Raw genomic sequence first — 62,362 nt, 5'->3', positions numbered from 1 at the left:
TATTGTCTTTTTCTCATTTACATGTGTAATGCCAAAAAAATATTTTTATACATTCTAAAAACAAATATTTTATATTTTGAGATATAACCCACGAGATAAACAGCAATTTTTAAATTTTAATTTAAATCTTTTTAAACAAATTGATCAGAAGGTGGCTAATAATTAAAGCAATACGATAATTATGTGATAAATACGTTTTCTATTAGACAAAAGTGTTTCAAGCGTATGAAGTTTACCAACAAAATGGGGTGTGTAAAATGAGCTGTCCATCGTAAGAAACGCCGGAATCCAGGCTGTAAGTTTTACCCGCCCTCTGCACCTTACTACCTTCACGTGCGATATTCCCTGTACACCTTCTATCACGGTATTCGCCACCGACGTAAGCCGCTCCCTCTCGCAAGCCGCGTCACCCCTCGCCCGCGCCGCCATTCTCACATAGAAATGCCGCCGCGATATCCCAACCGGGACGAGTTCAGTGGTTTCCAAAAGTCGACGAGTCGACGATTCGACGGTGGCCGAATCGCGCCAGTTTCTGCAATACTTGGCGAAAGCAGCCGTGAGAGAGAAAGAGAGAAAAAGAGAGAAAGCAAGAGACAGAGCGAGAAAGAGAGAGGAGGGAGGGGGAAGTAGGAAAGGCGTGAATCGAATGTTTTTGACAGAGATTTGAAATTGTGCATACTCTCTATGGATTGAGAGAGGCAATTACCTAAAGTGCCTTTTCTTATCTTGCATTAGTGACCTAATGCAATAACTATTGATAATTCTCTCTGTTCATAATTTTTTTACGAGGAAACATAAAGCGAAGAATGAAATATGCAAGTCATTTTTTAACGAAATGTGCTGCTTTTATAAGTCTTAATGATAACTCATAATCACATTCAGTACGACAAAAAGAGAATCGTCTTGAAATTGAATTCTTGATTAATGATACATTTGCTCATTATATACATTTTATTGCTCGATAAATCACACAAACATGAAACAAATATAAAATAAAAATATATATGTTAGTGACATATATATACATATAAACAAAAAAAAAACGATTTAGGTAATATAGAAAATAACAAGTCTTCAGATAAAAATTTCATGTAATTATTTACGGAAATGGATGGATAGAATTATTTTATCTGATATGTATGTCGTGCTTTGCCATCGAATAAATGGAATTTATAACTGAATAACTAAATGAAAACTTGATATATTTGCCAAGGTCTACTGCTTAAAAAATTATAATCGTCATCATATACATTGAATTGTTAAATGGAAACAAAAAATAAGAAGAAACCTATCCCAAAACAATTTAGAAAATATTCTAATGAAAAATAATACCATTGCAAGGATGAGAAAACTAATAAAAAAAATTAGAAGTGATAGAAATACATTGGAGATTCGAGATTTAATGGTTGTACTTTTGTATTAAAAAGAAAGTCTTAGGACTAAATGCAGACTGAATAGGAAACAAGTAATGTGTACGAAGCAGAAATTCGAAAAAGTGCTGCCTTGTAGAGATACAAAAAAAAAGAAAAATAATTTCGGTGAGGAGGACGGAGGAAGAGTAAAAACGAGATAAAAAGAATGCACTCAAATGAGAGATAGAGAGAGACAAAATAGGGAGAAAGAAAGAGAGAGAGAGATGAAGGAAGAGAAAGACAAATGGAGAAACCTAGAGAAGGACAGAAAATACCGTGTGAGACGTTGAAACGTTGCAGGGTATAAGGCAACGTGGAGAGCACGACTGCACTGGCGAGAGGCGAACGTACGGAACGTCGGGCGGACGGAGCACGCCGGGTATAGCGACGAGCGAGAGGAAGCGAGAGGTGTCCGAAGTCCAAGTGAGGGAAGAGAGCACGAGGTATAGCCGAAAGCGAGGATCGGAGCGAGAGGAAGAGCCGCCGGAGAAAGAGATCCATTCATCTTGGCGCGCCTAGCACGGGCGCGATTGGTCCGCCTCGGGTAAGGCCGCGCCACGATTGGCCGACTCTGTTTACCAGCTGGGTACTCCGGCGCGGCGCGCTCCAGACTCATAGAACGGAGAGGGGGGAAACAGAACGGAGAGACAAGCGGCGCCATTATTGTAAGGGGTTACATTTAGCTGGCCGTGGGTTGTAGTACGCGGCGTTCGGGATAGGGGGCTATAGTACCTTCATGCATGGCCCATAAAGGATTCGTCGACTATCCGAGAAGTACGCAAGAAACGGCTTCTAACACCTGACAGGGGCCACGCTCTTCTCTTCTCTCTCCTCGTGCCGTCGCCGGGTTCACCGTCGCCCAATTTCCCGAGCCGGGGACCACGATTGGGTGGGCCCGGCGTGAAGAAGGACCCGCCGCTTTATCGCCCGATTTTTACTCCGATATACGGATGGATTCGTAATCGGGAAAGGCGCGATATTACTCCGAGCGCAGGAATTGTACCGTCGCGAACGCGAGGATTCCGCGATTCCGCGATCCCGCGTGGTACCCGTGCGAATCTCGTGATCGAGAAGGAGGGACATGTCATTTGCCATCGCGGATGGTCGGTGATTCGTGGTCAGTCGTCCCTGGTGACCGCATCCCGCCGCGTTCGGTATTGTTATTGTGATAATGTGCTGAGTTGCGTAAGTGGCAGTAAAAGTGGACAAGTTGATTGCCGATAGGGGAAGCGATAGTGGACCCGGAAAGCGATAAAGCGATAAAGCGACAAAGCGGAACGGAAAAGGATTTCCAGGCGCGTGCGGCGAAAGAAAAGTGCGCGCGTTCACCGGCGTTTATCAGGGTTTACCAGCGTTTATCCGAGGGACCCCCGAGTGTTGTCCGTGATCCGTGATCCGTGCGAAGACGGATTACGCGCGCGACGATGAGGCAGCAGCCGGTGGACGTGTCGCCACGGTGTCGGTGTTGAGACACTAGTCCCGGTCGTCCGGCCCGGGCGTGTCTTCGGCATCGGGTCCACATCGGCACCGACAGGCGATATGAGTACGAAATTCATAATTGATAGTATGCTACCAGCTAAGTACCAACAATTTCATCCGCAACAGTTGTTCTCAAGCGCGACTCCAGGTACCATTCAGGCGTGCACGACGAGTCCGGCCACCGCGAGCCTAGAATCGAGTTTATCCGCGGCTGCCGTAGCGGCCGCGGCAGTCAATTACGCGCATCAGCACAATTCGCCGAGCCCGACGGGTTCGAGTCCCCAGCACTCGGGAAGTTCCGCATCCACGTCACCGGCGGCACGCACGACATCCAGCATGTATCCGTACGTGTCCGCCGCCGCGGCGCATCATCATCATCAACAGCAGCAGGCGGTCGCGGCCGCCGCGTTCGGCGCCACGTCCAGCATGGTGCCCGGCTTCGGGTCCACGGCGGCGTCCAGCGCTGCCCTGGCCGCCGCCGCCGCCGTGGACGCCGCCGCCGGCGACAAGTCCTGCCGTTACACAGCTAGTCTGACCGGCAATGTCACCCCTGCGTCGGCCGATCCCATGGTTAACTATACCCTAGGCCACCATCATCAGAACGGCGCTACGCCCGGTAGCCTCGTCTCGTCCGCGTCCGCATCCTCGGCCGTGTCGGCCGCCTCGGCGTCCATGGCAGCGGCGGCACAATTCTACCATCAAGCGGCTGCCGCATCGGCCGTTGTCGACCCTTTGACGTCCTGCCAACAACCCACCACCGGTCAACCCGGGATCTCGGACATACCTCGGTATCCGTGGATGTCGATTACCGGTGAGTCTTTCCTGGATGTCGTTCAATTTGCATTTTTTACGGTTTTTTTTACATTTCTTTTTTTACCTTTCTATCATTGCTGACTATTGTTGAACGACGATACGCGTGAGCGACGTGATGCATCATGGCGATGGCGATCATCACGGTTTTATTGTCGTAATTGCTTGTCTGTTATGGGTGATGGCTTTTAGTAAAAAAAATCATGCTTTACACAAAACATATTTTAGATACGTTTTATCAAACCAAATAGTTCTTCATAGTTATATTATTAAATAGACAATTGCTGTAACTACTTATAAATCTAAATATAATTGTTAATATTTAATTTATATCTTGTTGACAAATGTTCATCTAGATTAATTATTTAAATGTGAAAATGGCGCACGAATCTATTTCTGAATTTTGATTTTTATATTTTTTATATTGCATGATTGAAAGAAAAAATACTTGAAGAATGGTCGCATGAAACTTTCAGCATGATGCCGACAAAAAATATTAGATTTGTCTATCGCAATTTTAACCGAGTAATATAAAGAATGTAAATAACAAGACATATAAATAAAAAAACAATTAAAATTATTATAATTTTATTTTTATATTATCATTATTAGTTATTATTATACTTGTTGGAGGTATAGTAATATTTTTTTTTAATGCATAATTTATCCAATTTTATTTATAAAATTATATTCCAAAATATGAGCAAGATAGAAAATTACAGTTATGTAATCATCGATTTATTATTTTCATTTATATTTTAAATTTATTTAAAAGAGATTAAACTTATTATACATTTCTCTTTTTCAAATTACAAATTATTTTATATTAAATACGAATTGACAATGAAGGAAATGATAGAAACGACTGTTTTCTAGATTTCTATAATTTAGAGCGAACTGTATAATTATTGAAAGGCATGAATATATAAATATTGCACGCTTTCTCTGAAAAGAGCTAAATACATTAATATTGTACACCGTATTATATTTCTTTTGCTTACATACGTTTTTGGTAAAGATTAATGAGGTTAGAGAACTATGTACCAGCCATTTTATGATTTTACACGTATTAGAAACACATACATACGTGTACAAAATGTTTCTGAAATTAGGGTAGCTTTAAGAGCATATTATATGATTGTAAGGATGAAGCAAGGTCATATGAATATAGAAGTGGCTCTCCTTACGTTTAATATTAATATATATTTGAGAAGGGTAAAGGAATTCTCTTATCTCTCTTAATATATCCACTATTTTAGAAATTACACAATACCATACCAACTTTGCTATGTGTTGCATTTGCAAATGTAGCAGCGCTGACGAAAATAATTTGCATTGTAATTTGAAATGTAACAAGCAATCTTCGAGGAATACACGGACGTAACAGCAACTTAAAGAATGCACTACACACGTTGGATTAGAGTTTCTGTTAAAAGCGCTGTTGTTGCCACGCGAAACTTGAAGTTATTCCGATGTCGTGCATAATACATCGTACGTGTGCCTTGTCGAAGAGAGTCTTTGTCTGCTGAGAGACGCGTTAGCTAGGACAAAGCGCCGACGGTATTTATTGTGTATATTTGCGGCGAACAACGTAGCGGCTGCGGGCCGACCTGTTGTTGCGTTCTTAACGTTGACTCGCTGATGCGAAAACTGCGCATTTTTGCGCTAACGCGAAACGGCACGTTTCGTTGCTTTTTTTCGCGTTTGATATTGTTGTGACATTGTACTAACGGCGCACAAAATAACTCCGGAGAAGTTTGCGTGAAAAGGAGCCCCGTTGACTTCGTTGGAAGTGCGGTATAGAAGCCGACTAACTTGTCGATTCACAGTTCCCCTTGCGCACGAATAGCGTTTCTACGGTCACGGTTAGATTTATCCTCCTATAGGCATTTCGTTGAGACTTTAAACGTAAACTCCAATTGCAACAATCGCCGTATTTGTCACATTCAGACCGCGGTGCTGTCGTCACATGCAGCGTCGACTTAGCTAAATTCACGCGACGAATGAATTAAATGTACTGCCTTTCGCGCCAGTTTTAAGTTATTTACCATGTATTTACAATAAAATTTCTCGGAGAATTGGTTGCACGATCTTTCTCTCTTTCTTTTTCTTTCACTGTCTCTCTTTCTCTTTCTCTCGCGTTATGCCAATGTGTTTGCGTTAGCATGTAGTAATATAATACAAGGCATACACTCGCACGGAGCGGGGGATTGCGGAATATATTGCGATTAAGTTGTAATCTTTGAATATGCAAATTATTTTCCGAAGCCCGTTTCACTATCAACACGTTATAATAATACTTGACGTTAATGCATTAACTTTCCGTTTTACCAACTCGTGAGGTCCTGCATTATACCCGCCGCGAATGCGCGAATCATGATCGCGCCCGTGTAATTTCTAATGCTTGTGGCGATGATGCTGATTAGTGACATGAATCACAATTCCATATACCTTCTGCTGACTTTATTATTATTACGCGTTTCTGTGAAGAGTAAATGATTCAAATTGGCCATTGGTCAACGGTCCTCGCAATATCAACTCCTGTTTACGTGAATGTTATCTAGAAAGCTAAATCGCTTTCATAAATTATACAGCGACTATCTCTTTGGTATAATTGATTTTCTCGATCATGACTTCCAGAATAATTTAATTTCACGTTTCTGTTATTTCAATGTGTTGTTTTATTCAATCTTGTAATGCTAGTTAAATTATCAATTGATATTTAATGTTGTCACTTCATATTTAAACTTCTCATAATATTTGTAACATTATCTTTTACTTTGTAACGTTTTCGCACGTCTAAACGAACGGTAAAACAATTTGGTATTATTATTATTTGATATTCACGCTCTGCCGCGGTGAATTTTATTTATTCTTACGTTTACATTTGATATATTTCTAGCCTCTCTGAAGGGTTTACAGTTTTTTGAACACTTTTACTGTCGTATATCTATTCATGCGTCAATAAGTTTCTTATCTATTTTATGGGTAAGAATAGTTTTATGTCTCTTGTGTGTGAAGAGAGGTGAATGATTCAGGCGACAATATAACGTGACGATTTTAATTCTTTTAGCGAGGCTGCAATTGAATCAGCACGTCAACATTTTATGTCCATGTTTTTCCTTTTCAACAATTAATATTATTCCAAATATCGATGAATTTATTGAATTTTAATTTAATTGTGAATAACGAGACAGTTTATGTGACAATGTAAATCTACATTTACATGTTTATTAATTTCTATATTGTAAAGTAGTAATATACAGTAAGAAGAAGTTCTTTCATAGATTATTTATTATTATATTAATACATATTAGTACATAGCGCATACGTTAATCGTGCAAATTTAACTGATTTGAATACGCGTCTCAATACTTATCTTAACATTTTGATTTTTAATCTGGAAGGTCAATGGCAACTTCCAAGATTCTTACAAATTATTATGTGTCGGACCAACTTTATTTATTATCTAATCTTTGACATTGCAGAGCGTTCGTTTAATGTTTTCCTTTAACTTGTAAGATTGTAAGTGTTACGTAGTTTCTTTCTTCGGACTTTCTGTTACTTTAATGTTTTGCGTTATATATGCAATTTTTAGTATTAATACATGCATTTGAATCATAATATCTTGCAAATTTATTACAATATAAGAAACGTGCTCTATGTCATATTAGAAGCTTATCTCAAATGCATGCGTAGTTTTATAGCTTTAAACTGCGCATAAAGCTGATTCATATTATCTCACTTGACATCATAAGAAAGAAGGCAAAAGATAATTGCCGAAGCGTTTGATAATTTTATACGAATGTTTTAATAAAATTTTTCATTTTCCAGATTGGATGAGTCCATTTGACAGAGTGGTGTGCGGTGAGTACGAATTATTGTTGTTAATTGGAATGCTTTTATACTATTATTATTGCCATTATTTGCGTTATATATGTATAACATATATGTAAGATATATTCCATATTTCTGTAAATACTTAAAAAACAGATTTCACATGCACTCGAAACATTTTATTTTGAAAGGAAAATCTAACTTAGATTTAATTGTGATAAACGACTATCAATATGATTAACTGTAAATTAAGTGATTATATTTATATCAATTATGAAGAAAAGATAACTGTTTGAGGAGAAAAAAGATGATCTATTTTACATTATACATAAAATATTTTAACATACGGGTGGTAATCGATAAGTAATTTTAATATGAGATCCACAGGCGTCGATCTCAAGGTTTGAAAAAGGCTGGCAGGGAAACGACCCTTCCTAAAGTTACGCTCCATATGCTAGTCACATTTCTCTCTTCAGTTTAATGTATCTATAGAGAAGGTACTTGTAGTTGAATGGAACATTATGGCTGTTTTCTTTTTTCTGAAAGCAATGATTTGTCCTTTCCCTTTTCGACGTTGACTTTATCCAGATACATCACGTATTGTATTTGCAAAACTAAAAGTACAAATAGCGTTTCCAAAAAGTTTCCTTTCTGTATGATTGTGCAATTATGATGCTGTCGATTAGTCGTAAGTTTAATGAATAGTTTGTCATCGGTCTACACGGAGATAAAAAATGATGTAATCCCAAGCGTGCCGAGGTGTCAAGGTCATCGTCGAGATCATTTACGTGAATCGCGCTACCGGGCGGCACACGCTAAGTCCTTACCCTATTCATTTATGTTAGTTGCGCATGCAAGAAGGACAGGTATATGGGCAACTACACCTGTCGTCACCGTGATAATGTTAGCCGCGAATAATCTCCATGACTATCTTTTATACGGCCACTTACGAGCCCACAATAGCGCAGTAAATACCGATTAGATAAAATTAAAACTTCGGCCGACGGCTTTTATCGCGATGGTTTGTTTACATCAGACGGATCATAATTTCAAAATAGGCATTGGCGATCACTGTACGAAGTTTCCCTACTGTGCAGACGGAATGCTTAGTCCGGTAGGAAATTACATTCCGATATACTCAAACGGAATATATCTATTTCTGTACATATATATGCAATCGGTCGATGAATCAGAATACACGTTCGCCGTTATACGTTTATACGTCCAGCTGTTTCTTGCTAATCGCGCGCATTGGCAATGTGCATGTATTTCAAGTTACGCTATTACAAGCAAGTTGAAACTTGCTTGTAATATTTTATTAATATCAGTTAACAAATTCAATATATTTTATTTTGTACCAATAATTATATAAGCAATAAAATAAAAAAAAAAAAATAATATAATTTTGAAGCGATTAAATAATAATACATGCAAGATAATAGAAAGGAGTAGAATTAATTAAACTATTAAAAATTAAAATCATATATCAGTAAATATATATTATAAATTAGGTGTTTTAAACCAAAATAGAAGATCGTGAATAACGCGCCATTCTTTTATGAAAAGTAATCTGAATACCTAGATTCATTCCGTTAAAAAATTTACTTGGTTTCCTAACTTTAATTAATTTTAGTTAAATTTATTGTCGTAGCATTGGTATATCGATGAATGCCTTCTCGTTTCTCACGCGAGAGGAAAGAAATTTACGGACAGTATATAGACACTTTGTAACACTGTTATATTTATCGCATGTGTTTTAAATTCAATTCATGTGCTCGTGAACCCTCTTTTTTCACTTTCAGCTAAACTCTTCGTTGTTTTCACATTGATTCAGTATATGATTAATACATGAATTTGCTACGCTCTGAGATTTAGAATCAGCTTTTTTTAAAACTTGTGTGTCCTTCGAGATCATCTCCGCGTATCTCATTAAAATTTCTAACATTTAGAGATACAGAGTATCCTGTAAATTGTGATAAAAAAGAGAATGGCCAAACAAAATCACATATTATCTTATTTATTATTCAATATTATCTTTTTCGCAAAGCACATAAAAAATTTATTCTTTTTTCTTTCCTTATTTTTTTATAATCATTACTTGCCAATTATGTTATAATGTATCAAATATTATAAATAGTAGATTTAATTGCAATTTGTTTTTTTCATATGATGCGCATGACCGCAATGCGTATTTTCGAACATTATACTAACTAAAGAACATTAGATTCGATTGTGACAGGCTCTTTTTTTTATTCATATCGATAATGTCGCGGATACGATAGAATAGCTCTACATTTTCACTTATAACTAATGCAAACATTTTTTCGCGAACCACGATTATTTTGCGTTTGAGAACGAAATCCTAAGAACGCGAAAATTTTCGAGAATTTCGATCACGTTCAGCAGAAATTAAAATTATATGCCGACTAACGCGACACTGAATGTATTACCGTGGACGATGTACGAATTTCTAATCTGTCTCTGGTACGCGAATACGCGAGCATATTCTGACATTGGGGGTTCAGAGGCCTGCAAATGTCTAGCTGGATTACGGTGTGTACATGGGGACTAGCAGGAGATAATGTATAATTTATAATCAGGCCGATCCGCCGACAACGGCGCACCACTCTACGGGCAGAGTCCACTGCCCCAAAAGCCGCCAACCCCTCATTAGCATTCGATGATGGCTGCCGCGTCCTGCAGCGTCGGTATTATCCCATTTCATCGCCCCCGCCTCCCCTACCTGGACCTCTCTTCGTATTCCCCCCTCCTCCCCCCCGGCCTTCGATCCTGTCGGCTATCCCCGTCTCTCACACGTAAACGTTTCCTCCCTCGCCTGAGTCGCATCAGCATCCAGCAGGTATCTGACATTGGCTAGAAAAAGAATAGCCCCCATCGAAATTTTATCCGGAAAATTTCATCTGGAATTCTGCTTTATGCCACGACCCGGCGCGCGTTTTCCACTTTTCTATTTTACTCATCGCCTTCTCTCGATACGCCATTAATATACGTTTCTTTTTGAGAAACTCTAAACTCCACGCGGAACGTTGCTGCGGGAAAGTAAAGTCTAGATGCAAGGAAACATGTAACATTTTATTTGTATTTTAAGGCGTGCGAAATCGCGGGGATTGGGTACAAAGCGGATCGTAAAAACTAGACATTGGGGGGACGCAGTCAGTCGAAAAATCTGAGAGCGCGGGGGGGAGACAACGATCGAAATTTTTACACTCGTCGGTGCGGCGTAATCGCTTTTGACATCTCCCGAGGGAAACCACATTTCCAAAGACAGGTCAGAATCGTGTTGTCACAGAGATTATTGAAACTGCAGTTTTATGGGCCTTAAAAGCAGTTTAATTGCCGTTATATAAGTGTTTATACGCTGCCAGGTTTGGCCTCCGCCTGCGCCACCCCAAACGTTTATTTTATGGTCATACGGCGGCGGCGGCAACGGCGGCGCGTACCCCGTTATGTCGCGTGCCGAAGCCATCACACCAGTCAAATCCTCAGGCAGGCCGGTCGATTCCGAATATCGGCGCACATTTACGCGATGACCACCCTGAAGCGATATCTTACAATGTAAGGTATTCGGAATCGGCTGATCGAGGATCTGACTGACACTTAACTTCAGGAAGGGAAGCCCTTTACACCTTCGTTTACACTTTCGCATTTTCTTTCGAAGGGATAACTTTAATATTATTTGACGTTCATTGGAAGATTAATACGTAGTCCACATCATTACAACATAAAAATATTACAAAAAATACATTATGTGAAAATATTTCTTAACAGCACCTTAAATACAGAAGAACTAGAGTAGAATATTACAATCTCTCACTGCATTGAAATATTCCTGATAATCATGTATTTATGTTTAAATATATTTTAATTTTCTTCAGTTATTCGCGATGCCTATCGCGCGCCAAAAATTTAAATTCTTTTAAGAATTTAAATTTTAAATATTTACCTTAATAAATATTCTACCGCAAGTCTCCACTATGATACTGGATACAAAATTTAACATATTCTTTTTTTTTACTGTTACGAATCGAAGAATTATGTGACGCTTCCTTTTCTATTCCCTTTTCATAACATTAACTCTTCCTCTCAAAATCCACTTTTTTCACGCTTAGACTTTCACCCTTTGTCGCGCGTTACGCATTCTTCCTCGCTATCGTAAAAAAAACAGTAAAGTTTACCTGAACCACAGGAAGAGAAAAGCGCAGCTAGCGCAAGAATCAAAGATTTTTTCTCAACGCGTATAAATCACGATGTTGTTTCGTGCTGAGTCAAGTGAAAGTAAAGGCTTTGACGATCGTATGTTACACGAAAATCAACCACGTCACGTTTACAGTAAAGGACGTTACGCGCATTCATACCCCTTTCCCGTTAACGTATTTCTTTCTTGTACTTTTATGCTGGAATTGATTTAAATTGGGGTTACGTACAGTAACTGGAAAAAATTTTAAATAATCGACTTCAAGTTTTAAATAGGCGCACATTATCATATTTTCTAATTAAATTTTTTTTCTCTGTTAATTTTAAGTAATTGTTCTCGTATGATCTTAAAATTGTGTTACGCATAAATTGACGCTTAATATTAATATAAATACTATTATGAAATAAATAAGGTCTCCCGTAATACAATATAAAGGAGAGAAGCTTAATATTAATATAAACAATAATTGATGCGCAATTCATTTTATATATTATTTTAGATATGGATTATTCACATTATAATTTCTGCAATAAAGATTACTGATGTCACAGACGCGTATCGTCGTTTAGTTTTATTTGTTACAACAGACAGTCTTTATTTGTACCGCGAAAACTTTATTACATGCACATGCTTGACATTTACAATGTCTAAAGTTTTAGGATTAAGTTTTATTTCTCATGACCAAACAGCAAGAAACGGTTGCTCTGTTTGAAGATAAACGTTTTATCCTTCATCTGAAAGTTAAATTCCAATAAAATGTACATGTGGGTTATAAAAGATGTTGTATTTGCCTTTGTTTCCTCCGGCAGCGTGCAGTCACTTGTATTTTCAGCAAGGATAGGAACTTTTCGTATTTGACTTTATATAGTTCAACTTGAGCAAACGGGTTATTTACAGATTCTTTGACAGATTTGCAGATTTGAAGTCTTTTAGCAAAGACATCGAGCGATCAAGGTTTATAAATTATGAACGATTGCAAATAAAAAGTCTTTTGTAATAAATAAGTTTTGAAAGTATAAACAGATAGATTTGGTTTTAAATAGACTTATAATGTGAATATAAATATAGTTAATGTATTAACATCGAAAATATAAAACTTGCACTAAACGATGAGTCTTTTTGTCGCTAAGAAAAAGATCTTAAATTAGATAAAGAAAACATAGATATAGGACGGTTAAATTTAGGACATCCGGTATATCGCACCGTAGTGGGCGTTCACGATTGCCACTTATAACTGCAAAGGTCTGAAAAATCGAGATTTGCGCGGCCATGGCCGTGCGGGGATATTGTCCGATGTGTATGCGTCACGTTGCCACGATAATAATTATTTGAAAGAAGACAAATTTATGACAACTACACCGCAAGAGTATTATCTCTCTGTTTCTCACGAGTTACGACTGGCATGCCCGTCTGCATTAATTGTATACGAAACTTTACAGGTGAATATAAATGAGCGTTGAAAATTGCACTTTTTTTACATGAAGCTTTCGTGTACCATTTTTAACTCTACATGAATAAGGTTCATGATTGGATAATTAGAAATATAGTTTTGAATGTCAATTCCTTGCGTTTACCGATGTGTAATAAATACCTCAAATTAACGTTATTCAATAGGCAACATTTTTCTGCACAATAGAAAAACCATTTTTCATATTTAGTATGTTTAACTTGTGGTTAAAATGAAATAAAATATATAATTTTTATATCTTATTGAAGGCTTTTAAAATATGCAATTATCAAAGTGATATCTGCAATATGTTTTCATCTTGTAATAATTTAAGTTTGTTAAAGTAATTTTATAGATTGCTTTGTTTACAGCAAAGCTATTAATAACTGTAAATGTATTCGTATTGGTGAATGCACTTTAGAGCGTGATGCTAAAGTCATATTTCTTGATAAGCGAATTAATTTGTTCAATCATAAATTAAGTAGTAAGCAGGACACTACAATTTCGAAGCTTTCTATCTTAAGAATAAAAAATATGTTTATTTATGATTGTTGAAATTTTATAAAAAGGTAGGTAAACAAAAAAATATATGAAAATTATACATGTAGAAAAATGCAAGAGATTATGACATTAACAAATAACCTAAAATAATTTTTATTTTATGTTATATTTAATTTACATAATTTGGAAAAACGTATCTAGTATGTAAAGGTCGAACTTTAGAGAATCGCAATTTTTCTCATTGATCAAAGAACGAACTATCGCTTTAATGGAGTGTTATGGCGTCAAATGAAACTCTAAACAACGATATCATTATCAGCTCGAATGCCGTTGTAATCTCATTAAATTATTTTAAACAAACAGTGCTCGATACATGCTTATCGCTCGGTAGCGTCGATCTTTCAAATAAATCCAGAAGCGATCACGTGAATTCGACTCAAAATTTTCGCGAATTTTCATACTTCGAAGAATTCGACGGCATATTTATAACGTGCTGCAATATTCAATGCGAAGATTAAGACGGCGTTGTTCCGATGCCATTACTCGCGTCACTACGCTCGAAGTATTCCATTATACGGGGAGCGGGGAAGCGGAGGATAAAGGAGCCGACGAGTCTTAAGGTGTTTCATATTTTCGCGGGAAAGCTCATACGAGCCCGACGCTGCTGGGAGAAACGTCGTCCGCGTAGTTACGGAAATGTACGGCGCTGACATACGGAACGATCTTGTCCGGACGAGAAAACGTGCTCGACGGGCACGGCGTAAGCCGTACAGCTACATACCGACGAGCTCTCCGCCGAGCGGAGCGTGCTCCTCAGCTTCTTTGCGCCGCGCTGCGAGGCATAACACGGCGGCGGAGGACGACCCCCGGCAGGCGCTATCGTAACAAAATGTGGCCGTTTGCATAACACGACGACGAGCAATTCGGGCAGGTTTGACGGTGCGCGATATAGACCTTTAGCCACGGATGTATCCAGGGGAAGGACCGGCGAGTTCGTATGGAGACACCCAGGGATGGGGGAAAAGAGGGACCAACGGTGGGGGGACAGGGGTGAAACGTAGGGGTTCGACAGTAGGGTAACGTCGCTTCCCGAGGGACTTTTGTGTAATCTATGCCACGAGATGGCCAATGGCGAATGGTATACGCCTATCCTCTAATGTCACAGCAGGCGCGACGTTGTAATTGCTAGAAATCGCGACATCCGCAAATTTGCATTTCAGCATGCGGCTAAACCTCCGTGTACCCCGTGTAGTCGGACACTTGTTTGTCGAACGTATTATTTATACAACGTATAATGGGATATACCTTCGAGGGGGATTATACGTTTCACCCGACGGGATAGAGTTACTGTTACGAGGCGCTAGAGTTCAATCGTTTGTAAGACGATATGTTGCCTTAAGCGATTTGTATACATATAATCTATGCTTTGAGCTATTCGCGCTTGTAAATGCGGGAATAGCATTTATCTTCTAATTTATCATAATAAAATATTTCTTATCATCATAGTTACCCGTAATTTTCCCACAAGAAAATGGATATATCTCTTCTAGTCAGCCAAGCTCGACATAAATCAATTGCATTGACGGATGAACGAACGTATGCATTTGTTGTATCTTATCTTCCTTTTAGAGTGCAAGGCTTCGTTTCCTGTGTAATTAAGCTTTTACTGAAGATGGCGATCGTTATGGTTTTGATAGCATGGCAATAGTTAATAGATCGTATTAACTTTTAAAGACTCCGACGGCAGCAGTTTCCGGAGGCTCCACGATAGGTGGAATAGGTGGAATAGTATCATAGAACGATTTGGTTTAGATATCACCCAGAGTATGCTGTTTCACCTCTGATATAGCTTATCACGTCTGTTATTTCTCGATAAAAAGTAAGGGCTCCATTTCCAGCTTCTTTCGTGTCGGCGCGTACCTACCATACCTCCTCATTTTTGCTCACTCCTATCCCATCCTAAACTATACCTACGTATGCGTTACGTATCTGTTTGTTACCGATATATTGACATATGTATATATAGATATATGTGTGTGTTGCCGGATCTATATTACATTCATTAGTGGTATATATATTCGAAAACGCATACACATTTTCTTCTGCATCTGCATCCGCACGTGGTACGCGCATCTCGGTATGATTCTCAAATATGCCAACGCGCATCCTACCTCCGTTCGACGTTCGTGTATACACATTCACACATTCGCGCACTGCTTTTTCACCGTATATAGAAGTTACTTCCGTACCTTGTGCCCCGAGTCGGTGGCTGGCTAAAAGAGAAGAAGAGAAAAGAAGGAGAGATAGGGAGAGAGAACCGGAGGGTGCGCTTGGCTATAACAGGAGCTAGAATCGTTACCAGTGCTAGGAATCGAGTGCGCATGTGCCCGGTATCCCCTTTGTTCGCGTGATATGTCCGAACTAAAGCGGAGGGCCCAAGAGGCAGCGACGAAGCGCGTAAGAATATGAGAGAGTGCGTGGCGCCGAGCGGAAGGAGGAATGCTCGATGCTCTCAAAACGAGTTCTTTTATCTTACAGCTGTTATTATGCATATATTTGTCTGGCGATGCTTTCCTAGGCTATAAGTTACTCGTAGACAAAATTAAGCATTCCGTGATTTTGAGCAAACTAAACAAGCTTTTATCTCTTATAAGAGTCTTAAAGAAATTTAAATGAGCTGAATATTATCAATCGTGATCGTGTGGATATTTTCGATTTATCCATCACAATGAATCACAATGATTGAAACGTGTATGGTAAACAAAATTAGAGAGTATAAAAGAAGAAAAAGTACGCAATTTACGGCGCGGTAATTTTCTCAAGGTCCAATAACGAGAACGCAAAGAATAATTTACTTCAAGACTATTTATTAGACGCGATGCGAAATTCATGTTCTGCGAAAACCATTGATACACTAACGCCCTGAGACAAACATACACATATATACTTGTTGTCATTCGCCACCTGAGTATATTTTATAAATATAAACGTGAAGACGAATACTTTTTCACGACATAAAATCAGAGCGCATTATTTCTATATACATTATGTGTCTTGGATGCCTCGGTTATACATGACATTTGCCTTAGTCTCAATAGAAGTATTATAAGTCATCAGACTCAATAAAGTCAAGGATCTGTTGCTGTTAGTTAAATTTATCCTAATAAAAGAGAAGGTCAGCGAGAAGTATATATTTACTGATTGAGTTGTCATCGGTTAAAGTCATCAGTAACAAGTCCGGCGTGATAATAGATCTATCAAATTCGAATACGTCAAGTAGGACTTTGATATATAATGTCTTTCATTAATTTAATTTATCGATTAATTTACCGATTTTGCATTTAAAAAATCACAATTTAATGGAAATTTAATAATGTGTTATTAATCGCTACATTATTATGAAGATTCCTGTGAAGTTATTAAAAGGAAAAATGTATAGATTGTAGGAAGCAAATACGTTCGATCGCGACTTTGAAAGTTAAACACTTCAAAGCTATAAAATTCAAAATAATCGGACGGTTCCCTCACATTTTATCAAATATCCAGGTCGAGTGACGTCAGTAGGGATGGTTGGAAAAGGGTGAAAGAGGGTGCGTAACACCGGCTAATATCGTAAAGCCGCAACGTGCTCTGATTAAACATTATGTGGATCCTAACATTTCTCACTACGGCGACACACGTATATAAGGATATCGTCTCTGGGCGATATCTTTACCTTTAAGATATAAACTTTTCGATTTATTGATTTAGTTCAATGATTAATAATACATATGTTTAATTTTATTAATGTTTGGTATTAACATATATTTCGAATTAAATTTCAAAATGTCTTATACCATTAAAAAATAAACGTTACAGAATGTAACATTCGTAAACTTTTAAATTGGCTTTTTGCTCGAGTTTTAATTTTCAATGTATTTTGATGAAATAATATTAAATGCAATTGTACAAACTTACGGTTTAATCTGCAAAATCTACTTAATTTTTTTTTTCATCCAGTTCAAATTGCGTACGGTCAGCTCCACGTCTCTACTTTGCGTTTCAAATCTCCTAATGAGTAATAACCCTCGACATCACTGTCTTTCCAAACTTATTCCGTGTCTCGTTTTGTATCTTTCGGAAGCCATAGTGGCCCAACGTCGGATGTTCTAAATTGCACCAGGCACGACTTTTATTAGCGGAAAGAGACAACCGTGGCATTTGCATGTAATGGCATAGGGGGTGGATTGTAGTGAAGTGTGGTAGCACAGGGAGTGTCGGAAAATATGAGAATGGTCGGAAAGGGCGCTGCAGGGCGTGAGAGAGAGAATGAGAGAGGGAACGAGAGAAATGGTGGGGACGTAAGGCCGTAATTAGAGTCTTAGGGGGTTCTATGGGGGGTAGCTGTTCGCGCTGTTGTCGGTGGCAGGAGTGGGGACCGTTAGTCAGAATATAGAGGGTAGCAAGCCTCCGTTATGAGCTTTAAGAGGGGAAGGAATGTTTGCCAACAGCATTCTAATACTTTATTCTTTATTACAAAATTAAAATTTAATCTTGTTTTGTATCGGTCTTCACCTTCCGGATGAGATTGCGCGTATTTCGAGTTTGGTTGATTTTGCTAATACAGGTTTATTTTTAAGTCTGCTAACACTGCCAACTGTTCTTAGAAATTATTTGGCAAGGTAAAAGCACGTAGCGTAATTAGCATGCGAGTCATGCTTATTTGAATAATGAAGAAAAATTCGGGAAAAATTATTACGTGATCGATTGTAATAAATTCTTGAAATGCGGATTGTATAATTTTATTTTAATAAATTCAGTAGCAATTTTAGGTATATACGCTTGTGCTTCAGATGCGTGGCACTATCCGAGAAATTATAGTTACCGGTATTCCTTCAGCGCATGGATGAGTTAACGATTTTATAGAAGTTGTTGTGACATTTACACCTTGCTCACGAGCACTCAATTATATTTATGTGCTATCTACATGCTCATATTACACACGTGACAGTATATGTCATACGAAATTCAGCAGTCTTAGTAATCTCATAACAGGAACAGCGATTAATAAAGAATTTCAACATTATCAATATAAATAAAAAAATAATCTTGATACGTTTCTCTACATTCTTGTAAGGAAAAAATAGTCACACGAATATTCTATATAATTTATGTACACGTAACATGATCTTAAATACTCCATAAATTGAGATAATAATTAAAAAGAGACGGATATCGAAAGCAATGCATTAATTTTAGTCAATTAAACAGATGCCAGTCTCCAATATTTTTTCAAGAGTTGTCCTAATTATAATTTATATCTATCTTCAAATTTTCGCGCAAAGTTTGGATTTTGCGTAGCTCTCCAGTTTTCAAGATGCCGTCTATCACCGCATAACGCGACTGTTCCGACTTCGGAATCTCTCTTATAAATTTTCCTCTCGACTTTACAATTTCGTGGGAGATTAGAGTTCTTATTGCCGTGGCGGCACAGTTGGCCGCCATGTAGGTACAACTCTGCCCATTGAAAGGCGCCGCCGCACCACGCATCTGAGCGCTCGCACTCGATCTTAGGGCAGGCGAGTCCCTAGGTATCCTCCGCGTATGAACACGAGCGCGCTGAGGTGTGTGCGTGTGGTAGATACATGCCGGATAATGGGAGACACCCTTATGGATGGCGTTTGGGTCCCACCGGGAACAATGGAGCGAACTTCCCCCTCTCATCATCCATCCTTGTCGGAATCCTTTATTACCGCCCGATGTATATATATGTATACGAACGCTATACTCCATATATATACTATATGTATATCTCTGCCCCCCGTCCTACACCAAAATCGCTCCCTTCAGCGTACCTGTGTACTTCACACACATTCTCCTACTAGCTGTCCAACCAATCAGGATTTAAGTCTATTGCCGGCCGTGACGGACGCTACGCGTGCGCGGGCACCTGTGTGTCTAACTTGCAGCCACGGTGGTGTTAGTATCATCTTTGTGGCTCATGTCGTTTTACGTATACGTACAAATGTCCATGTGCTTTTTTCATATGAATCTAACTGGTTGATAAACTTGGATTGTTTGACAACAAAATTTGTTTTTTTTTTTTTAGTCAAAATGTGTATACTAGTTGTTGGTACTGATTGTTGGTTGTAAATGTATACCCTTTATTAAACGCTTAACGATTAATTATAGAAGAAAATTTGTTATGAAGTTATGTTTGCTCAAATAGCAATTTATTTAACTCCTATTACTTGCACTTATAATGGCGCAATATTAATCAATTTCTAATTTAATTGATCAAATTTAGATATATATACAAAATAATTGAAAATGATAAAATTTCTTATTCAAGAGTTAATAAGTCATTTTAGAAACTGTTAGTTGATGTTACTAAATATATACATGTATATTGAGAAAGTTTGGCATGTGTAACTTCGTTGCAAAGTATTCTGGGGGACTCGTATTCCGCTCCATGTGATAACTGGGGAAGCGATAAATCGTTTTCGCGGTGGTTAATGCCAGTGTCAGGTCGGTCGTGCCGCAGCCACCGAACGGAGCACGAGGATACTCCAGTTTCTAAATCGGCGAAAACTCTTCGGATTGTCTCGTTACATCAGCTCTTATATCTTCTTTGTACCAGTAACATGATTGCTGATTTACATATCAGTATATAAGTAGCGTACGTAAAGAATCTTTTTTTCTAAATTAGAAAAGCAATTTGTAATCTGCGATCGTGACAAATATAATGCAATCTATGTGACACACAATGCAGAATATACAACAAAAATTATATAATAAATAAATTTTTACGAAAGGCAGAAGCCTTTTAGGAAGTGGAAAGTTTATTTAACAGCTTGCATATATTTACTTTATAACTAATAATTTAGTTATTTAATTATAACTCGTAATTCAGTGACCACTGGTAATTAGGCGACTCGCTTTAATTAATTATGTAATAGATTTATTATTGCGTAGAGGTACTGCTAAATTCAATGTTTTTTATTTAAATATTTGAAATTATCATAGATTTTAATTTTATATACTAGATAGGGAAGTCATCTTAATCTACTATAATTAACCATGTTACATAGGAAAATTATTAATAGGAAAACTGTCGCAAAACCAGTATTCGATAAGGCTGCGTAAAGATTTTAGAACTGGGAAGTGGCAGTCACTTCAAGTAGACTGGACAGTCATTCATTCCGACTGGGACAAAATAGCTGGTGGAGACTGCTGCGTCGTAATAGCGGCAATAGGGCCAGGTCGTCGTAAATCTAAAGAGGCGATTAAATGTCAACCGCGCGCCTCGTGCGCGCCTTCATGCGATTTTGGTTCTTCTCGCCGAGCAGCGACATGCGGTTGAAAACAATAACCCCTTTTCGATGTTTGCTTCAGTCACTCGGTTTCCATTCACGTAAAAAGAGAGATTGTTAGAATGATTTTTATAATACACAGAAGGAAAAGAACTTTTTCCTTGTGTGTGAAAAAATTGTACATTAAATTAAATTATAAATATTTCTTTTAACACATGAAGATACCTTTTAATTCAATATTATAAATCCTAACTTATAAACATCATAACACAAAATAAATAATTTATATACGCTAGAAAACATATTATAATTGAGCATATTTTAATTGAAATTGAACGCACGCTACCATAATCTTAACAAATTAATGTTCTAGAATAAAGTTTCTCTTATTAGTTACTCTTTTTCTTCTTTTATTAGTTACTAGTTTCTTCAATCGAATATAACGTTTTTTTTTTATAAAATAATAAGATATTAATAAAGATACGAAAATATTAATAAATATGCGAAATGATCTAGTCATCCCGATTCATAAATCGGAATAAAAACAACAGAATCTTTCTCGTAACAAAATATAAATTTCTAATTGCTTTTCCGGGTACGAAAAAGAGCAGGATATTAAGAGGAGTAATTTGACGACGAAATTTATAGTGCAGAAATAATATTCCTTAATGACCGACTAATTTGGTTCCGAGGTCTGATTAGGTAATCGCTTGAGTCTCTTGCTGTGCTTCGTAATGATATATTAACGACAGAGATTAACGTTCCAAGTGGAAAAGCAATGTATCATTGATACACTCGAATAAGCAGCGTTTTGGCAATTTACAAGGAACATATTCGATTTGTAAAATTACCCAATTACAAGTATCAAAAGCTAGCGTGATCAAAACGCGTTTTATTTAAATTGGTCTTTAAATTAGAGTAGATTTAATCGGGGCCTCTTTCGTGTACCGCTTACAATAATTACCTGCGAACAGCAGCCCGCATAAAATTTACATAGCGCACTTCCCGCGGTGGTATCGGATACGTACTAGCCGTCTGGCAATCGAGGATATAACCTTTCCCGTATGGCTGCACGCCAGAAAAAACCTTGCGTTATCGGTTACAGAATAGAAATTATAACATAGTCTGTGAATTCCCCGCGTGTAACATTTCGCGAGCGTTAACGCTATAAGTAACGCGAACTTCCACGGTCGCATCTTCCAGATTCCAGCCACTTGGAATTTTTCACGCGACTTATGTTTCCGATAACTGCGACCATCGGCAACAGCATCGCCGGGGCTCGCGAACCGGGGCGCGGGGAAGGGCGGTTTAATGAATGTCAGATAGAACAACGGTGTATCTACCGTCTGGAATAGCTGACTAATCGGCGAACGGCCTTGAAATACAGCCTAACCAGATACCTGGCGACTGGACGAGACGTGGGCAAGAAAAGTGCGGGGATTAGCCGCATAAATCGCACCCGGAGCTGGAATCGCGACGGAACGGACGGCGGAGTTATCGTGGGCATTTTTCCTGCTTGGCACTTTCCATCCCTCTCGTTCCTTTACATATCTCATCCATTCTCCTTCCCCCTCCTCACTCTTTCTCGTTCTCTCGGCTGTTTCCTCCACATTCTACCTCTTTTCCCTCCCGTTCCTTTAACGTGCCTCCTACCCGGTCCTCTCCAACTCTATCGTTCTGGCAGAGGCTGCAGTGACCCGAGACAACGATCAAGCGAGTCGTGGGTCGTGGCTACGCCGTATCTCCTCTCTCATCCCTCTACTCCTCTCCCCCGTCCGTTCTCCTTCATCTGGCAAACTGTCTACATTTTTCACCGGCTCGAGATTTTATTTGCCCGCAGCGCCGCGAAATTAAGCCGTTTTGAGATATTTATGAATGGATCGCTGAGGGGGCTCACGTATGGTCCCTCCGGCGGTCGAACAAAGAGGGGTTAGGCTCTAACGCGACATATCTAGACGCGAGGGTTCGCGATTTGCAGGTGCTGTCAAGATTGTACAGTGCGAAATATGTCTAATGTGTCTAATATGTCTCTTCAGCATCGCGTATATTATTTTTTTCAAACGCCGTACTGTCGCGTGTCGTCATGCTGAAATTTTTTGTATTGTGAAATTAATGGATAGTCTAAAGACTAGCTAATCTTCGGAATCTACATGAAATTTTAGAGTTTTAGTGCGTGATTTATTAATAAGTTACAGACATTCGCGTTCTCAGTTCGCACTTGATGCTTCGATTGAAAGAATGAAGCTACAGTGTTAAGACTTAATACTGATTCATTTACATAGTGATGATAATATTGATCGCGCTAAATGAGTCGCTTCGTAGACGCGAAAGCATCTGTGGGCATCTGGCAATATCGAATGGACTGCTCAATATATAATTTAATAAATCTAAGAGAGCACGAGTTGCTGATTATTTATAGAAAAAAATGCCAATGATTACATCTTAGTTCTTCATGTATAGTTCTTCTTGTCTAATGAAACGACATCGAAAAGATTTAATCAAATATAAACATTCGTTATTTTTTAATGCAAAGTAAGGAGTTCTTTGAGTAGTTATATAAAAAATTGCATAGGTCGATTTGATCAAATCTGAATGCGTAGTGGTACAGACTGGCGAACATAGCCTGACAAACTTCCACAATATCCACGATTGTTCCCCGAGCCCCGAGCTGCATGCTAAAGCAGACCTAAAGCAGATATTAAACTTAGTATATGACCGTAATTAGACACAGGCCTGTGCCATCCATAATGGCGTATTTCTGTGCGCGCGTCCCATCGTGTCGCCCTTCTGTAGAGTGGCAATGGACCACTGGCAATTGACTATAATTTATTTGTCTCTGAATCATTTACGACAGAACGCTAATTAACACTTTGCGAGACTTCACAGATAAACGATATCTATCTTTAATATTCCATGCATGAGTTTCTATCTTTTTACGGTAACGTATATTTAAAAAGAAGTCTCTGAATTTTTATATCTTTATGTACGTAAAGGAAATTGTTAATTGCATTAACTATCGTCTATATTATTCTCTAAAGATATTTTGGATTTTTATTTTAGAAAAGCAAAAGTTTTTGTTAGTCTCATCGAACGAATATCTGTTTCGCGGCTTCTGGTCCATCTCGGCCTCCATCTCGGCGCGCAACTTTATTCTCGCCGGATAAATTCTAGCACAGCGGCATTAGTTTTCTCTGTCGAAATTATTGATAATGCTCGCACACCCAGCGCTTCGCCGATGGGCCATATTTATGGCGAATGGAGTGGGCGCAATCAAGTTCACCCGTCTTCTAAGACCGACGTGACGGGCCCTCCTAGGGTCGGTGGAGAGGATGCAACCAAGAGTTTTCTGGCTGCTGTGCTAGGCTTGCCGCCGCGTGATATGCCGCCAGGAGGATAGAATGATCTCCCCTCTGGTTGCCAAGGTAACCTATGTCCCACCCTTCGGGCTTCGGTAACCACCCCGTGGCTGCAACGGACGTACGTGTGCCAAACTGACGCACACGGCCGCGCTAAAAACGGTGTTGATTCGCACTAATACAGACGCGGCCGGTCCCACCACACGTACGTAAAAAGCGGAATTCGTGAGTGTGGTCGCTGATTCAGGTACACGCGTACACCGACGCGGGGCTCGTGGACCGCGCTGGCGAGAACGGCCATGCTGAATTCAATATCAGCATTCTCTGCATTCTCCAAGAGTTTTCTGCTCGCCCCGGAGCGATACGTATTTGATGGGTCATCCTGCATCGGGAATTGCGCACGTGCGTGTCATTTGAGCGCTCGATCGCTATAGCACGAGTATCGTTATGACGGAAGATAGAAAATACGGCTTAAATCTGTCGTAGGGTAATACCCCCTTTGCCATTTGTTAATCCGATTTCTCAACATATTACTATTCCGCAAGGTGTAAGCAAATCACGTCAGCTATATCTGTATTTTACGTAAATTGCCCATAACTTGAGTGTAATATGTGATCGCTTGCTAATCAGCCTCATGATCTCATGAATAGTATTATACTGACTTCTATAATGTATCATTATGCCATGCTGTGATTTTATCTATTCATGAAAATGGATGTGCAATATTTCAAGTAATACGATCTTCTCGATTATAAATCTATAAGCAAGTCCAATTTTTAACAAAAATAAAATTACATATTTTTTTCAAAGTTTTTAAATTTTTGACAGTAAAACACCCTTGCTCATTAAATCGTAAAATTTTAATAAAGAAAAATCTTTATTTTATGTGGTTATTAAATAAAAACTGAAATGCTTTTATGTAATATAGTACCTATACGTATAGTTTTCAATGCACCTGTGACTAATTGTTCTACGTATCACCTTCGAGTTCTAACCAATTTAATAATTAATTTTCGACACTTTTTACCGTGTCGATACAATCTTCGTATTCTCGTAAAATAATCGGAAAGAAAAGTCTTGCTATCTTTTATTGGTCAGTAGCACACATTTGCTTCATCACGAGGCAGTAATATGGCCACTCAGCGTCGCTCCGCGAATGATGGTATTATGGCTGTCCACTCTTTGCACTAAAGAACCGGTTTCTTCGCGATCCTCAGAAAAGAGATGCTCGTCGCCCGTGGCGACAACTGAAAGTGAAGTTACCTTTGAATTGATTACGAAAATATATTCGAAATTCAGCAATGACGTTATAAATGTATAAAGAGACCATTTAGATGTATCATAGTTAAATTTACCTCACAATTTTTTATTTGTAATAAATTTATTTTATATTTGATTTTAATTGTTATTACTGTCATTTAACTATAAGCAACACGTGCTGTCGTAGAAACTGTTTCGAAGCAGGTCCCGTAACATCGCGCAAACTTTTTTTACCTGCGCACCCGACGTTTCGATTCGTATCTTTAAAACTCGTAAAAAAATTTAAAGTCGCCTGTATCCTTGTTTATGACATCAACTCTCTTGGAGAAAGTTAACCGAGTGAAGTAGCACTAGAAAGGGTTCGTTGTGAGTAACTTTCGTGAGAGCTTCCTGAGAACTTTCTATTTTTATTCATTCTTTTTTAACCCTCACAATAAGCGGTAGGTCCAAAGAACATTTTTTTCTTTTCGGAGAGAGAGAAAGGTAGGAGAGAGTTAAAATTTGTGATAGGCTGTGAAGACCATTTAAGATCATCAGTTGGAAACAGAGAAGAATATCCTTACTGTTAGTTGGAATTATTGTTGCTGTTAGTAAGATAGATTTTACGCTCCATAAAAAAAATTATTTAAGATGCGTCATAATTTCTTATTATAGAAATATGGAATATATTTATACTATTTCGTTCTTTTAATATATTTATGTTTTTTAATTCAACATATTTTAGTGTTTTACTAATGCGAAGAAAAAGTTAATTTTTAGAGTAAAAATAATTTTGAACATTTTTAAATTCATATTTGCATAAACTTGTTTACACATTAATGTTACAATTTGTTACGACGAGAGGAGTTTAGAGACTATCGAGTGATCTCAAAAATTAGATTTTTTGCCATTTTCAGGTCCGAATGGCTGCCCGAGGCGCAGAGGTCGGCAAACGTACACGCGGTTCCAAACATTGGAATTAGAAAAAGAATTTCACTTCAACCACTATTTGACGCGACGACGACGAATAGAAATCGCGCACGCACTTTGCCTGACGGAACGACAGATCAAGATCTGGTTCCAGAATCGGCGAATGAAGTTGAAAAAGGAATTAAGGGCGGTCAAAGAAATCAACGAGCAAGCCAGACGCGAGCGCGAGGAGCAAGATATGATGAAGAAACAGCAGGCGGAGAAACAGGCCAAGTTGCAGCAGGAGCAGCAGAGCGCCGCCCTACAGCATCAGCAGCAGCATCACGTAAGCGGCCTGGAAAAAACGCAAAGCGATCTTCTGAAGGCAGTCAGTAAGGTACCCACATAGGATACCTTACTGAGCCGACTCTCTTTCTTTTAAGGAAGACACAAGAGACTGGAGCGGCCTGGACGAAGACTCCGAAGCGAAGTAGTTGGTAAGGTCGATCACGTAGAAGATCCTGAGTTCTCTTCCTCTCATCTTCGCACGCGAGAAACAGGTACGAAGCATCTGATGCAAAGATTTTCGTGATCTTCCTCGAGTCGGTGAGCCGGTGCTCGCAAGTAGAGGACCTTGCGTGGATGCGGTCATCGGCCCTTTTTTTTACCAAGGGGGGAAGATAGCGAAGATTTAGGCAGCCTGGAAGATACACACAGAGCGCGAGCTTCTCTGTGGGCAACCGAGAAAAGGTACGCGATGAATGCCTTGCTGAATCGGTTCTATCTTTTGTTTTTTTAAGCAAGAAAGAAAGATAAGTAGATGTTACGATAGTAAAAAGAAAAACTCGAAGCATAGAGAATGAACGCACCCCACCCCAGCTACGTACTTACTTGGCTAGTCCCCGAAGGGCGACATGCGAAACCGCCTCGCACGGGGCTCAGCCTGTGACTGATTCCTAGAACGTATAATGTATATTGTTAATCGGGTGCTACACAATGAGCCATCGCGATTATCAAGCGATGAACGTGCGAATTGGCGCGATACTGCCATGGAGAGCCAATAATTACGTCGAGGCGGTGAGTAGATTAATTAAATGGGCCGAAACTGAAGGATTAATGGTCGTATGGGCCAATCAGAATCATTAACGACGACATTGCGATTAATTGATCGAACTCTGAGAGAAGGAAGTAATCAAACTGCGTAAGCGGACCGTAAGCGGCATTCAATTACAAGAAACCAGCGAACGAAATAAGAGTTTAGGTAATCCTCGATTCATCACTTATCTTGCTTTGTGCGAATTTTCGTTGATTAGCTAGACCTTATACGAAGCGTCATCCGTTCCGGAGGAAGAAATACGGTGACGCAATTTCGAGAAAACGGTTTCATCATTTTCGACGTTGAACGTTTTACCTTCGACGTTACGTGGACGCTTCCTTTGCACGATCGCTAAACAAAATTACAAAAGGCGTAAAATTTGCGACGTTCTCGTTGGAACAACGAACGTGTCTCTCGCGCGATTGCGGACTTCCGGTAACTCCTTCTAGATATCGGTCTACGATTATAAATAACGGGCGTACACGACTATTTTCCCCTACATTTCCCCTCCTCGCTTCATTCGATAAAATAATTCAATATTTGCTTACTATGTTCACTTTTTAAACGAACTAGCTAAATGTTATTTATGCCGATTTTGTATGTTGAAATTTTTAACTATTTATCGAACAAATAGATTAGTCATTGGCGGTATAGCAAGTTTTATCTACATATGGGTTTTATAAAGAAATTTGTACTTTCTTGGAGGAAAAGATCTGATTTTACAAATTATATAATAATGCACATGTAATGTATATATGATAAAATAATTTTTTCCTTGAAAACAACTCTTTCGGTACGCTCGGTACATTTTCGCATAAAAAACCTATACTCACGGATATAGGAAAAACATATTGCTTATGTTTTCCAGCCATTCCGATATGTCAATTCAGACAAATCGCAAGAAATAAAACTTTTTGTTAACGAAATATAGTAAATTATTTTAGACACAATAAAAGTTTAGGGTATTTATTTTTTTACCAACGTGAGTAAAAGTAGTATTCTATCGTGAGCAATAAAATATTGTTGAATTCGCGAAATTTGTCGAAGAATTTAAGAAATATAGATGTATGATGGAAAGACATAAACGATATTCAGACATTGAAGAACGTGGTAACGTGCCGTGAGTATATAAACATTGGTTTTCTCAAGAATATATCTTTCTGAACATTGTTTCTCGAAAGCGTGATATAGATGGTAAATAACTGTACAATATGCTTGGCAACCGCGTTTTGTCAAGATTCTGACAACTAGTAATTGTCTCGATTATCCTGCCGTGTCGATAAACAAGAAAAAATTATACATATACACATGTACACGTAACATACAGTTAATCTACTTATCATTTCGAGAGAATGCTTTAATCATTTACCTAAAGTTGGGATAAAATGTTTTGCATGCTGAATTTCATAATATAATTTCTGTGTAACACTCAATCAATTAATCGTTTGAATTATAATTAGCGCATTTTTTTATTATTATTTTCTTTTCAACCGTATATTGGAAATTATACATGTAAATGTTCGTGTGTACACAATAATTTTGATGAAAAAAAAGAGCAACAAACGCGGGAGAAAGTAAGCTACACATGGATACACGCTCGTATGTACGTACGAGAAACACGAACCACATTACCGGACGAGTATCTCACTCTTAGTACATTAAATACGTAATTTGGTGTCAGGGTAGACTTTTCCATAGATATAGAACCCGTTGTTGGTATTACTTACTTAGAGTTCGTAAAAAAAGGAAAAGATAAACATAAAAGGAATAACCGATATATAAATTATTGCCTAATTATTTTTTTCTCCTTCATATTAGCGCGATCGATGCATAGGTCTTGATTCTTTATCATAAAAGTCTTGAACAAATTTTATCTGAGGTATATAGTGCTACTCCTAATTTAATAGCTATAAAATTGAAAATAAACATGTTGTTTAATGCTAAGCAACACAATGTGTTCATTTTTCATTGATTTCATAATTATTACAAAGAAAAATAAAAAATATATTGTATTTGTTATAAAGAGATAAGATTTTAATCTAAATATGTATATACATATTGTATATGTATATACCTTTAGATTAAATTTTATCAATATATATTTATATGAATGAAAAATACGTAAAATCTGGCAAGAAGATCACGTTTTTTCAGATCAAGATCAGAATCTATTGCATGGATCGCCTAATTTATAATGACGTAAAATCATATTGTACACAATACCATATTATATATTATTAAAAGTAATAAGTATATATTATATATATGGACAAAAGAAAATGAAAATCTGTTGTATCGCGCATCAAGGTAGAATTTTTTCTGGTGCGGTAAGATCTTAGGATACATTTAAACAAGTACGTAAACTGAGGGGAAAAAAATACCTTGTTAATCTAATTGAATGAGAAAATAGCATAAATAACGGTGAGCAGCTCCAAATAGACGTCCGTAATCAAAGCAAAAAAGCACACTTAAATAAATTGAAAGAAAAAACGTATTCGTATTAATACTCTACCGCTAATTTTATCTAAACTAAAAAAAAATAATACTATAAATAATATTCCCATACGTAATGTAATGATTAAGCTGCGCGTGTGAGTCTGCACGTATGATGTACTCACGTATCTCCTCACATAGCGAAGTACCTACTTACATACCGTAATCGTAATAGTGTTTTAACATGTAATGTGCAAAATGAAAAAAGATGAAGTAGAACATAATATATGCGTGTGTAAGATTAAACAGTTTTGCAGAAATTAGGTTTCAATAAGGTAACGAGAGCACTCGCAGAAATATGGTCGCATTTACGGATGTTACAACGTGCTCAGTAATTACAACGTATCTAATTAAAATATTCGCGGAATATATTTTAAACTATTATTCAAATTAAAAAAATAATATAGCCTGCTAAGGCACTATAATGGTGCGTTTCATAATGATAATAGCGATGTATTTCGGAGATAATAGTCATTAATGATTAACGAAACTATTAATTAAATTTAATTAATTGATTAATTACATTTACTAATTTATATATAAAATGTAAGTGTAAATTGTAATAAATCAATTAGGATTCGACCCATTTTTAATTATATCTTTCCATTAGTTTTATCTGCAAAATCTACGGTAGAAGGTACATTAAATGTTTAATTCATATATACGAAAGGAAAGTTGCATTATAATTTTTGAAATATTTTAACTAAAAATAATATTTTTTTATTGCACATCGATATGATCATCACATATGTCGAGCCATATTTCGTGCTTGTACTCGACTTACATATATAGATATACAAAAAATATTATGGAACAACACAACACACATATTTGTATATCGGTTCCACTCCACGTAATCTGTTATCGTGTTAAGAGTACACAACGTAATTATTGTATATTTCGTGGCCGTAGCCCATGGATCTTTCGGTTGTTCTGTCGGAATGTAAAAAAAAAAAAGAGAAGTACGATCGCGCCTGAACATACTCCGGCTCATTGTATACGGAACAAAAAAAAGAAGTAATATCGTGGAATCGAAAAATGAGAGGGACGCACGTGACGCGGTAGCTCCGAGAATCAGTGTATCTATTTATAGAAAAGCTTTATAAACACATGACTTTATTTACGAACTATTATTATTATTATATTATTATCATTATCATCATCATCCCTATTAATTATTATTTTTATTTTGTTTTATAAATTTACCTGTCAGGTCCACCATGTAGCTTTCGATTCTACAAGGCGGACGTGCGAGCATTAGTTTTATTATATTATTATTATTAAATATGAGTTATTATCATTATTATTGCTTAGTTATGTTTTTATGTTATTGCTATACAGACATCGTTAATTTTTAAGCGACGTGGCAGCAGCAAGTACTGCGACGATGGCGGCGCCAATACGTCCGACAAATTAGAGATATACGTAATGCGTAATAATAATTATTATTAAAACTTAGTCCGAAGAATTTGTACAGTATGGGACGATGAGATTTATGGCGGCCGTGTTAGTTTCTATTTACGATATACATTAAGTCCTTAACTCTTAGCGAGGCGGTGTGTGTGGCGAATAAAGGGGATGACATCGACGTACGGAGTCGCGCCACTTTTTGCGCGCATACGTCAAACATCGACCATAGTGTTGGACTTGAGAAACGGATCGATGATGAGGATTAGTGATTTCTCTTCTATACGCCATTACGCCATTACGCATTTCTCTTCTAGAAAGTCTCGAATCACAAATCTTGTCTTAACGACGATAATCAGTTATTGTGTGACTATATTACTTTATCTGAGGAAAAGTTCCAGGAAATTTCGTTTGAGCTGCTTCGTTGATCGCTTATAAACATTGTTGATGTGGAATTTTGACGAGCGTTGTAACTGCTCGCTTTATATTTTTACAATGGGTATACGAGTAACTTTAAAAAGGAAAAAAAAACGATCGACTTGTTTGGAAATTGGCATTACAGGTACATAAGACTCTTAGAAAGTATATTGTCATGGATTTAATTCGTGATTTTCTAAATTACACGAATTAGTCTGCATCCGATGTATCCTAATCAATGAGATCCCTTCTCGAATCTTTCGCATGGATCGGAAGAGTGCAGAGATATAAGGCGGAAATTTTAGAGTAAAAATTGTGCGGGCGCCGTCCACATATGAAGCTTTCTCTTGGCTTATATCTAAGCTAGCTGCAGCAACTCTCTATATGGTTATAGAATATTATTCCAAATAACTGACGCATAATCATATCATATAACGTTCATAATGCTTTCCCATCCTCTTCCCTTTTCTCCTTGTTCCTTCGATCTGTCCTCCTCCTCCTCCTCCTCCTCATTCCTTTTCCTTTCCGCTTCTACCTCTCTGCCATTTATATACTCGCTCTAATCTTACCATTATCGTAGATGTGTACTATATCGAATTGATAGTACCGACTAGGTATAGTTAACTGGAACGTTAAAAAAAAAAGGAAACACATAATATGTTAGTAGTACAACATTGCCCGACTTGCCAAACTCGCGTACATGTCTTTCTTGAATTCGCGTGGCCACGGCCGGTTCTTCGACATTAAAGCAAAAATATTTATTGAAGCAAACCCCTATCCCAGTCTCCACTTCCCAAACCCCGCGCGAGGACTTCTCTTATCCGAATTAATAAATATAGAACGAACACTAGAGTGTGGCTCAAACAGTGGTTAAACGATGTAGTAACATTTAATGTGCGTGTATGAGTAGTGGAAGAGATTTTGCTTTTGAGGACAAAAAGGGTTGCATGGACGTGCGAAAGTAATGATGGCATAAGATATGAGAGAGAGAGAGAGAGAGAGAGAGAGAGAGAGAGAGAGAGAATGTGCGCGCATGTGTGTATGTATATGTATGTCAGAGAGAGAGAGAGAGAGAGAGAGAGAGAGAGAGCGTGAAATATTCAGCGTAAATCACATCGTATTATTTGTAAGCAAATGCGAATCTATTGGCAAAATTGAAATTAATTAGACCTATTCTTCGCGATAAGCGCCACGTATTGGTTAAAAGAGGAAAAGTTATTTATGAAACAAGTAGCCAAATCCGTCTGGCGAAACGTAGGATTGAGATGAGAAAAAAATTGTTTGTTATATTTTCTTTATCTATAGATGTCATTGTTTATTTATGAGCTGTTTATTTTACGTATTTTTTTTCGTATATTTGTTTTTGTTAATGTGAAAAGAAAGGTACTGACGAATTTTTTTTTTAATGATAGTATAGTGTGAATATATCGCTTGTCGTCTCTATTGTTTCGATGCGTATTTTTTATATAGATATATTATGTAGATTTTTAATATTCTGTACTCGAAGACGATGATGCTGTTGCGTACCGCAATCTCTAAGCTTAACAGGCACTAACGATTTCGTTGAAATATCTCGCGATTGCCGAAAAAAAAGAAACTAATTCTAGTCTTCTTCTTTGGCAACTAAACGCTGATGATTGGTACGGAACAATTTCGTTGTCCTTCGCGCAACTGGTTGTATTATACTTATTGCATTTGTTCATTCGACCTGTGTGTACTAGTGTAACGGTGTATCCGGCTAGCGTGAACACACAAATCTGGGCACTTGAGGTTGGAATCGACTGTGAGTATGCAAAAATTAACTGTTAAACAGATTGCTGTTTGGGATTTTAACATCAGACGATGTTGAACATATTTAAAATGTTTCTGTTCGTTCGCAAGAATGTGTTGACTGTCTTTGTTGTTATTTTTGGTAATTGTTTGCCATTGACGTTGCTCACAACTGATTCCGTAAAGTGATAAGCTAATCAGTTTTTATATACACATTAAATGTTATTTTTTTTGTTGTGGCAGCTTTTTTACGTCTCGAATTTTTTTAATGATCTTCCTATGGCAGCGCGTCCTGTATATAATATAATAGCTTTCTTGATCTTTCGCGCTTGTTATTATCTGACGAAACTTGGAGAAATTCGGTGTAAAATGTTCTTCATTGTTCGTTTTGACAGAACAAAGGATCTTCTCATTTTTTGTCAGAAACTATGCGTGAAAAATTTTACGCAGAAACGTATTTCATCACGACGACATTTCGTTGCTCTTCCTGTCATCGAACGCTTTGATTACAGAAAAATTCCTCGAAGTTGTTGACATAAATTCAAAAGTTATGTCTAACGGACACTTGTTCTCCGATTGTTTAATTAAATGTTGTTTATTGTTTAAATATAATGACGAGATGTATTTCGTACAATAAAAACAGTAAGTCCGGGCCTGTGCACATTTTTATCAATAACGATGGAAATCGAATTATAGAAATATTCATTTCCGAGATTCTGCAATGTCTTTGCTCAAAGTTACAGCCGATTCAGCGCAGTCTCTTTCTGTTCTTTCGTGATATTACGCAATAATACTGCGAAACTTCGTAAGTGAGACAAGTTAATTGTCAATTTCAATTTAATTTGAGCCTTTTTTTATTCTATTCCCTCGTAATTTTTAAAATAATCCACAAATGCAGATTTTTTAATCTTTTAATCATTAATTTTATGTCTATCGAATGGATGGAAAGCCGTACATTATTTCAACAATTCTCGATGTAAATATTAAACACCACCCTAACGTTAACATCGCCCAGTGAATGAAGAGCCGCAAGAGAAAATTAATTAAGATGAATGAATCCGCGGGTCTTAACGTATCGATGATACCCAATTAACGTAATAATGTAACGATAAGCGAGCGTAGCTGTCCTTCAATACCTACCTACCTACCTACCACGTTAAGTAATAGGAGTAATGAAATAATGGAGTCTCATGTCTATTGACTATTAATGATTAGTATTATACCGTACGACGAGAGCTGGTGACGAGATTGACGACGATGATGATAACGATGATGATGGCGAGCGAGGTGGTAATTCATTGACAATGAATGTAAATGTATCCATTTTCAAAACTTGATGTAGAATTATATTCGTAAGCTATCTATGATATTACAAACGAAATAAAAACATATAGTAAATTATGGATGCTTGTTTTATTCCTGCAATGTAATAAAATTCTCACCATTCTGTTATTATTTTCTTTTTCACCGTATATATATATAAATCGTAAGTGACTTAAACCAATTCATGTTTAAAGAGCATCATTTAGTAGAGGTATAGACGAAGCTATAATAATCTTGATAAACTCAAATCTTGACAAATAAATACACGAAAATGGCGTATATTTACGACGAGGGAAATAGAGATGTGACAATGAGATATATTTCAAGCGTTTTAACTTTTTTCATTATTTTTCCATCTAATCGTTATCTTTTATACTATTTAGCGGAACATTGGATTACTACCTATATCCAAGATAGACACATTCTTACTTTTTCATCACGAAGACTCGAATTTATAGCAATTTCTTCTACAAAATGGAGCATTTAAGTTTTGTATTATTTTTCGTCTTAATTATCTTATTAAGACATGAAGAAGATAAAGATAGGGTAAAAAAATCATTAAGTTAACTCTCTTACATGTAAAAATGTACATTTTGATGGCAAATTTCGGCCATACGTGAGGAGGACAAGCTTTTGTTTCTATCCTCTTTTAGATTTCCATTCCTACATCTCATCGAATTTTCGCCACTTTTACGCTTGCAAGGGTGGAACATTGAAATGGAGGCATCGAGTGGTCGCGTATGGCTGCGGATATTCGGAAATAACCGTATCGGTTTATGCGTCACGGTCCCCTAGGCTCTCTTCCTATTTGCCGATCACCCATTTCTCTTGCAATCCGTTTGTATTTGGTGTATCGCACCATTTTGCTTTGTATTGCGCATCTTTCGTTTAAAAAATGACCGTTTTTATATCCTGAAGTATTCTATCCCAAGATAACAAGTCACAAATAGCATAATATTATAGAAATATATAACGTGACACAACTTTTTAAGAAAGTGTTTAACATAAGAAGAGAGAATTTATTGTATACGAAAATTTATTTAAAACGGTGGTACGGTTGCATTTTTTCTGCAACAACTTGGAAAGTTGATGATTCAATCAACAGAATGACAAACTAAAAAATAATGATTGAGTGAACGCTTGATATAATTTTGCAGCCACTCACGACACGGTCCAATTTTCGAAAATTTTTATTCAATATTACGTTATTGATCTTTTGTTCTAAACGAGCATACGAGTCCAAAGTGGTATCGCAAGTATTTCCGTTAATGTATGAAACCAGTTGTTCGCAGCACGACATTATTCCCCCAATGTTACGTAGAATCGCCCTGATTCGCTTTATAGAATCTTATTCTCCATGGTAGGCGGAGAGCTAGAATCCGGTATTGTCTGATTGACGAATGAAATAGATCCCGTGGCGAAACCCGTCTCGGTCTCTTTGTCCTTGCCTGGTGTTTCCGGAGGGTCCAGGACGGTTCTTCGCGCACGGCGCGGCACGCCATTGGCAATCCGCGAGGTCTCGTACCCGCGGCGCATATGGAATATTAATTCGTGGGGTTAAGGTTACCAACGGAATTGCGTACATACGGACGGTCATGTATATCCGCACGTCGCGCACATATATCCACGTCGCTTCGAATGTATGTCTTCTCGCCGGCGCACACCGTCCTCCATCCCGTTTCTCTGCCCTTACTTATTGGTTTCGTTGGCCCCTGGCGCTGGGGAGGTAGAAAAGTGGCGTGGACCCGGTACGAGATCCGAAGGATCGTTCTGCCTACGCGGAGGAAGAAACGGGCGAAGGGCGACGTCCCTCGGGGACTTTAACTGAAACGTATAAATGGATGAAGGCGCGGAAACGGTGACCCTCTCGTCTCAATACAACGACACCATTGTTCTCCGTAGATCACAACTAAGTATCCTAGAGGCAGACCGTTAACGGATGCGCTTCGCACTCCTCGTGATACAATTTGTGCAATGTGTGATATAAGAATTCGATAAAATTAAAAAAAAAAAGTAACATGTGAGCGAAAAAGAATTAATCGTTTCTTGAAAAACGCAATTCTTCAACCTTGATTTAGTAAATAATTTGTCGCCTCGAAAAACTTTCTCTTTTCTAATTATCAATTTTTTTAATTACTTTTTATACGTATCAAAAGTCGTTAAAGCGGAGATAAAACACCGAGAAACGTTTGGCAGTAACGAATCAGCCGGTTACGTTGAAACATCGCGGATGACGAAAATAACAGGAGACATGTACCATGCTCTTCACATCTCGGTCGTTATACGCCGCTAACTTTATTGCTCCAGTCTCGGTCCACAGTCTCACGGTCTCTTATCTCCCCGTGCTTGTAACATTACAGCCACGCTATACTTTCCGAGTCTTGCGGAGAGACGTCGGTGTGCGCCGTTGCGCCAGGGTCAGATCAGCCTCTTCTGTATTACGTGCAAGTAGCAGCGGTGTATTTCGCGAATTATTTCTTTATCATTCTAGATTCCAACGGTTTCCGGTTCCTACTACCAATTCTTAACAAAAGTTTGCTCACTACAAAGCGACGACTTAATATGTAGAAATGAGGGGTCCTCTCTCTTTATTGCAATAAAATATATTTCTTTAGATATTTATTTTAATGTCTATTTGGATTTCTTCATGTCTGTATTTTTTTATATTATTTTATCTCCTCGGTATATATTCTCTTCTAAAGATTTTCTTACGCTATAGTATATGAAAGTTATGATACGGAGAGCTGCTGATGAAAACCTTTTCTTATTTTACTGCTTGAATTTCCCTCGAGTATTCTTCGATGTAGATATCTCGTAACTAGAATTAATTAACGATCTATCGCTATTACAGCTTAGTTATATTAATTTTCTTTAAAATAACGCTGGTTATTAAATATATGTCGCCCTTCAACTGCATAAATATTATATCATTTTTGTGAGAGAAGTAAAATGCGTTGATAACGATGTGATAAATATGTTTGAGAAATTACTCAAATGGCAGAGGAGATGTAACTCAGCTCGAAAGCTGCATACCGTAAATGGAACACGTCGTCGGGTTCTTATCGGCTGTTTCATTCCGTACCCGTACTTTTGGCCCGAGCTAATTGAGATCATATCTCTTTGCTCTTTATGAGGCTCCGCTCCTCCCATGCGCAACAATGTAGATCGTTGGTGTTAGAAACTTCGCAACATTAAGTCAAGAAATTGCTTGTGCACATCCGACAGAAGAACTCCGATATTTTGCATAGGGAAACATTTATCAATTGTACATAAACGATTCGATGATCGATTACAATTGGAATAAATTGCAGCAATCATCATTTCACGCTGTTAAACATCCACGACTGTTTCTCCTTCGTAAAGTGTTTGTCTTTATCAGCGAATAAAGAGATTTCGCCGCAAATATGCGCGACAACCTATTGTAATTATTATTGATTGAGAAATTATGATCGATAATTGTAAGCGCTACAGATTTGAAATATTACGGTTGACCTTTACTGCAATAAACGGTTTTAAGAAAACCCGCCAACCCGCCAACGACACTCTCGCCGCTGAGACGACTGTCGTTGGGACGGTCATAAAGATTTCATTTTTTAAGGAAACGGAGTTGAAGGGAAGCCTTTAGTCCGTGTGCCGGACTTTTTTCTCGAAACAAACGAAGTTACGCGAGGGTATATTGTGACCAATAGCGAGAATCCTTGCCTGGCTTAGAAGGGATATATCAAAGTGCAAACTTTCCTGTGTCAGTTTCTTCTTGCTCGTCCGATGGCATCTATTGCTTTCTAACATTTCCGCGGTCTTTTAATAAAATACAAGTTAATAAAATCAGTCTAAGCATTCTATAGTTTTATAATAATATTTAGAACAATTATTACGTGCGGACTATAATTTATGTGAAGTGTGAGTGTTTCAAAATGTGTGACAAAAAAATAAATTTATAGTTAAAATCAGTTTTCATAAATCTTTCATGAAGAAGGATAATAGCTGTAAACGTTGGTAAGTACAAAATTATACATTTTATGTAATAAGTAGTAACATAAATCCGGAAGAAAATTTGTATTACGTTGCATTAAGAAAAATTAATTCAAAATATATGCGTTTTAAATATATAATTCGACATATTTAGAGGTTTTATTCAAAGTTTCCTACAAAATTTCACTTTTGTAAATATCATAACAAACAGTTACTTGACAATTCTAGTTCAAGTCATTGCGTGTCTCAGTGTAGGCAACATAAGAAAATAAGAGATGTTTGTCAAGATAAATTAAAGCTACGATTTTTTTGTCATTATCAGGTAAAAAACAAAAAAAAAAGAAACATTTATGATATTAAATTTGTACTCGACACGATCACAGCGGAATTAACGAAACAGTAGACACCGAGATACAGATAAGTTTTTATGCGACATTTCACACGTTATTGCATGAAAGCATTATAGATAACTTCGAAAATATCGATCGTAAGATCGCCGTAGTTATTATAGTTGACAATTTACCGACACGTGCTCATTATACTAGTGTTTTTTGTGCAATTTTCTTGCACTCCGTCTGGTTCTTGCGTCTGGGCCAATATCGGGAGATGGAAAGCTCAGATTGTCTTTAACGATTACCCTTGCCGCGTATTATGCGCGGTCGCATGTGCGTGCGTTGCATGTGCGGTACTCGCAAATTCTTCGCCGTTTTCCACATAATTGGTCGGCTCGGTCGGAGTAAATTGCTTGCGTGCAGATTAGAGGGGACACGTTTCGAGGGGCGAATACTGTGCCTACGCCATTCGTATTCCTGGGTAAATCATGTTAGTTTTTAGAAAATATTACCAAGACAACGATCGATTTTGTGCGCACCGTTTCAAATAAGAAACGGACGTCGAGCATATTGATATTATTTTTTCGTTCGAATAATTCACGAATAATCGTGATAAAATTTTTTGTATGTTTTGAATCGTGGTCTTATGAAATGGAAATTAAGCAAGTAAAACTTGACCTAAAGCTTTAATAATTTGACAGTTCTGACACATACTTGAAATATTTGAAAACTAGCTTAGGTTTCTATTTGCGAAATAATTAAAAATTTAAATCTGTAGAATAAATTTAGATATTTTTATTTTCCCTTTTTTCATATTAATCGCGGATTAATTATTTTACAATTTATCCATAAAGAGGAACTGTGAGGAAGAAATACGAAGGAATAAATACTTTTTTTATGAATAAATGACGAATTGTTTTGATCATTTAATGATATATATAAATACGTCACGTACCTATAATTTTATACCATAGCGTTTTATAAAATATTGAAAATCATATTGGGTGATTGAGTTCATTACTCAAAATTTATTTATTTAATTTCGTGCTGATTAAGTATCGGAGTAATTAACAAAAATACGTGAAAACATTCAATTAGAAAGTTCATTGATTGTATTATATATACGAAAGCAAATGCAGGTATAATAGAGGCGGTTATCAATGGAGCCTTTTTCGATCTGTGTATCAGAGTATATAACTACAGTACTACACGAATAAAACGACGCAGACACCATTAAATAATGTACTGTCGGAATTCTATTTACTTCTCCAACGTTAAAGACATCTTTATATTGAATACGCGATAGGAGCGATATGGAATAAAACGTTCGTGCTCTATAAACTCAATCGAATGATTCACGTTTCATAAACATTTATTGCCGGTGTTAATCGATCGATTTGAGCACAATTATTTATGTGTGTCGCAGCTTATAGGCTTGTACATAGATACACATAGATGTACACAGGATACACTCGTTTACCCGCGTATTCGAAGTATTCAATGTGACAATTTATATGCTAGAATTCTGTGAATTAATGTCTGTCGATGGTTTCGTATTTAAGAGATGGTTTTGTAAAAAAAAAGGCATGGCACGCACACACACATTTAACTTTCACGGGTGCTTATTGGATTATATTATACAATAAATGCTAGTGTATGGTAATCGTAGGAAGAAACGCACAGTATCTTGATGTACTTACGAATACATAATATGGTTTATGTCCATAATCAACGTTTCATAATGGCACTTAAGCATCCACTTGTTGATACCATTTATGGCCATTGTATGGCATTACACGTGTAAAACGGTCACACGGACGTCGTACCGACACGCACGAGTAACTATGTTAACGTTAATATCGTATATGCACGCACGCGGATTTAAAACTGCAAACACGTTCTTGCACCTGCTCGAAATTATTTGGTTGTTTTATCACCTATTGCTTGCAGAAATAATTGAAATTCAGATGCATTTCTTGTCAATATACTCTTGGCAAATATGATCAAATTTTGTTTCTTAATTTGAAGATTTAATTTTCGATATCGTCGATTAAATGTGTGCCGAGTTGGATATTCCTACTTTTCGGATATTTTTAGATGAAATATATTAATCGAAAAATTCTTATAATTTTTTACTTATAGTTTAAGGTTTCAAGAAAGAATGTTGAATATGTCATATTACTAATAAGTCTATATTTCAATCGCTTCATTTATTATTCATGAAGTAAATTTGTTTCGTATTATTTTTTTTTTAGCATATTGAATTCTTTGATCATACTATTAATACATTCTTCAGTAATTCCTCAAACAATTCCAATATTCTCTATTATATATATATATATATATATATATATATATATATTGTCACAACTGAACAATAATATATTATGATCAAAGTATAACATACGATATGAATAGATTTATTGATTTTAATTTTCACAAACTGATGTAAGGTAATGCTTTTAAATAAGATTTATACTTGAATGCGTAAGCATGAATATTTATAACTACGGTCACAAAAATAGTTTAGTAACTTTTTAATACACATTCGATATATTTTTGATGGCAGTTTATAATTTAAAAGCTTTTAAAGCAATTTTTAATAAATAAGGTAATTTTTATAAATCAATAGACTAAAATATCAGAAATAAAAAGATTACATTGGATAAATATACGTATATAATCTGAGCATTAAATCATTGCACAGCTGGAAACATGCAGGAAGAGTACTTTTTTCCTATAAATGCAAACACGTATTCTGAAAGAACATCACACGCGTAAACACATAAATATGTTTCGAACTATGAAAAAGTACCGTCGCTCAAATTCGCTTTTTCGTTCCATTAAAGATAGAATTGGGATACGTCGTATAATATCCGATTTATTTTGTTGCCCTATTTTGAAATAAAATATCGTAAAGGCGATCATAAAATATCGAAACCGCTTGCTATCTATTATATTTTCCTTATGCGGTTTAACGTTAATAGTCATCGATAAATAATAGGGTTCCAGATATGAAATATATTATTATCGAAGGATATAGACAGAAAGATGTTGAGAAGTACGGTGTCCGATGTGCAAATAGGTAGGTAGGTAGGTACCACTCGCACCATCTAGATTCTAGAGAACGCTGAACAGCGATGGCGTATTGATCTTTTTAGTGACATAGCGTCTCCACAGACACAATCCAACTCCCTTCCACTCTTCTTCTTGACGCGGACTAAAGGTCTATATTTCCTCTGGGACAAATATGTTTCACTATTCCTATAAACACAATTTGCCAGGAATATCGTACTACGAATATATGTATAAACGCACAATGTCGAAGGGGTGGAAGGTTAAAGTGTTGGTACGCTCGATCTTCTGTTGTCGGATGTATATAACAACGAACGTGCCGAAATGAAACATATTTCTGGATTAAGAGTGCGAATGTATACCGTACAACATTTTATAGACAACGCGAAATTTTCTCTTCGTGTTGAAGTTTTACGAAGAGACGCCCAAAAATCATAACAAATGATACAATGTCGATGTAATAAGAATATAAACAGTCGACTAGTTCAGATCAGCGATGCGCTCCGTATTTTATAAAAATGTTAGAGCTGGAGCAAGAAATCGCGCGCAATTGACACCGGTAGTTTGAAGCTGCCGGTGTTGCAAATGCGGGACTTATGGGAGACGAAGACGATTCGCAAGTAGTCAGCGTCGGAAGTTAAAAGGAGGTAGTAAGGAGAGGGGGAGAGAAAAAATAAACGTTGCATATGCTTTTCGGAGCGTACAAACGTGCCCGTCGGACGTCGGCGCTGTTCGCCCAGTTCGCCCGGCGAGCGCCACTCCGTCTAGCCTGACGTCTACACTCTGTCAACTGTTTTATATTTAATCCGTGCCGCTTTAGTAAGCAATAAACAAACACTGTATCACATAAGCGCTGTTCAAATTAGCCTCAATACCATTTCAAACGGCCATCTCGCATTTATGAAGATGACCGGGGATGGTAGCCCACCCGAGAGTTCTTCGTACGACGAGTCGGGAATGTGCCAGAGGAAAAAAGGGGAATCACCGTAGAGAATCGGCGGAGAGTGGGAAGGGCGACCAGTGGGGATTTGGAGGGGAGAGCGCGATGACGTCACGAAATGCCGTGGCACCGCCTACCGGTATGCAATGGGCGGGAATCTCGCTACGATTTACGATCAGCCACGCCACCGACATCTAGTGTCAGTCAAGCGAAGTTAGGCGGCTCCATGGTGGCCATTATAAGTTCACGATTGGCCAGAATCATGGCACAACGCGAATCAGACGATGCTTTAAATATGGATTTTTTTTCTCCACCCGCAAAAACGGGACAAGAGATTCGCATAAATCGCGATTGATTATTAATGGGTGCCAGGAGCAACCAGCTCGTAATATTAATGGCAATTTCAGACGCACACTTGTTTCCAGCGGTAAATCTATATTTGCTTAATCGAGAGGAGACGCGAATGGGGTAGAATACGATCGTGCGTTCTTCTTTTATAAATTACTAATAAAAATACTTTTTTCTCTTTAATAATTTGTATTTTAATCCATATGCTTTATATTGCTATTAGCAAAAATATATATTTTGAATTTTTTATATAAATATTTTATTTAAGTAGAATTTATATCTTAAATATATAAATAAGTATACATATACGAAATATCAGTTTACTCCTGTTTCTGTTTTACTCCAGCATCTACATATTTATTAGGCAAATAAATATAAATATATTATATAATTTGTAATTTTATTAAACCTTTATTGGCATTTATATGCTAAATTATTTATTTTTACCGGAAAATAGATTTAAATAGATGTATTTTTAAGTAATAATTTTTTATTTTTTAAAACTTGACATAGACATGAAAAAAACATACTATCTAGAAACTAAAATACACAAGAAAATATATAAACTATATATATAAATAATAGATGATGACTATGTAATGACTATTTAATGACTACTTAAGCGTTCATTAAAATTTTTGTGTGATGAGCAAAACATTTACAAAATTAGAATAAATGACATTTTACATATGTATACCATTATTACATATTTATTTCTTTCTTTAATTGCTGTTGATATAATTGACTTTTCCATTGAAATAATTGACAGGAAGTTTATATCATTTTGTAATAATCATACTTTACAATTTTTATGTTCTGTTAAAATAGCACTATATATGTCACCTTGTACCTATTCTTAAACATATTTCTCGATATTATCTTGAATTTTGAATTATTTCCTATTATCAAAAAAAATTATTATTATCTATTAGTTAAATACTAAAACGGTTTATATTGCTTAGAATTATTTATCATTAAAATATAATATATTAAATCCGACAAAGAAACAAACATTTTTATGGAATTTGTTATTCATATATTATTTCTTATTTTTTATTGTATAAACTACAATGTTTACAATAGCAAATTATTATAAATTGACTGCTACAGTTTTTATGGAATATTAGAAACATCACTCTTACGACTAAACTTTAAACTATATATTGGAGATATTGGAACTTAAAAGATAATTCTCCTGCAATGCCTGCAGAGTCTTAGAATCCAACTTATCACCAGTGGAAAATTAATAAGCATTGTCAATTGTCAATAAATACTTTTAAGCACTTTCTTCTACATCAACATATGATAAAATGTTTTAAGCAGCTTAACAACTTGTAATTAGGATAATAATACTACAACTATATATTCCACATTAATTTTCACGTACAAATTTTCATAAATTTTACATATATTAATTGTTTCACAGAAAATTTAATTAACCAGAAACAATTAAAAATAAATGTTAACCGTTATATTGTTTATTATTACATACCTGCGTACATGTTATTGTCAAATAAAAATATGTAGTATAAATTATGAACTAATTAAGCAGCAGATAGCATGAAAAGTTCTATATATTTCATTTAAACGTATAAGTTCGTGAAACATTGGTGTCTGTAAGACAGGTTACTCCGCGGGCGGTTATGTGGTTTACGGCTGTTTTTAACGAGCGCCGTTGCACGCGACTCAGCACTAAACCAACCTTACAAAACGTAACCACACTAGTTCAAAGTTTTATGGCCAAATTTATTATCTGTTACCTTCTTATATGATGTCACAATAACAATAATTGTCAGTTTTATTTCCAATGTAAATCAATAAAAAAGAAATTTGAACCATTTTAAATAGCACACAAAGGGAGAGAGGCGCAGCACATTGGCGAAGATCTGGCCATCTGTCGTCACATTAATGAAATGCTTTTCGCTCGTGAAAATATCTATAACTACACCAGCTTTCGCTTGTAGTTAACTTTGGCTGTTTATAGATGGTGCTAGTAATGACCGAAAGTTTTCCTTAGAATTCAATTAATTTTTTACATTCAACAATTGCTAATTCATTATTTTAATCTATTATCTTATTATATTTTTATATATTTTTAATATATCACTTTGATAAAAAATTTTTATCTGTGTTTAAATGTGTTAAAAAATATAGAAAATATAGAAAAAAGTCTAAAATAATGTATTCTTTAATGTAATTTTATATTTACAAAAGCAAGCAAATTGTTAAAATCCAAGCATTTCTAATAATGTGGCATTTATATATGTATAAATTATAAATTCTTATTACCGTGTATAGTCAATGTCGAAAGCTGTTTTACAAGATCACGTGCAGACTTACTTACAGCCGCTTACTTTACAACCAGAGATCCTAATATTTAAGAATTCTGTTGTGAGATGGCGCCACTATATATCTATATATGTATAGTTTTATATTGCACCATTACGCATAAATCCGTAATGTGATACAAATATCCATTACATTATGTTATAAATCCGTCAAATATAAATTTATCAAAAAATATCAATAATCTTTCTATATTTTTAAAGCGTAAAATGTAGTAAAAAACGTACATGAATGATAAATTACTTTAAATTGATGTATCATAATTCAATCTTATAAATATTCTTCATTATAACGTTTTATAACAACTAATGCTTCATTGGTATCCCGTTTTTAATTTAGGGTTTAAATTATTTTTATTTAAAGCAATTGGTACCATATAATAATTGTCATTATATTAAAAGCAATATAAAATAATAAATCAAATATAAAAGAGACAATATTGATTCAGTGTGGAACAGGTAGCAAATATACTGAAGAATTAGTCTGAATGGGTCTTAAAATTTTTATGGCTACTAACATCAGCAGAGAACGTTTCATAGCGCTTCTCTATCGATAAATCCATGCTCGCTGCGGGCGGCAAAACTGAAGAGACAAGATGCGAAGTCAAACGTATCTGGCAATGTCATCAGTTACATTTATGAGGCCGTGAAGGATAAAGTGAGCACCTTGAGGTTGCATCATCGTCACTTTAAATCCCGTTTGCCCGCTCGTAAAAGTCTTTGACGACTTTACCGGAGTGCTGCCGGTATAGCACGAGCGAGTTGCCTGCCATAAAATCAAGAAAGAGGTTTTCCCTCTCCTGTCTATACACCCTTAACCGGGACAGAAAAGGGCTTAGCGTTTATTTACCTACTTGTCAATAATCTTTGGTCGTTATCCTTAACAAATTCTTACGATGCGATTACACACCGCTATACCATTATCTGGTAACACTTGTATTTTTTGTTTTATGGAAACAATTTTGACCTTAATGCTCAACAAATGATGTTGGAAAATACCTTCAGTATTTCTTTGCATTTCGAGAAAAATATTTTATACATTATTAATAATAGTAGTAATATCTGGAAATATTGTCTAAAGATAGTATTTGATGAAGATATTCTTACCATTTTTATTTATCTATATAGCGTTGTTAGGTATATTAGAAATGTTATGGAAAAGCTATGTTATATTCTAAAATTATTTGTGACTTATATCCCACAGAGAGATTGTCGTTGTCTAAATGAATAAAACATTGTTTTCAATGTGGTGCTTTATTCACGTTTCACGAAGTAAGGGGCTTTAGGTACTCGAAGTAAGCGAGTATTCGTTGCGAGTTCAGCTGGGTCGTTCATGAATTGGAAATATCCCACGGTGACGACAAAACAACCTATACGACGAATAAACCGCTCTATATCGGTAAAGCGTCGTACGATTACTGCGGCTGTTGGCAATAATCTATATTATTTATATTTGCGCATCGAAAATCTTTTCACCTAATAACACTCTTTCCATAACACTCAAAATTCCTGCTTTATTAAAGTACAATATTTATATTATTACATTAAGAAATATTAAATTTTATTAAATGCAATGTGTCTCTCCCCATACGAATTCTATATGCTTCGATCAGGAATATTCATGACGACTTTAAAGTTAACGTTACGTTAGGATTATACTACACACGACATCTGCTTCTTTGTAGCTTTTATAGCTTTCAAGGTATTATAGTCTCCATTCCCTGTCAAAATATAATAAAGCCGAAGAATGAAGCCATTACAGTATCAACATTGTATATTTCCAAGAGACGCGACGAATTCGATCTTACCAGAAGCTCGCAGGGTTGCGTTTATAGATACACCACCATTCACATTTGACCTAAATACCACTCGTGTCTATTACAGCCTTCAGTGAAATGCATCGATTGTTCGAACTTTCCCACAGAAGAGAGTTCGAAAGTCTTTCTTTCGCTTCTGCTTTCAACCTATCTATCTCGATGAACCGCGACGAAAGTTTCGCGCGTAAATCTCGCGATTGACGTTTCAAATATAGTACCTGTACGGCGTTCCTCTTTTTTTTTATCGAAAGACCTTGCGGAACGTTTCCTGGCGCGTTATTAAGGTCAGCCACCTGCCGCTCGATGGAGCTCACTTCAGGGATGAACACTATTACACCCCTCCCATACCTATATATAAGAAAAAACTTTAGGGGTGCAACGGGGTTTGGTCTGACTGAACAAAGAAAATAAGAGATGCGAAACGGCGCGTCGTGGATGGCGGAGGGCAAGAAAGATAGTAGGAGAGCAGCTTCCTTTCGGCGCGAAGAAAAGGGAGAAAGAGGGAGAGAGACGGCGAGTGAAGGAAGAGAGGAAAGAGTCCCGGGACTTCTGGAGCCAGAGGAGAGAATAAAGGAAAAGCGAGAAAAATGTGTCTAACGTGGCAAAGGCAATTCTTCAGCCGGAGTTGCCGCCTTAATGCTCGTAGGAGAGAGGCGATTGGTTCTCGAGAAGAGCCCGCGGGAAAGATGGCCGCCATTTCCCTCCAACCACCCGTGGAAGTGTTTCCCCTCCTACCATTTATTCTCTCGCTTCCTCCTTTGCTATCGTACCGCGACCTACGAAAGGAACCCCGTTCGAGGAATAAAGGGGGAGAGTCCGACGAAGAGACTCTTATTCTTATTAACTGTTTAATCTTTCTACGTGACATACGAGACGCATTACCGCCCGCCGGGCTTGTTTATATTTCGCTGGATCACCGCAAAGATGTGGTACCTTCGTTACGCTACGTTCGGTGTATTCACGATATCATTTTGAACGATATTGTTTTTCTTCGGAACTTATGCATTATTGGAGAAACACAAAGATTATTTGATGCTGGTTTCTCTATAAGAAAAAGTATCGTACCGCTTGAAAAATACTTGAAAATTTTTTATTTATTTAAAAGCATAAATATATATTTATGTATAACTATTTAAAAAATTGTCTACTTATGACATATAAAAGTTAAATACAAAAGTAATATATAATTTATTTTACACAATGGTAACATGCGCATAGTCTTTTCTCATACTATAATAAGATGCATGTGTAATTAGCAAATAGATAATATCGTGAAATCGACGTAGCTTAGTCTAGTTGGCGAACGAAGGTAGGAAGGAGAGATTGGAAGGAACGAGAAGAGAACAGAGCACAGGGAACAGCGAGATAGCGCTGAGTTACATCTCTCAATTATTTGATAATGCCGCCGACACCGCGCTGAGGGGATCTCGTTAAAACTTAAAACGAGCTCTCCCGTAATCTCCTCAATGTTTATACTTGATTCGTAAATCTGGGCGAATCTCGGTGGTGTTATCGCTGTACCGACTGGAAGAGGGACAATAGATAATATAAACTCCCGAGACTTATAACAATACTGACATTATTGGTTTTCTCCTTTTTAGCTAATTAAACTCCCCAAATCATTACAGATGGTAAAATAATTAAAAAAATTAATGTCATGTGACCATATGTAAATATAAGCTGTAATAAAATTTAAATTTATTAACTTGTAATTTTATATAGATATGTGATTAATTGATATAAATATATATTGATATTGTATAATATGTATTTATGTTTTCATAATATGATAATATTTATAGACTTGGATTAATATGTACTTTTATATTGCAGTGATCGAAATTTAGAAAATCTCACATAAAAGTAATTTATAATCATACATAAATATTAGAATGCAGGTATCGGACATATATATCTGTGCGGCTAGTTTGCATTTAAAAGGAAAGACTTCTCATTAAGAATTGAATATGGCTGTAGGCAGACAAATGGCAAATTAGACAAGTGGACAGCCTCGATGACCACTCGAAGTCGTTAAGAGCGGTTGAACAAGCGACTATGTCAGCGATAGTCACGGGGATTACTCAGCTCACCGTCGCGCTTTGTCTGCTCGTTTGCCATCCATAAATAGAGCGGCAGAATAAAGAAAGAGAAAGAGATAGCTATAAGCTCGCAACGGCGAAATAACGAACATATGGTAGAAACCTGTCGGTCCCTGTGAAGACGCGAGAGGTGAGACAGAAAAAAGGGGGAAGTGTTAAAAGAACGGCGAGAGAAGATTCGAGCAAGACAGAATTAGTCGTTAGTTGAGATGGCACGACGGTCAGAGTACATCTAGATTAAGATGCATCGGAAAAAAAGAGTCGAGGACAAAGGAGACGAAAGGAGAGAGAGTCGGTTCCCCTTTTAGGTTGAAGTGACGAACGACATTATGGGACTTTGAATGTCTTTGACTGTCCATGGGTATCGCTGACCTCGTCGTGGATCTTTTTGGCTCGAGGGAGGAGCCAAACGACTGGCAGAGAACTCTCCTCACGTGATGTACGGATACGAGGACCACCCCTGATGATCAAATCCCAAATCCCAAATCTTCCAGTCGGTTTCACACAAAAATCATATTTATCGTGTTACCTATACCTGTACCGCTCCTTCTTCACCTTTTCAGCCGACGGAGATTCATTTTTATTTTTGATCTTGAGCTACCCGTTATAGCCTTCACGAGTATAATTGTCACATATATGGTTAAATTTATATAATAGAAAAACATCTTATTCCGAATAGAATAGAATATATGTATAATGAATATCTTCTTTTATGTGATTTTGTATTATGTGTTCTATAGTATAACATAAGAATATTATAATAGGCAGATATCTGCGAGGATATCTGTTTTATATCATGAAATTATATATTACAGAAATTATTTTTTATTATATTTCAAAGCACTCTTTCAACAAGATATAGGAATAACTTTTATAAAAATTAATTTAATTTACATAAGATTGTAATGTTTGCATATAAATTTAACCGCAAGAATTTTATCAATTTTTATAGAATTTATTTAAAGCCATCAATACATTCTATAAAATATCAAAGGTAAAAACATATAACATCGCGGAAATAACGAGAAACAGTGAGATAATGGAATAAGCTTTAAAATACAATAATAATCGAGTGTTACTACTTTCTATTCAAATCAAAGCGAGGGTGATGGTGTAATTGAGGACTACGATCGGTCATTACGTCTCGTTCTGTTATTCCTTTTTATTTATAACTTTTTCCTCCCTATTTCCCATGTAATGGCAATAGATGTGTTGTGAGAAGGGTGTGTAGAATAGATGTAGGAAAGCAGCGGAGGTCCTGTTAGACTAGGGCCATTTCTTCCCAAGGGATGAACGCCATTCAATAACTCAAATCCGACTCAATTTTGTGGGAAGAAAGTTTGCGCAGATTGTTCTCTACCATCCTCAATGCAGACAACTGACGGCGGGTTTATTGACTTTTTTGAATTTATCGTAATACTATGCAATTTTGTGTTATATAGTACAGTTAAACGTAAATGTAATCGAAAACTTTGCAATTTATATCAATGTATTCTATAACATTCAAAATTAAAGGTCTGAGAATTATAATGTTACGCGCGTTAATTATCGCTTGCACAAGAATATGTAACGCGAATAATAATTGAGACATACAATTCTTAATAATCGTCTAGAATCGTCCAGCATCTGCATCATTCCAAGGATCGAGTCGTAAAAAATCTCGACCTAGCAATTTCAAACATACCGTATCGCGCGGGAAAGAATGAGAAATGCTAGCAATGCCCACGCGCATTAAGAGGGCTGTAGGGAACGGCGCAGTAATGAATTAAGGGAAATCAGAAATTGCTTTAAATAGCACCGTAAAAATAAAGTTCGTTTAAAGAAGGGGAAACCTCGAGCGGGAAGCAGGGTTGGAAGCAAGGCGGAAGGAAGAAGGCAAGAGCACACACCTTGGGTTCCGGGCCAAGGAGGGGTGCTAAGTCGGCGGTGGAATGTGTAGCGCGGAAATTGCCGAGAAACGCGTATTAAAATCGCTAGATTTAGTAGGGAGATAAGCCGTGGCGGTGAGACTGCGGGGGTTAGGGGTGCGGGTCCGGGGAAAAAGAAAAACTCTCTTTTACTTGCACCCCGACGGCATTGCCGTCGTCTTTCCGCAGTCGTTATCCAAAGCTCAGAGCCTAGACTACATCACCACCCACCAACATCGCTACCCCGACGACGTTACCCCGGACTCTCGCGTGGTCCTCAAGAATCCAACTCCTAACATTCGCATCATTTAAGTCGCTATGCACACTTCCGCTTGCTCATTCTTTTCTTCTTTATTGCGCACGGCTTTGTGTATTTCCCACGGAACGCTTTCCGTTCTGAAATAATTCGATGAAAATGTAAGTCGTTACCGTTTGCGTGAAGCCCGACGCGAATAACGATTTAGGTTTTGGTTTCTATGTAAAGCTGGTTAATATATTTTGAATATAATAAGTTGTTAACAGTCCAAATAACGTACATTAATAAAAAAAATAGTAACGATGACGAAGTTAATTGGACAACGTAACGATACGTTAATGCTGAAAGTAACATATTAATGTAGAAGGTAAGTCCAATTGTCGATTTTAGAATAAAAATATTGTAACTCATGGATATAATCCAAATATAATCCATAAGCAATTATTTAAATTTTATAAAATCGAAAGTTTCACAAATATGTATTTTTGCATGAAGCTTTCTGTGTAATAAATATATTTTCTTATTACAGTTACCTGATTAAAAAATAATTTCTATCTGTATATAAAAAATCTATATATATATAAAAACTTCTTTTTCAGATTATATTTTAGAAATTATCTGGTGTGATTTGTGTGCAAGGCACATATTTAGTTAGCAACTTCATAAACGTGCCACAACTTCTATAGATTCTTCGCTGACCCCTGAGAAGGATGCAGCACAACATACTGTAGTGCAAGACCAGATGCTCGTTGTGGGGTCTATGATGGAATCCACTTAGAAATAATGTACATTAAAATGATGAACTACAATAAAATTAAAATTGAGAAACGTGTGCAAATTGTATAAAAACACTAATTTTTATTAGTATATTTAAAAATATTTTCTACCTAAACATATAGATGACACATTGTTTAAAAACTCGAAAAGAAATTAATATTTCAAAGAAGCAAACACAATTAAACATTTTAAATATATGTATATTCAATGGAGAAAAGAAGATTTCTTAAAATAAAATATATTAGTAAAAAATAAGCTCAATTTCTATTTTTTTTATTAAAAAAAAAAGTAAATTTGAAAAAACTATTTTATTTTTCCTGTTCTAATTCTAGTTAACTTTTCACGAATACGTTTATTCATTGTATATGATATAATCGCCATTTGTTTTTATATGAAAGAATTTCTGTATAAGAAACGCTTTGAGAAAGATGCGTCAAAGGAAAAGTTCTATATGAAATAAAGTTGCAAAAATAATAAAAGTTTTTTTATCATCAAGCTTCTCTATTTTAGAAAAATATTCTATCTTTTAATTCTTTGACTGTATATCTCTTTCGGCAAATTTTTATCTCCACCTGTCTTCAAGTCGACGAAGAAACCGGCACGCGCGCAAGTATGTGTAAGTATATACGTCGTACAGTCTCGTCGGAGGTAATAATCCATCGGAGGATTCCCCCTTACAGCACTGTGCCCACTCAAATGGTCGTAGCCCGCGCTTTTATGCCGTCGTAAAAGCGCAGTAACAATTAATAAGTATCTCGTAAAAGCTATTGCCGTTGACACCTTTTTGAATGACAGGGACGGGCTAAGAAGAAAACGCCGTCGTCGGCGCCCTTCAGCATCTCCGTTTTTTCGTGCCGAACTCACTGAACGTCAACTAAATAGCAACGATAAGATTGTCCATAAATTTTATTTACGCGCGAATCGTTATTCTTAATCGGACAGTTATGCGATCCGCTATTCTGCGGAGTATCTATCAACTGTTCTGACATTTTAATGCCTCTTATTATGTGTTTACTGTTTAACACGAAACGATTCGTATAGGTAGAAAAACATAAGTGCGTAATAATAAATTTGCTATGCTATATTTATGTGCTATAATGTTTGCATATTAATGAATACATAAGAATACGTAATAAGAGATTTGCTTTACTATTTTGATATGTTATAATGTTTGCGTGATACACGAACATCTACTTTTGCTATATTATTCTTTAAATATTAATGCCCGCTGTTGTAAATTTCTTATTAATTATATTCACACACTAGTGATAAATATTAAACATTTATAAAATTTGATTTATGTAATATAAAATTACAATTTTTCAGTGGCTGACATTTATATAAGGTAGGTATATAATTGCGTGTAATTGTATATATGCGTGTGCACATTTCCAACACAAAATTACAAGGTATCAATATATAATATTTAAAATATAAATTTTGAATCTTATTTTAGACAAGTCGAAATTGTCCTGCATATGTAGAAAAACATGAACGTTTATAATATTATATAGGCGTTATTTATTATCTTTGTAAGCTTTATTATTACAAAATTAAATATTTAGTACTGTTTTTTATGAAATATTTGTTTTTAAAATATGGTATCTCTCTTTTTAAAAAAATGCTTTACAAAAAATATGAAAATAAGAAAGAACTTTGTTTTATTTGATGGTGTTTCATTATATAAATACAAACCTTTAAAGAAACCATAATTTCACAAAAAACTTGAAAAGTTGATGTTCTTCGTAATAAGACAGGACCATAAAGATAAAGACATACAGAAATTTATTTTCTTAAAATTTATAATCTTGTTAGACTATTATATATTACAATCCCGAAAAATTCTAATTCACGTAATTGTTTTAACATATTAATATCAGCTATTTTTTCTTTCTAGTAGAAACATATTTGCCAGAGGTCATGGTAAATGTACGTGTAACAAAACAAATATAATTCCAAGCTAACATTGCGGCATTTTATGGGTTGCGAAGAGAACAAGGGAACAGACTAGATAATATTACGCAGAACGGATATAGAGAAACGGTAGCCACAAACGCGGTCGGGTTTGTGCCGTTGCTTTAATTAAGTTACATGTTGGTCGCATTGTTCCGAATATACATATAAATGTCAGAATAGAAGCTAGAAAGGAAGTATTAATTAATTTTATTAGCAGTTCTCCTTGTCGAGACTGATGATATTCTATTAAATTTTCGATATTTTTAGGTTTTCATACCTCATACACAACTTACGCCAGAAAATAATAATGACAATAAAAATAACTTGCAATAATTAAAGATAAAGTATAATTTATGCAATTTAAGCAATATAGAATTAAGGTGACGTGGTATTTTATATATATGTATATTTCATTACTCAAGATAGGAAAAAATATAGATCGTATAGGAGCAACAAAGTAATATTTCCTTAAGTTATATCTTTTAGCACATACTCATTACTTAATCGGATTTAGCGAATAATCCAAGATATCGGCGATAATTAATTACGTCCTACTGAATGGGATTAGATTGAGTATACCAATACTCTATGTCGACATTTCTGAGGGTACGAACGAGGTGCGTATAGAGGCACGAGGGTAGAAGCATCCGGGTGGCGCTAAGCCAGCTTTCTCAGCTGCGGAACGCAGAAGGGACGCGGGGTGGAAAGGGGTATGGAAGAAGGGATGGAGGGCAGAGCAATAGCCTTTACGACTCGGCCATAGTATCAAACGATCTATCCTGCCATTAAGATAGTCTCAGAACGATTCGGTAACCTTTGGGTCCGTGGAAAGCGATACGCTATCGACTTCGTAGCTTGGCCGCGGCATTTTGTGAACGGATAAGAAAGGCGCTCTTTCCCCCTATCGGTTCGTCCTTTCACCCGTCGTCATTTCGTCTTCATCCTCGGATGAAGGTGCCAATAAGGTTGACTGTTGCCGTTCCTAGAAAGAAGATCTTAACTAGTCTCGATTTTCGGTCATATCGTACACATTTTCAGCTGATTCTATGTCAATTTGTCAGTCTCTTCAATATTATGGTTAGCCTTTCAAATTCGATTATGATCTATATAGAATATGACACGTGTTCTGAAAATACATATGTTATATGTATTCTTAAATATACTATGAAGAGCAAAATTCATAAAAAGCTCATAAAAAGTTTACAAAAAATTCAGTAATAATTTAATAAATGTTTTAATAAAAAATATATGAAATAAAGATGAATTTATGTTTTAATACGCGCAAATTCAGAAAGAGATAGTTTAGGAAGACTGTCATTTATCTATTGTCATTAAGCATTTTATATTTAACTTTCAATGCGCGAAATATTTCTTAGAATGTTTTCAGAGACGTCTATGTCATAGATGGTACATTAAAGTGAGCCTCACTGCTCATCAAAATAATTTCATTTGGTATGAAAATGCATGCACATTATACAAAATGCAATACAAATGTTCACTGAGGTGAATCCGGGAAGGTGGTAGTCTGGAAGGGAGGATACCATGCATATACATCCAAGGGAATGGAGCGTCATGCGCCAAGAAAGTGGGGACAGGGCTTGCGCGGCAACGTAGCTTGGGAAGCGCCGCGTTTGACGGGGGGGTTTTCCCTGGCACGAGAAGAGGGGTATGGTACCGCGAGAGTTTCCAGGGTAGTCCAAGGGGGTGGAAAAGGGGTGGAATGGAATGGAATGGAGTCGAGCGTAGTGCCCGTAGGGTGAGGTGGTGCCGAGGGGCCGAGGGGACCGAAGATTGATAATGCAATTCCAAGACTGCCATTATCCCCGTCCACCCAACTCGCTCCGGCGCTTCTATCTTTTTTGCTTCTGCGTTTCTCTTGCCCGCTTCTTCTCCTCCGCTCCTCTTTCTCTCTCTCTGCCCCCGGTCGTCGTATGAGAACCGACGAGTTTTAGAAATGTTAACTCCATAAATGTCACGCCATTCCTTTTTTTTCTTTGAGAAAAGAAAGGGCAGGTAGGTAGGCGGTCTGATGTACAATCTCGCTTATGGCAAATAGAAGATATTATTCGCGGGAATTAACTGCCTCGGATAAACGCTGAGTCATTCAGACTCACCATATTAGTTTTTTGTGCCAACTTCGTTCTGCGGTTTTGCGGTAACTGCGTTATAACTTTTAAAACTAATAATTAAATCCAAAAAGAAAGAAACGAAGAGAGCTAATTACAGTTTACTTTTGCTAATTCATTTTTAATATAGAAAAGAACCATGATTTGGAAAAATTCACTCTGAATCTTAATACTGCGGATATGAAAAGGGGCAATTTTAAGCCCGAGGTCCAGAAGCCCGAAGATTGATAATCCAATTTCAAAATTCCCATTATCTCTAACCATCCAGTTATCCCTCCGGGCCCTCTAAACCCTCCTAGCCCTAGGTTTTTCTTTAGGATCTTTTACTTTTGAACTTATCCATTTCCAGGGAATGAACGAATTTTATAATCTTCTTTCTATCAAAAAGTTCCTGCGAAATAACCCCTATGTTTTCTAGAAATAATTATAACGTGTAACTTTATGCGGATGTCGCGAATCCTTTTTTTTAACATTTCAGAGGAATATTCCCCGCGCGAGATACCTCTTTCGCCTTTCGTCTGATATCCTCCGGGAGATGCCGACTGGCTGCCGTTGGCGTTGCCCTGGGAACCCCCTTAGAGCCGTATTTCCTTGGCAGGAAAGCTCGCGTTTTCGCCTCGCTTCCCAAATCCCGCCAGGAAAGTTTTCGCCGACTGTGTGTTTGAATGGATGTTGAAGTAGAAAGCGAGGGATGGTCCGGAGAGTACGTGCTGGTTGTGCAAGCTTTTCGAAAAATACGATTATAACGATAATTGTGTCTGCCGAGTACCGATTGTATATCTTGTTTATTCTTCGGTTATGCACTTAGGCATTGTGATCGTAACATCGTCAGCTCCAAATAGAGCACAAAATATAATGCATTCGATGCAGTATTATTTAATATGTATATATCGAGTAAAGAAACGACGTTTTATGCAAAAAGACGTATCAGTTAATTACAATGCAAATATTTCGCAACCTTGAACGCAAAGTAATATATTCACTATATGTGATTAATCAAGAAAATAATCGTATCGTTTTTCAATAAGCAAAAATTTAAACGTGTTGCGGCAGAAAAGCATTGAATTAGGAAAACGCACCGTTAAGGAGTACACTGTCAAAAGATACAGCGTTGCTTTTGTTTCAGTCGATAATGTAGTTGAAGAAACTGAGATCTAATTCTCGCCTGGACTTACGGTGATTGCCCTTTGATAGCCCATCGAGCCAAGATTACATACATAATACTGGCTTGTCGTTTGACCAGTATTATCTGTGTAGTCTTTGTTTTCTTTTTTTGTATAAAAGAAACTCAACAAGCGTATCTTTGCTATCGACGAGAGGAGCTTATCGTTGTCTGAGAAAAATGCATGTTGAACTAGAAAAGAATGAGCAGAAAAGAAAATTCGATGAATAGTTTTTAAAAAATGTATTAAAAAGAATAAGAATGAGAAAGATTTTGCTCTCACACGAAATTTTCATCCTCGCACATTTCTTTCGTGTTTGTATTTTTAAATTGTGATCTTATAATGTGAATCGATTCATTAATGAGAGAAATTGGGCGGACAGAGAAACATCTAGTTAAAACTACAAGTTTGGAAAATGATTCTGCGAAAAATATATATAAACATATAAACATGCTCATTAAGAGCTTTAGTAAATCCATGATACTGAAAGGCCATAGAAACAGAAGAGTTTACCGAGAATAGCGGCACATTGAGGAGGAGATAGGAAAGTGTTAATCCTACCGAGCAACTTTGCTGTAGGGAACTTGCACGCTCATGCCGAGAGGATTTCCATCCAATAAATTTGGAGCTTTGTATAAGCTTTCCACGCTTGAGTTTAAATCCCGGCGTTGGCGCGGGCTTACGTGCAATCGTGTTGGGAATGCAATATATCTGCAGTAGAAAACTCACTTTTCCATTGCCGTTTGTCAGTGGATGTTCGAAAGTTGTACAAAAGCAATTTAACCGAAAAAGAGCAACGAAATTAATATTACACAAAATGTTTTTTATAAAATTCAAATTTCTTCTAAATATTTTTCGTAATATCGTAGCGATCGGAAAGATGCAGGTTGGAAATCATAGATTTTATCAGTTTGCGTCATATTCGAAAAAATCTGCCGACAGAGAGATGATATCATTGCGTATAGGTATTTATAGGCATAGGTCTGGTCGTCACCCTCTTATGCGCAAATACCTGGAGTGAGACTAGGCGGAGAAAAAATTTTCGTGATCTCTTCGCGTATGACTCCCCAGGCACCCTTTCAGTCCAAGGTGGGTCTGGCCTGGAACGCGTAACACGCATTTTTATCAAACGTTACGAGCACCGGAACGAGCGGGATGAAAACCAATATCTTACTACCGCATGGGAATTCGCTCCAATGCCAGCGTACTATTTTCTGTCTGTGTGTTCGATCCCTTGTTTACATACCTTTCGTAATCATGCGGTCTTTTATCGAAGCCCTCCCAGTATCCGAATGTATAAAACACGCAAGTAAAACTAAACTGATAAATTTTGAAATATTACGAATGAGGAAACTTGCACGATTAAATTAAAGTTAAACAAATATCAGAATTGCGATAGAGTTCAGTAGGAAAAACTGATTTTCCAAAATGGAAAACTTCGAAAAGACTCGAGGGAGTCATTTATAATCCGATACCTTCATTTTTTATAGAAGAAATTGTTTCCTTATTGCCGTGATGAGATTCAGGCCGTAAATAATAATTGAAATGGAAAACAGAAGTTTTTTTTAGCGATAATGTAATCGGTTATTATTTTGTTCTTGCTTAATTAAATTATCAGAATAAATTACGGATTTCGTGGATCCTCCTGCCCTACGGTTTATTAAGTTAGTATGGATGAGATATACGTTCTCTTAACATTCACCGTCAAGCATATTTTAGCTGATTTTCCATTCATGCATGAAAAATAACTTTATATTAAAAAGAACAATAAAATACTTAATTTATAGTGATGAATTTATAGTATTCAGTTGCACAAAAATATGATATATGATATTTATTTGACAGTCGTCCCATGACAGTCACTGATAATCGACAATACGTAAACAAAATAAATCAGTCAACGGTGACTGTTATGGTGGTGAACGTATTAAGTTGAACAGTTTGCTAAATTCTAATAGTAATGAACTCAGTCGTTCGCCATTCAAGGTGTATCCTAACAAGGTCAATTTTATGGTCCCTAGTCTTTTCGAAAAAAAAAAGTAGAGTTAATTAATTGCGAGTCGTTCAAAACGTCTGATCTTTTATCTAGATTTGCAGAAATCTAGCAAAATTGTGCAGAGTATAAAGCAGTTTTCAGTTGTCACAGATTATACGTGATAACCACAATAAATAAAATGTATTATAAACTAAACTTCATCATTTTAAATGTGCAACAAATTATAAAAAAAAAATTATTGTTTATTAAGAGATTAGACACGATAAGGTCAATTTCAAGAGTTTTTTATATGAGACCATTTGAATTTTGTATCATTCTTAAATTGATTTTTTTAGTTGTTTTGCACATAAAAGTGTGTATAAAAATGTTAAATTAAGATAGAGAAATTTTTTTGAATACCTTAATAATTTTATGCACAAATAACAATAAAAAATCGATTTACGTAAATACAAAATAATATAATTCTAAATCTTATTAAAGATTTTAATAGAAAAAAAATAATTATGAAATTTTTGTCATTCTAATTTGTTTCATGTTTAAATAAATAAAGTATTGTTTATAACTTTTTTCACTGCATTATATTCACTCATAAGTATTCAAAAATCGTACAGATTGTTGCAATTACCCTGTATAGAACAGATTTAAATAATTAAAATTTATTTTGTTTATTACGACTGGAATATATGCATCTCTTTTAAATTATTTAAAATACTTAAATAAAACTGTCAACTATAGCAGTCAGTTTCATGGTAATAAAATGCCTTGCACGATTAAAAAATGACATTTACGAGCCTCTTTATGGAAGTAAATTTTGTGATAATTAATTTAATGGATAATAAATGCAGTCGTGGTATGTGGCAGTGATTTTTATCTGAGAAATATAGTAAATAACTCGCTTGACATAAATTAAATCGAAGTATGTTGCGGGACAAGTCATTCGATGTCGCGGAATTTCCATAGAAACGTGAGTGTGTTGGAAGCAAGCAACCGTGATGGTCGAACTAGCTTGGGAGATTACGAGTAACCTCTGGATCTGAGCAAGCGAATCAGGTAGAGGATGTGGTTGGGGATACGGTCCGATAAACACCGCACTACTCCACTGGAAAGCATTTCTCGCACCAATATACAGCCTATGAGCGTGAGCTCGGTCACCTATCGAGTAGCTCGATCTAAATGAAGACATTTACTAGTAGCAAATTTGATTCTGATTATTTACAGCAATATGTATGTACATGTATAAATAGCTGTATAATTAGTCTTACAATTAGATTTACTTCTCTTTAAATTAACCCTATTCACTCCAACCATGCCCTTTCGTGTTCTACGAGTTTCTAATCCTCGCATCATAACTCACGAACGAAGGTAATTTTACCAGCTAAAAGTAGTAGCTTTAATTTGCGCTTTGGAACATTAAATTTCGTCAATTCGTTCGTGAGTTATGATGCGAGGATTAAAAGGGCGGAAAAAACGTAATGGAGAAACTCGACTATTTCTTCTTTCCATTAGAATTAATCGTGGTTTTTAATCGTATGTTTAATTTCAATAAATTTGTAACGATCAATACATATTAAAACTGTTACAGTGTTTTATTAGTCTCATGCGAGATTTATTCGAAACGAAACTTATTTTTCAATGTAAAATTTGTTGACGCATTTTACAATTGTCTTATATATAATGATAGCTAAATAACATTCTATATTTAAAATATGCATAATATATTTATGGTGCTTTACAGCATCATGTTACCTTGGGGTAGATATACACAGATCTCTCATGAGAGAGATATCGCTGCTGAATCAAATGACCCATTTGGTTTTAGTGGCGCGATATAATCGACGTCTATTCGCCTTTGGCTGTTCGACATGAGGTAATATCAAATATGAAACCTAGAAAATCTTGCCGCCGGGCAATTGGCCACCCGCGATGCACAGCTAGATTAGAACACGTAATCAAAGCTACCGTATCACCTCGTGAATATTTGCATCTATTAAAAGCTAATCTAACAAAATGACCTTTGGAGCTTATCATACTTTAGATATTTGACAATGAATATTATATATAATATATATATAAAGATAAAATATGTTTCTTTAGCCATTGAATAAGTATAATATGAAATTGTAAAGCTGTCATCGTTATATTACAACTCGAGGCGACACAATTTTCAAATCGCATTCTAAATCATATGACCACATTATTGAGTGTTACATGTAACGCTACGTGTAGATTTTATTATGTAATTTCTAGCT

The 62,362-nt window shown here is 36.5% G+C and overlaps 1 protein-coding gene across 2 annotated transcripts; it reads left to right on the top strand.

Moving 5' to 3' along the window:
- Window positions 1-2,107: 2,107 nt before the first annotated feature.
- On the top strand, window positions 2,108-29,614 carry LOC112456421 (homeobox protein abdominal-A homolog). 2 transcript variants are annotated; one of them, XM_025018944.1, is made up of 4 exons: window positions 2,108-3,702; window positions 7,536-7,568; window positions 26,507-26,844; window positions 26,942-29,614. In XM_025018944.1, the coding sequence occupies exons 1-4, from the start codon at window positions 2,952-2,954 to the stop codon at window positions 26,990-26,992; spliced, it is 1,173 nt and encodes a 390-aa protein (XP_024874712.1). In that variant the 5' UTR covers window positions 2,108-2,951; the 3' UTR covers window positions 26,993-29,614. The 2 variants fall into 2 exon arrangements, with proteins under 2 accessions (XP_024874712.1, XP_024874701.1); XM_025018933.1 differs by having other exon boundaries at window positions 26,507-29,614.
- Window positions 29,615-62,362: the final 32,748 nt, after the last annotated feature.

The sequence above is a fragment of the Temnothorax curvispinosus genome, unplaced genomic scaffold (genome assembly GCF_003070985.1).
Source record: "Temnothorax curvispinosus isolate PA1 unplaced genomic scaffold, ASM307098v1 QBEX01000632.1, whole genome shotgun sequence".
Lineage (NCBI taxonomy): Eukaryota > Metazoa > Arthropoda > Insecta > Hymenoptera > Formicidae > Temnothorax > Temnothorax curvispinosus.
Note: the sequence above shows the minus strand (reverse complement) of the source record. Positions and strands in the feature narration are given on the sequence as shown.

Excerpts from the sequence above, each read along its gene's own strand:
- LOC112456421 (XM_025018933.1), top strand. The coding sequence starts at position 2,952 with ATGAGTACGAAATTCATAATTGATAGTATGCTACCAGCTAAGTACCAA. Across the intron at positions 3,703-7,535 it reads TCCGTGGATGTCGATTACCG|ATTGGATGAGTCCATTTGAC; the intron begins GTGAGTCTTTCC and ends TTCATTTTCCAG. Across the intron at positions 7,569-26,506 it reads ATTTGACAGAGTGGTGTGCG|GTCCGAATGGCTGCCCGAGG; the intron begins GTGAGTACGAAT and ends TGCCATTTTCAG.